This window comes from Megalobrama amblycephala, linkage group LG21 (assembly GCF_018812025.1).
Source record: "Megalobrama amblycephala isolate DHTTF-2021 linkage group LG21, ASM1881202v1, whole genome shotgun sequence".
NCBI classification, from domain to species: Eukaryota; Metazoa; Chordata; class Actinopteri; order Cypriniformes; family Xenocyprididae; genus Megalobrama; species Megalobrama amblycephala.
The window spans coordinates 32934740-33006828 of record NC_063064.1 but is presented as its reverse complement, the minus strand read 5'-3'; the positions used below and the strand labels follow the sequence as shown (position 1 = coordinate 33006828).

At 38.5% G+C, this 72089-nt stretch overlaps 3 protein-coding genes and 1 pseudogene across 3 annotated transcripts; 3 read left to right on the top strand and 1 right to left on the bottom strand.

Moving 5' to 3' along the window:
- The first annotated feature begins 4334 nt into the window (after positions 1-4334).
- Positions 4335-7157, top strand: krt15 (keratin 15). The gene is made up of 7 exons (XM_048171940.1): positions 4335-4906; positions 5203-5285; positions 5375-5531; positions 5772-5933; positions 6041-6166; positions 6493-6713; positions 6947-7157. The coding sequence occupies exons 1-7, from the start codon at positions 4394-4396 to the stop codon at positions 7053-7055; spliced, it is 1371 nt and encodes a 456-aa protein (XP_048027897.1). The 5' UTR covers positions 4335-4393; the 3' UTR covers positions 7056-7157.
- A 156-nt stretch (positions 7158-7313) lies between these two features.
- Positions 7314-13445, bottom strand: krt98 (keratin 98). The gene is given in 9 exon segments (XM_048171942.1): positions 7314-7511; positions 7513-7568; positions 7696-7706; positions 7824-8041; positions 8515-8640; positions 9964-10125; positions 12181-12337; positions 12432-12514; positions 13047-13445. Coding segments are annotated over 9 exon segments (1143 nt in total). The 5' UTR covers positions 13335-13445; the 3' UTR covers positions 7314-7469.
- A 16847-nt stretch (positions 13446-30292) lies between these two features.
- LOC125256185 (keratin, type I cytoskeletal 15-like) lies at positions 30293-32744 on the top strand. The gene is given in 10 exon segments (XM_048171941.1): positions 30293-30439; positions 30441-30878; positions 31117-31199; positions 31329-31485; positions 31569-31686; positions 31689-31732; positions 31938-31973; positions 31975-32064; positions 32519-32656; positions 32658-32744. Coding segments are annotated over 10 exon segments (1251 nt in total). The 5' UTR covers positions 30293-30379.
- A 7478-nt stretch (positions 32745-40222) lies between these two features.
- On the top strand, positions 40223-43444 carry LOC125256183 (annotated as a pseudogene).
- Positions 43445-72089: the final 28645 nt, after the last annotated feature.

The following is a 72089-nucleotide window of genomic DNA, read 5'->3' as shown; positions in this document are numbered from 1 at the left end:
AGAATTGACATAAGAAAAATGGAAAAGAATATGAAGTGTCTGATATCAGTGATGACGCTGTGTAAAATAAAGAACAGATTTATGAGTGTGCCACACCCTGCAAAAAGAAACACACTGAGCTTCTGAAACACATTCAGTAAGTAGCAGAGAAAACAGAAGAACACTGTTATAGGCCCTCTTTACACCTAGTATTAAGATTTTGGTTGATCAGATCACTAGTCAAGGGAGACGTTTCCTTTTACATATAGTGTTTTAATATGTGTCTTTTGTTCACTTTCAGTCACTTCTGTCCTGGTTTCTTCAAGGGGAGGGGTCTATAGGAGGGTAATTGTATGGGTTTTTTCATATCTAATGGAAAAATAAGCTCACACAATTTACATATGAATGCGCCTTGAGACTGCGGAAAACGTTCGATTCTGCTCTCGACAGCCGCAAGACCTCGATGAATATGGTGAGTGTGTATTAGAAATCAGGAATGGTGATAGAACATTGTGCATTGTGCTTCCTCTTCAAACCAAACTTGGGTCTTCAGTCGACAAAGCTTATATCCAGTCTAGCTAGCACGCTTCCCATGATGTTTAAGCCAGGTCATATGTGAGTCTTTTGTGGCTGTTCGAACTGAACGATTGGATTCTGGAATCCACTGCCACTTCAGTATATACCTTTTGAGTGATTTATAATCTAGTTATTAATCATTTATCTTTCTGAATATTAAATTATTTGACTGACTCTTCAAATTGTGTTAAAGCATTTATTTTCATTTTCAACTTCAAACACTAGAGAATAATAATGAATATTGTCTGTACCTCTCACTGAGAGAAAAGAACATGTTATCAGTGTGTTTTGAGAAATTTTTCCTGTTTATAGTTGGAGCCTGGACCAATGTCAACCAATGAGCGATTTCAAAACACTGCTTCATGAAGCTCGAAGCTTTACGAATCCTTTGTTTTGAATCAGTGGTTCGCGTGTATCAAACTGTCATAGTCACGTGATTTGAGTAAACGATGCTTCATTATGTCATAAGTGTTTCGAAATTTCAATGGTTCGCCACTGGGGGGCAGTTTGATTCAGGCTCCAAACCACTGATTCAAAACAAAAGGTTTGTAAAGCTTCAAAGCTTCATGAAGCAATGTTTTGAAATCACCCATCACTAGATATTGTTGAATAAAATCATTATTATTATTATTTTTTTTTTGGCGCACAAAAAGTATTCTCATCACTTCATAACATTAAGGATGAACCCCACATGTTACATGGACTGTTTTAAATGCGGATTTAGTAGCTTTCTGGGTATTGGAAGTGTCAGTTGTCTTGCTGGAAATGCAGGCCTCACTGAGCCATCAGATTTTATGAAAAATATCGTAATTTGTGTTCCGAAGATGAACAAAGGTCTTACGGGTGAGTAATTAATGACAGAATTTTCATTTTTGGGTGAACTATCCCTTAAGTATACTTTAGCAAAGTTCAGTATATTTACTTTATGTAGTGAGTATACTAATATCAATGTACTAGTAGTATACTTGTAAGTGTACTATTTCAATACTAAGTCAAACTAAGTTGGCCCACTTTTTAGTGTATAAAAGTATACTTTTAAGTATACATTAAGTGCAACAGTATTAAACTTTGAGTACACGTTTATTACATTTTTCAATTGTACTGCAAAGATACTACAAGTGAACTTATAGATATACTGATAGTTTACTAGTTGCACATTTTTTAATTTATGAAAGTACACTTTGAAGTATACTCCCAGTAAACTACTAGTTTAGTAGTTTTATACAGCAAGTATACTTCTTTAAGTGAACTTAACATCATACTTATAGTTTTTATGTTATTTTATATATTACTTATAGTTACTATATATATATATATATTATTTTTGCACTTTAAAGGTGCCCTAGAACCAGTTTTTACAAGATGTAATATAAGTCTAAGGTGTCCCCTGAATGTGTCTGTGAAGTTTCAGCTCAAAATACCCCATAGATTTTTTTTAATTAATTTTTTAACTGCCTATTTTGGGGCATCATTAACTATGCACCGATTGAGCGTGCAGCCCCTTTAAATCACGCGCTCCCTGGGCTGGCATATGCAAATATTGGGAGCGTACATATTAATGATCCTGACTGTTATGTAACAGTCTGTGTTATGTTGAGATTCGCCTGTTTTTCGGAGGTCTTTTAAACAAATGAGATTTACATAAGAAGGAGGAAGCAATGGAGTTTGAAACTCAATGTATGTCTTTTCCATGTACTGAACTCTTGTTATTCAACTATGCCATGGTAAATTCAATTTTTGATTCTAGGGCAACTTTAAGTATACTACTATAGGTATTAATTTTTTATACTTGAAATATACCTTCAACTTTACTTTAAGTAGATTTGAAGTAAATTCCACACTCCCAGTGGACTACACAAAAATTCACATACTCACATAATCCTTTTCCTATTTTGCTTGATGTTTTGTAATGAGATTTAAAATGTTATCTTCTGGTGATGGCTTGGAAGCCAGTATGAATCAAGTCTGTTACAAAATTGTGACACCTCAAAAGAACTGTCAATTAAAAATGCAACATTTTTATCTGTTTCTATGTAGGTTATTATCACTGTGTACAAAGAAGATCAGGTTCAGTTCCATATGTTTCAAAGCTGATTTGTTACTCTATAAACTAAACTTGAACATGTAAGTTTATAAGACAATATGTAAAACTATGTGAAAAAAAGTATTTAATAGGCTACTCAATCAAAAGCTTAAACACAACTACAAGCCAAATACTTAAAATACTTAATTATACTTTTAAGTATATCTTGATCAAAATATTGAGTACAAGTACAGGCCAAATATAGTCAGATTTTTCTGTCAGTATAAGTCAAATATACTTAAGTGTAATTTGAGTATATTTCTGAGAAGTACATAAAAAGTACATTGAAAGTATACTTTCCTTATTTTTTTAGTTTAAAAGAAGTTAAGTTTAAAAGTTGCACACTTGAATAAACTTCTTTTTTGTAAGGGTTGCCGCTTTTATCAGTAGTAAATTCCCACAGTGAAAGTCAGGCTGACTGAGTCATTAAAAGATTAACTCCTGCATGACAAGCTCACAAAAGCATGCACATAAACGCTTTAAATCAAAAAGCTAGCAGTCTTGCAGTAACAAGGTGATCATTTAATCCGGGTAAGACATTTTTTGAATTTGTGATTCAAAATAAGCTTGCTGGTAAGCAGGTAAGAGCTTGTTTGGAACCAGCAGATGGATCAGATTCATCTTGTCATTCAGTATCTCATGAAATTCACATCACTCTTACACCTTATAACCGCAGGCGCATTAATCACTCAGTTCAAATCGATAAATCACTTGATACACACACTAGATCCATTTTCAGTAATCCTAGCCCCATTGTTTTCAGTTGTTTGTGTAATGACAGCTAGGTACAATGTGACCTTTGTAAATGTATTCAAACTAGCAATTACGATATTGATGTACTTCTTCATGTCACAGCCTTTTCAACGATGCTTCATTAACTGCAGATAAAAAATGAATTAGTTGAATTGCATGGTCATGTTTTCCAAAGCAAAGCTTCAGCCCTCAATTGAAAGTTTCTTATAGCCATATGAGAATTTTCTGAGATAAAAGTAAAGCCTTCTGGAGTGGTGTATCTGACTCACGGTTAAAGCTCTCAGAAAAAGACTGTTACGCAAGACTAGCGGCATCATGCTAGCACGTCTCCAGATGGCTCTTGTGCAATTTAAAAGTTCACTTTGGAAAATGTTTCTCTCTCGCTCACTATTTTTTTGTTCTGTTCATGTTTAAAAAGACAAAGGGAGGTCTGTTCTGGGGAAGCTGGCAGCATTCCATGTGCAAGAGACCATTTCACTGTGTGGTTTTAGCTTGCTGTTTATAAGTGTTTATCACATCCAGCACTCCGTTGTCCTGGAAACCCCGCTGGCAGGCGCAGGTCATCCTGTCAGCAAACATGTTATGAATCCTGTAACACAGACCGTATGGCGGTAACATGAGATACTATTCAGACATGCATGGGAAAATCTTGTCCCTCACATCAAAACAATCACGTCCTGAGAAAAAAATGTTATATATGCATGCATATTTTGAGATAAGATGTGTATATGTCTTGTCTTTTGCTCATAGCCCTGGGCTGTGGGCTCGCAGAGATCATTTCAACAGTTCATGTCATTTCACCTGCCAGATCCTCTGCCTTCAGGCATGTGTTGGGCGGAGAGTTAAGTTTTGTGTTCATATTCTCCCCTCACCCCCTCCTCCATCTGTACCTCCACCCACCCCTTACCTCATCCCACAAACATATAAAAATCAATCAGCCTCGTCTGTGCACCACATTCCCTCTCCTTCCAGCAAAAAGACTCTCTCCTCTGCACCCCAGCAATGACGTCCTTCAGCAGCCGTAGTTTTGTATCTTCTGGAGGAGGCTTCGGTGGAGGCTCCCTGCGGGGTGCTTCTCTAGGAAGCAAGTCTCGGTCTTCACTGATGGGCGTTGGAGGCGGTGGATACGCAAGCGCCATGCGTGGTGGGAGCGTGTATGGGGGTGCAGGGGGCCACGGGGTCCGTATCTCCACTGTGTCAAGCACCTTTGCAGCTGGTGGTGGTGGTGGTGGAGCAGGTTATGGCTTTGGAGGAGGTGCTGGTGGTGGAGCAGGCTTTGGCTTTGGTGGTGGCGCTGGAGGAGGCAATATGGACCTCAATGTGACCGTCAATGAGAAGGCAACGATGCAGAACCTGAACGACCGCCTGGCAACTTACCTGGAGAAGGTGCGCACTTTGGAGAAGGCCAATGCAGATCTCGAACTGAAGATCAGACAGTTTCTGGAGAGCAAAACCTCGCCTGCTGCAAGAGATTATTCTGCTTACCAGGCCACAATCAGCGACCTGCAGGATAAGGTACTGCTACTGTAAAACCCTACAACATCTCTTGTACAGGAAATGTATTGTTTTCATAGCTGCAGGATTATGGGTGTGGTCATGTCCTCATTGAGTTTTCTGCATGTCACAATGAAACAAAGCTATTAGAGTGCATTGTACAGTTGTGTCTGTCATGGTGGCACTAAAATTTAGCACAAAAGTGCACAATCACATGGATGTATCAGACAATATCTGCAATAATGCATATTTGGAATCTACATATGCTTTGCATTTGCAAAAACATCATTGTTTGAATCCTCTCTTGTCTCTGACAGATCCAAGATGCCACCCGTGTCAATGGAGGAGTCTACCTGGCCATTGATAACGCAAAATTAGCTGCTGATGACTTCAAGACCAAGTAAATCCAAACCTACAGTGTATGAAACTTCTTTTGCTCTTACTTTGGTGAAAAGTTGCTAATAAACTGCTCTGGTTTGAACCTTTCAGGTATGAGAATGAGTTGGGTATGCGTCAATCTGTGGAAGCAGATATTGCTGGGCTGAAGAGACTCCTGGATGAGCTGACATTGGCAAGATCTGACCTGGAGATGCAGATTGAAGGCTTAAAGGAGGAACTTATCTTCCTCAAGAAGAACCATGAGGAGGTAAACCACTAAAAAACCTGTCCAAATCAATCATCAGAAGATATTACTGTTTGATTGACAAACAAGATCTTTTGATCTTTTTGATCTTTTGAGACTAATTGCTAAAACAGACATGTTCCTTTGACCTTGCCATTAGATGAACTAACAAAAGCAGTCAAATGTGGGGCTGGAAAGCACTGTAAATCTGAGGAATGTGCCTCAGGGGCCATACATCATCTCAAATTCTTCTTCTCTCTCTAGGAACTGGCAGCCATGCGCTCTCAAATGACTGGTTCAGTGAACGTGGAGGTGGATGCGGCTCCTCAGGAAGATCTGAGCCGTGTGATGGCTGAGATTCGTGAGCAGTATGAGGCCGTCGCTGCCAAAAACCAACGTGAACTAGAGTCCTGGTTCAAAACGAAGGTAGAAGAGAGCAAATAAATGTGTTTTGTGAACTAGCCAAAATTAGAACAATCAAGTTATGATCATTAGAGATGCTTGACTAAACTCTGAATGTTATTTATCTGCAGTCAGAGACACTGACTAAGGAGGTTGTGGCCAGTACAGAGACCATACAAATGTCCAAGACTGAAATTACAGAGCTTCGACGCACCCTTCAGGGCCTGGAGATCGAGTTACAATCTGAACTCAGTAAAGTAAGTGTGTGTGACTGTGTTGGGATACATCTATAGCAAGATGGTAATGGCTTCTGAAATAAACATTTTAAACCATTCAAAGCGGGTTTGCAATGGTTTAAGCTAGTCTGGCCAAGCTAGTGTTCTGTTTGTTTAGTAGACAGCCAGGTCAACAAGTGCCCCAAAACCCCTCTGAAATCAGATAATCCTGAAGGAAGAATGGCAATTCCATCTTAGGCTGGTTTAAACTGTTTTTTGGCTGAACGTCTACCATTTTTACCCAACAAATATACTTGTTATTCCTCTCTGCACTAATAAATACTCAGCACCTCCACTCTATTTTACAGAAAGGGTCTCTTGAGGCAACTCTTAGGGACACAGAAGCACGGTACTCCATGCAGCTGTCTCAACTGCAGGCTCATGTATCAAGTCTGGAGGAGCAGATTGTTCAGGTCCGAGCCGACACGGACAGGCAGTCTCAGGAGTACAAAATGCTGCTGGACATCAAGGCCCGGCTGGAGATGGAAATTGCTGAGTATAGGAGACTGCTGGATGGAGAAGCAAGCAGGTAGGAGGTGGTGGAAGATAGATACCCTGACAGCAACATAGTGATGGCCCAGATCTGGCCCATATCTGGTCCACATGTAATCCACATGTACCAGATGTGGGCCTGATCTGGACCACACTATGTTGCTGTCTGGTAGTGATACTGTAAAATGAGTGTGTGTTTGTTTTTTGATTGGGTTTTACCATTTCTGAAGAATACACATTAACATTTTCTCTCTTTGTCACCATTAAAAGTTTCAGTGTAGGAGGAGGAGTAGGATTGAGCTCTACCAAAACCGTCAAGGTGAAGACCATTGTTGAAGACATTGTTGATGGGGAAGTGGTGTCAACTACTACAAAATAAACACCAAACACCGTCAAAGACCGCCCATCCACACCTATCACACAAGTCTTCAGGCCTTGTGCTACACAATTGTTAAGAATAAAATCAGTGATGGCGCAGAAACACGACTGTGATTTGTCTGTTTTAGTCAATATGAAAGCATTGTTTCTTTATCCCTATTTTGTTTATGAAAGGATGATGTTACATTTTGTGCATGCTTGCAGTACATCAGGTATACATGATTGTCATTCAACACTGGGAAACAAAGAGCTGAAAGAGTTTGCAAAGAAAAAAAAACTAAATTACATTCATTTAATCATGTTCATAATATAACTTCCAATTACTTCATTAGCTGTTCAATTTTGCATTACAGAGGTCTTGAACAGAAGGCATTAGTAAGACATGTGATGTCATCTGCTGAAGTTTTTGAGCAGATTAGTCATTTTGCTCATTAACATCCACGGTTTCGCTGCTCTCCCACAACCTTCCCATTCACAATGGTTTCCTCCACTGTGATTGTTTTGGTGACAACTTCTAAAAACAGACAATGAGAGATGGTTTTTAGAGAGTTACCAGTGTACTACAAAGCTCTATCGGGATGTAATATATTTATACAAAAAAAAAAAAAAAAAAAAAAAACTATTGTAAAATAGTCACTTACTGTGGGAATGTCTGTAAAAACAAGAGGGAGAAAGCTGGTGTCAGTAAAGTAATTTTTTCCTAACTTCTAAATCAGCATCCACAAAATCACAAGATATCAAAATTAAGAAATGAAATCACAAGCATCACCTTTCATCTCCATCCAGCAGTCTCCTGTACTCTGCAATCTCACGCTCCAGTCTGGTCTTTACGTCCAGCAGCGTTTCGTAGTCTTGTTTGTTGTTGCTAATGTTAGCATGAAATTGACTAAGCTGGTCCTCCAGGCTTGTGACAGTGGCCTGAAGCCTAGCCAGCTGGTCACTGTAACGGGCCTTTGTGCCGTCCAGTTCACCATCAAGAGCTGACCTCTGTGGGGATAGACATTATGTATATCAAAATAATTAAATACATAATATATTTTAATTATTTATTATAATCTATAATTTTATAAATTATTTAATTACAATTATTTTGCTGTTCACACACAGTGATTGTTTAATGTTATTGGGTGCATTAGGGCAGAATTATATATAAACATTGCTAATAACCCACACTTTGGAGACACTTCTATTTAAAAGGTCTATCTCTTGTTCTTCTAAATGTGTAAGCATAGGAAATTACAGCACATTTCCCCTGACTGCTCTTAAAGTCTTAAAGCTGGCAGAGTGCTGGTTGGTGAACTAGAGGGGGAGAGGCTAGAGCTCACGGACAGAAAAAAAAAAAGCAGCCTGGCACACATGTTCTGCCTAGACATGTTGCTACAGACTTGGAAATTATGTTGCATTGCTTCTTCACTTTAAACTACAACTCTAAATATGTTTGTAAGGGTGTGTAGGGGTACCATGCTCTGATGGGTCTGCAGTTCAATCTGTAGTCTTTGTAAGGTGCTTGTCAACTCCTTCAGCTCTGTTCTGCTGTTCTGAAGATCTTCATTATGTGTGACCACCTCCTGTTGCACTGTGGCGATCTGCAGTTAATACCAACAAAAACAACTATAACATCACACGCATCCTAGTATCCCATTATAAAACAAAATTTTATTCTGTTAATCACAGATTAGTGACCAAGCACCAAATCAGTTATTTAAGACCTTTTACTTAAAGGTACAGTATGTAAGATTTCTGTCCGCTAGAGGTCGCTAGAGGCCTATTCAAAACAAAGGCGTAGCTTGATGACGCCAAGTTTGAGCGTGGAATCTTGGGACATGTGGTCTTCACCTCAACGGACGGTGCAAAAGAATAGGGATAGGACTCGGGAAGAAATCATGTTCATGGATGCGATTATTAACATCATTGTAGTATGAAGCAGTGCAGGATGGAGTGTTGTGAGAGCTGAACGAGGCCGCTGGAGCGATTGTGCAACACACGCCTCACGAGCAGCGGAACTTTTATTATGCCGCTTTGGCCCGGCGCCACTTCCGCTTTTTCGGTCATGAGTATGAGGTAACACAGCTCTGTTTATCATATTAGATACATTTGAGAGTGTTGAAAATTATGCAATAACGTTACTCTGTGTGTTTGCTTGGCGGCTGCTGTGAGACACTTGTTTGAGACACACTGCAGTAAGCTAGATTAATATTAGAATATCATGTTAAATGCTGGATGGCTTGTGTTGATAAATGGCATGCAATTCATTTTAAAATGTATTGTATGATGGAGAAAATGCTGTATTACTGTTATTAAAAATAAAGCTGCATCTGATTATACTTCACAAAATAGTGTTGGTAAAGCACGGTACTCGCAAAAAATCAAGAAAATTAGATTTAAACAATAAGACTAAACGTGTTGAGCTATATAACAACAATTAGATTTCTGTCTATAAATATATCAAAACAATTGTCCCCTTGTCTATTAAAACGTGTAATATATTAAAGCGTCTTTAGTGCAATTTTTTTTTAAAAATGCAATTTTCTCACAATTTACAAATAGTTGGACACATTTGGGATATTGTAAGTACTCAAGTGAACAAAATATATAACACTGGCCTAGTGGTAAATCTTACATATTGCACCTTTAAGTAAAATATTGGGTATTGTGACAAAAAAAATTCAATTTTTTGCTAATAAGAAGTCATTTAAAGTCATGATAACCTGGCAAATATATACTCTGCATTGTAATGTTTTAATCTTTAATTCTGATTATTAAAAATTAATATTATTTCCTTGGAATTGTACTTAAGTAAAAGTTTAAGTATTCATTTTCAGTAAGCACAGTAAAATTCCCCCAAAATAATAATTAATGATAATAATGAAGTTACTCAAATACGAATGCATTTGTGGTTTTAACTTCACCTTGCTTTCATACCAGGACTCCAGGTCTTTACGGTTTTTCTCAGTCATGGTCTCATAGTGTTGTCTGATCTCGTTGATGGCCTGGTTCAGGTCCATAGAGGGCGCTGCATCCACACAAACGTTCACCTGACATCCAACCTCAGCACTAACCAGGGCCATCTCCTGTGAAAACACACATCAGAAAGAGTGTGATTTGGCACAGAGACAGAGATGGATTGTTTTATCATGCAGACATGGTATTAATAAAAAAGAATAAAAAATAAGTGGGAGTGGTAGGACGAGTCAATAGCCTTTTAATCCCAAACATGTCTGAACGATTTCAGGATTTAAGGAGAAAGTGTAGTTTTCCCTGGTTGATTTTTTTATTAAAAATAATTTTATCAGTTGGGATTTTTTTTGAAGAGTTTTTGAAGAGGTTTATGTGTGCACCTAGTTGTGTTTATACTAAATGAATGATGACCTTTCATAGACCCAAGAGCCCTAGTGATATTACTGTTTAGTTTAAAATGATGTAATGGGACGGAAAATCTCCAGCAGAGCTGACAGCAGAAGAACAAGAGGAAAGGGGAAAAATTGAAGGAAGGAAGGAACACTCTTAATGACCCTGTGTGTTTTTCTGGTGTAGAAACTGCTATCTTTGAAATGGCCGCTTTGCAGTAACCTAGCCTCTCATTTTCAGAATTGGTCTTTTATTTGTTTTTAAGCAGAACATATCAAATCTAGATTAAGGTTAGGAAACGTACATGACAGGTTGAAAAATTTGGGATCACTATGATTTTTTTAAAGAAATTAAGCAAGGATGTATTAAATTGAAGACAATTTAACAATGTTACAAAAATATTTCTGTTTCAAATAAATGCTGTTCTTTAAATTTTATGTTCATCAAAAAAATCCTAAAAAAATAAGTAAAATAAAATAAAATAAAATAAAATAAACACTATCATGGTTTCCACAAGCAGCACAACCACTTTCAACTGCTATAAAAGTTTCTTGAGTACCATAAAACATATCTGCTGAAAATTCAGCTTTGTCATTATACAGGGGAAAAATAAAAATAAAATAGAAATCAGAAATATTTCACAATTTACTGAATTTCTGATATAAAAAAGCAGCATTGGTGAACATGGGAAACTTCAAACTTCTTTCAAAACATAATAATCTTGCAAACTTATCACTCTTTATATATATTTACTCTATGGCATGCGCAAAAACTGAAACTACAGGATTTGAAGTTTGCGTGTCACTTTTTCAATATAAGGTAATCTTATATTTGGATATCAGTTACAGGTCTAATCCACAGGTTTTAGCTGTCCTGTGTTCAGTGTGTACCAGGGTGTGTGCCTGTCTGTCTGTGGGAAGGCTGGAATGTGAGGAGTGGTGGAATCTCACACTGAGGGAAGATCCACGTCTTTACTTTTGAATTAAATGGGTCTTTTCAGAAAGTATGAACCTGAAACAGAATCCTTATGTTTCCATAATGACTTACAAATCACAGAGCAGCACAATGGTCTTTACAATGGTCCTGCAGAAACTGTTTATGTTGTCTATGGCATGTTCACACATTTTCAAAGATGTGCAATATTGGTAGCAGTTCAAAATGCATCGCTTTATGCAATATCTTCTTCTAGATATGTGAAATATAGCTACTAGTAGTAATTAGGATAAATAATGGTAGTGAAGTATAGTGTAACTTGCATATATGCTAAGCTAGCAGGCTAATCAGCTAGCAGTAAGCAAAGGTAGTAGGCTAACCGGTGAGCTTGCATACAAACGGAAATAAATATATGAGAAATGCTTTATTTGAACAGTGGTTACCGGCCATGAGTCTTAATCACATCACCATCCCACATCACTATGGTGATATTTACTGTATACAGTTCAGTGGAAATGTTTCCAACTTACTTGGACTTACATAACAGCTTTGTGTAAAACAGGAATCAATTTGTGGGTGGAATATCTGAATGGCTAGTCTCATGGGCAATGCCCTGAATAGAAATCCTGCCATGGTAATATCATTGCTGTTTACAAGCTAGAATTTGCTCTTTTAGAATATGTAATAATACACTATGGAACTGAACACCAATCGACTGAGTTCTGTCTATTTTAATGAAATGAAATAAGAGTTTTTACAAAGATAAGAGAAACAACAGGCATAACCCCACTGAAGATTCTTCAATGAGACGGGTTAAGATGGGAAATGTGTGTCATATATCTTACCTCCTTGTGGCTTCTCTTCAGCATGATGAGCTCCTCGTTCAGAGACTCAATCTGCATCTCCAGATCTGACCGACTCAAGCTAAACTCATCCAGAATTTTTCTCAGATTGGCGATGTCAGCCTCAACGACCCTACGCATACCCATCTCATTCTCATACCTGAAGAGATGGTTTAAAAAAAATGTTTTGCCAATAAATGACTAATTAAATCAATCACAAGATGTCAATATTTTTCAATTATTTTGTTTCTCACTTTATTTTGAAGTCATCAGCAGCCAATTTGGCATTGTCCACAGCCAGGACGATTGTGGCATTGTCTAGGGAAATTGATTGGATCTGCCAGTAAAAAAAAAAGAAAGAAAGAAAGAAAGAAAGAAAGAAAAGAAAATGTCCTATTATACAGATGATTACACAAACAGCAGGTGGCAAAGATATCAGTCTTTTTAGAAGGTTACAGAATATACACCCCCCAAAGCACTGAATTCCAAATGAGAAGAAAAAAGCAGATTAGTCTATTGCACAATGGCACCTGGAGTCATTTTATTTTTAGAACAGGTTTTTAGTGTCTGTAGAATTCAGTACAACCACAGAATGTGGAACAAAAGCCAAATCCAAAACTTGTTCAGTCCGTCTCTAAGCATATTGTCTATAGATCCCATCACAGACTAGTCAATTAGTGTTGTTAATTAATATTTTAATAATTGTAACAACAACAATAATAATTATATATATATATATATATATAGAGAGAGAGAGAGAGAGAGAGAGAGAGATTAACACAGTACAGAGAAGAACACTGTCATTTCTGCATAGAGTATCATCCACTCTGTCTGAAGACCTTGAGATCCCCACTCCACTCTGAACTCACTTCATTTTTCAGGTCCTTGATGGTGTCCAGCAAGTTGGTGTGGTCGAATGTGACTTCAGTGCGATTGTCATACCATTCCCTGATGTTGCGCTCCAGATCAGCATTGGCCTTCTCCAGTGAGCGCACCTTCTCTAGGTAAGAGGCCAGGCGATTATTCAGATTCTGCATGGTGGCCTTCTCATCAGCGGACGGGTCTAAAGCATCACCCAGGTTGAAGCCCCTTGGAGAAGAATGAAGAAATCCTCCTCCATAAACACTGAGGGTTCTGGAATTATAGGGGGAAGACATAGTGCCGTCCTAGAAAAGGTCTCAAACATAGAAATGGGAGACAAGACACAAAAGCAAATGCTTGGCCGTGACTTTGTCAGATTCAAAAAATCTTTAAATACTTGACCAGGCTGGGGGAGGGGAGAGGCTTTCCAGTGAACAGGTGGGTATTTATGTTGCCCTCTAAAACCTGAACATCAACATTTTTTTGTGCTTCTGTTTAAGATCAAATTTCCTGTCCTGGACCGAATGATCAAGACTTCTTATCATAACATTTCCATTACACTGAAAACCAAATGTGTATCTAAAAAAAGGAAAGGAAAGAAGATTGTAGAACTGGAAGGTCAATAGGCAAATTTTACCCAGCCTGTATTTTAATATTTATGAGCACTTTAAAATTACAAGAATAATTGGGATAATGTACAATATTTAATAACTGTGCTCAATGACTTGAGTTGACAAAACACCATTCCTCTTAACACTAAAAAGCATAAACACTTTTTTAAAGGTTAATTTTTTCCCCCCACATATTTAGCAGGCCATTTAGGCATAAGTTTACTCATAAATCATCCTCAGATCATATTTTGTCTACAAACAAGGTCAAGGTTTGTTTTGTTTTTTTCAGTGCAGAAGAAAGTACAGAAATACATAGGAATTAAATGTAATATAATATTAGTATTCTAAAAAGACAAAACTGTAAAATACAGTAATAAATATATATACATATAAATAAGAAAAAAAATATAATAGATTTATGAATGTATAGATGTTATTTACAAGTGTACAGTTTGAGATGTTATTTACAGATATACAATTCTGACATGTTTTTTGGAAAAAAGTACAGTTATGAGAGTTTTAAATGTTCAGACTGAATATAGCCTTAAGGGATAAGCTGTTCTTGTGACTGGCCGTTCTGGTGCTCAGTGCTCTGTAACGCCGGCCAGAGAGCAACATATAAGAGAAAGTGGGCTGGGTGTGTGGGGTCCAAAGTGATTTTCTTAGCCCTTTTTCTTACTCTGGAGGTGTAAAGATCTTGATGATTGGGCAGGGGGCACTAATAATCCTCTCAGCCTCAATAGGCCAACACCAGTCTCTAAAACGAAACAAATATCTGAACATCTGATTGTGTGTGGCAACAACCATGTGTGTGTTTTTTTTTAATGAGGAGGTTTTATGGAATGTGTGGTTTCATACCAGAAGTTCATGATGTTCGAGCTGATAACAACTTCTCCTCATGTAACTGAACCTGTTGGTTCACTCTAATCTCCTTCTCTGTTATAAAGTAAAAAAAAAAAAAAAAAAAAAAAAAAGTCACTAAATGGCCATCTTTTTCTCTTAAGATAAATATGAACATTATCATTTATACCATTACATAAATATATAAATGTACTGTTGTTATCCAGCGTACATGCTAAAAGCTCATGAGTATATGACAGTTAAAAAAATATTTTAAAACAACAACAACAAAACAATGATTATCATTCTCTTTTAAATGCTATCTGGAAGGGAAAAACATACAAGGGTTATAATTTAGAATGCTGCTTTACCAGATATATATCTTCTCATCTTGACGTATCTTATGTTATAAGGGCCCAGGTACATTCCTATGACAGCATGAAGAGATAAGATTTAGATGACTGAAACGATATACTTAAAAGAGGTGGAGTACCTTTTGACATAACCTGCGCTAGACACTGTCTACTGTATAGGATTATAGATTTCTGAAAATCTATGTTATACATTTTAAATTTTTAACATCAGTACTTCAGCTTCAGAAAGACTGTCAATAATTTTGTAATGACGTTGTTGGCTATTAAAATGAAAATTTTGTCAACCCCATGTCATTCCAAACTTGTATGATTGTTTTTCTTCTGTGGAAAAAGGAGAAATGCTGGCACTGGCCACTATTTGATATGCAGTCATCTGTGACATGATTTCATGCAGGTCAGCCCTGAAACTGCATTTGATTGGATGTGTGCTACAGGGGGCAAGATTTTATTGAATAACAACTTAAAGTTTGTTCATCACACAAAACTATGACTTCAGAGGACTAACTTTTACAGTCCCAAAACCAAAACTAATAAAAAAATCTAACTAAATAGATTAAAACAACACAAGGCATTTTAAATGCACAAAAGCTCGATCAAAGGTGCGATCTTATTAAAGACATATGATGTTGATTTACAAAGTCTTGATTTTGTTTTTGGGGTCTACTAAAACAGGTTTTCATGCTTGAATCTTTAAAAACACACTATTTTTCACATATTTTGCATTGATGCTGCACTAACGCTCTGTTTAGTTCCAGTCTTTATGAAGCCCCTCCTTCCAGAAAGCACAATTTGCTCTGTTTGGTCAGGTGGACCGGTGTGTTGTGATTGAGTAATCGTTTCAATCGTGTTTCAGACTGCGTCACGGCCCTTACCATAACCATGGTTTCAGCGTCTCTTGGACGTGGCAACAACAACTCAATCAGGCCTCACCTCTTTTTTGTCTATGACTTGTGCTCGAATTATTCAAAAGAGGAATATTGTGACATGCTTACTGATATAGAGAATAACTCCCTTTAGAGAGACTTTGCGCTTTGTAACTTTGCAGACCTTTTTAATGCTCAAAAAGCAACATTACACACTAATGAAATTTGAAAAGCATAATAAGTCCTCTTTAAAGGGATAGTTCACTCAAAAATTAAAATTATCCCATGATTTACTCACCCTAAAGCCATCCTATGACTATCTTCTTTCAGACAAACACTATCGGAGATATATTCAAAAATATCCTTGCTCTCCATAGATTTATAATGGTTGTGAATGGGGGGCCTGTTTTGAAGCCAATAATAAATGCATCCATCCATGACAAATATAATGCATACAGCTCCAGGAACATAAAGGCCTTCTAAAGGGAGGTGATGGTTTTTTGTAAGAAAAATATTAAAACTTTATAATCTAAAACAACTAGCTTCCACCAGACGACCAGAGTTTACTCTTCCGCCACAAATCGATGCATATGGCCGTCTGCCGGAAGCTAGTTATTTTATTTTATAAAGTTTTAAATATGGATATTTTTCTTACAAAAAAAAAAACCCATCACTCTGTTTAAGAAGGCCTTTATTAACCCCCTGGAGCCGTATGGATTATTTTTTATGATGGATGGATGCATTTATTTTGGGCTTCAAAACACGCCCCCCATTATAAATCTGCGAAGAGCCAGAATATTTTTAAATATATATCCGACTGTAAAAGAAGATAGTCATATACACCTAGGATGGCTTGAGGCTGAGTAAATAATGGGACAATTTTAATTTTTGGGTGAACTGACTCTTTAAACAAGTCCTTCAGAGAGCTTATCACTTAAAAACATTGTGTTGAACTAAAAGCACATCAAGTACAAGATGTGTTTAAGAGAAAGGGAGGTTTCATTCATCATCATTTCCCATATAGGTCTGAGTAAATGATGACAAAGTCATTTTTTTGTGAATTATTCCTTTAAATAGTGTCAACAGAAGAAAACATGACACATTTAGTTCAGTGTGAACAGGTCATAGACAAAGATCATTGATCATAGACCAGTGTGAACTTGAGATGTTCGCAGTGATTCATTGTTGGATTTAAGGTGGGTGTCACTCAATGGGTGTGTTTGGATTTTTTTAAATAAAACATTTCCTCAGTACACTACGATCAAACAACTACTTAGAGATGAATAATGAGAAACAAACAAATGAATGGAACTGAAAATCAATCTTAAGTCTATGGACCAGAAGAAGGTGTTTGTAAATAAATAAATAAAGGCTACACAGAATATAGTATAAAATGTTTGAATCAGAGGGGGTGTGTTGCAGTAGCTGTGAATATGGGTGTGCCTGATGCCACAGAGGTGTTTAGCCACCAGGTGATGCTATGCGACAGTCTTTCATTTTGTATCTTTTGGAGCAGGTTAAATTGAAGCACTGACCTGATGAAGTGTGTCTCTGCTGGGAAATCCATTTACCATTGTCAGAGTACATTGTCATCAATGAAGAAAGATGCTCTTTGGGTTTTCAGATGGTGTGGTGGTTATGTGTCTACCAGATGGGGCAAACTGGAACATGCTAAGCAGCAAAACTTTTACCCCTTGGGTCCAAATCATTAAATCACCTTTACGCATTAAAAAACCATTTACATCAGCTGGTTTAATTGGTTTCAGGTGGTCAAGCTGGTTGCTGTAATATTGTGGGTTGTCCAACAGATAAAGCTACCACTTTCAAAACACTGCTGCCAGTTTACAGGGTTTTTTTTTAACTGCTTACACACAAAATCCTTACTTGTCATACATTTTCTGAAACCTGACCCTCAAACAGCAGAACAACACACCAAATCTGCAAAAACACACTAATTCTTGGCCTAATTTCATAAAACACTTTTTGCAAAACACAACACAATCTAACAGGAAGTATCTTGATTTCCTTTTTCAAACACAACCAATCAAATTGCCACATTAATTCATCAGTGCCTCACACTAACTCCTCACATGCACAAACACTTATTGCTTTACTTAACACCAACCAATCATGGCTTTAGAATAGGCCAAAGGTCAAGTTATAGGTTTTGAACAACTTTTCTGTTGTCTACTTGCTTCCATATTCATCATTTCTAAACCCCATTGAGGATTTTTTTCTCCACATGGTGCTGGAAAGTGCATGATCGTTGTCCCTATGTCAACATAACACTTCTCCAGGCAATGGAGGAGGCATGTGGAGACACTGACGCTGCTTCCATCCAAGGTTGGATATGCAAAAGAGAATATAGTATGTGACGTGGATGAAGTACTGTGGCTAGACCCAGCCAGGAGGAGAGATGGAGCCTAGATACACCCAACCATCTCGCCCACTAACAAACACACACACAACAAACACATGTTGAGTTTCCATGTTTTATAGGACATTCCCTAGGCATAATGGTTTTATACTGTACAAACTGTATATTCTATCCCCTACACTAAACTTACCACTAGACCTACCCATGACAGAAAACATTCTGCTATTTTAGATGATCAGAAAACATAATTCTGTATGATTTATGTATAAGCTTGTTTCTTCATAGGGACTTTAAAAATGTCCCCACAAAGTCAAAATGCACTGGTATTACTTTACCTGTGGGAAATTTGTGCTAGTTTTTTTGGTTGCTAGTTTTTTTTTTTTTTTTTTTTTGTGGTCCAACTACACATGGTATTTATTTTCTTTCGTACTGTGCAATACTGTATTCACAACCACAAATGCTTACAGTAAAAAAAAAAAAGTTTCAATCTTGCTTTCATGCTTACCATGAATTTTTCAACATCTCTCTGTCAATTACTTTCAATCTTGTACAGAAATGTACATAGCAGCTTATGAAAGAAGAGCTTTAGGTTTTGAATAACTGTGTGTATATGATATATCCAAAAATAGAAATGTCAAATGTGTTTGCAAAGTAAGACAAATGTTTGCTTTTGAGATGTGTTTGTGATATTTTGAATGCAGTGTTTCATTTTGCAAGAAATGTGAGGCATTTTGCATTTTGTGTGTGTAATTCTTGGATTTGTGTGTAAAGTTTTGAAAAAAAATGACAAAGTTTTGAAAATGTGTGTACACAGTTGAAAAAAACTGTAAGATTAATATTCTGGCAGAGGTGAATGGACTGGTTTGTCTTTAATCCCGTATGCTGTGCTATTGTATATAGAGAGACGTACACCCTAAGGGTTACAGTTTCCTTTATAATGTCAGCAGCTGCAGTTTTACACACAATTAAATAAGGAAGGGCCAGTGCAACTATAGTTCTCTTTTGAGGGAACTAGCACTGCGTCGAAGACGACACTTTGGGAACACCTCCAGCGTGATAGCGTCTGAAGCACATGTGGAACTATTCCAGTCTCAACTGGTGTTGCGTCATGATGTCACATGTGATGGCGTACACGGAAGCTACAAATGTTAATCAAACAAAGCGAATGCAAATCAAAGTGTCCGCCCGAAGTCGTTGCAGCCCTGTCGAGTTTGTTCCCTCACATGAGGCATTTCCCCTGATCGCTTTACCCCTGGGAGTTCTAGAGAAGGTCTGCCGGGGTCAGTTTACTCCTAGTAGCCCCATCCAGGCCGGCTGGAGTTTTCAGACATTATAGCGCTCCTAGCAGGCACCCCATGGGAGATTCCCATCAGGTAGGACCTGCTGTCGGAAGCAGGGGGCCTAATTCATCACCCCCAGATGGAGCTGTGGATGCTATGGGTCTGGCCCCTGAGGGGGACCAGCTTCTGAGCACTGGTCTCTCAACCGGGGTTGTTGAGACCATTTTAAACTCTAGAGCTCCCTCCACTAGGAAACTTTATGCCCAAAAGTGGAATATGTTTTCTTTATGGTGCAGAGAATGACAGTTGGAAGTGGCATCAGTACTTAAAGTCTTTGTGGTGGCCATAGCTGCCTTCCACATGCCTTCAAGCGTGGTGGGCCTCTGGGGAAGCACCAATTAATTGTTTGTTTCCTTCATGTTGCTCGGAGAATGAGGCCTGTTATCCAAGCCAGGGTTCCTGTTTGGGACCTGGCAGTGGTTTTTGAAGGGTTATCTCTAGCAACCTTCGAACCTATTGATGAGGTGTCAGAGAAGTTTCTCTCTCTCAAAGTGACCTTCCTGCTAGCTATTGCATCCCTTAAAAGAGTTGGGGACCTGCAGGCTCTTTCTGTTGCTCCCTCCTGCCTTGAGTTCGCTCCTGAGAGGGTTAAGGCCATTCTCCACCCTAGGCCGGGCTATGTGCCCAAAGTGCCATCTAATGTGGCATGGTCTGTTATCCAGCAGGCCTTTCATCCTCCACCATATGTGTTGGCTGGTCAAGAGAGGCTACACCCATTTTGCCCTGTCAGAGCCTTGGAGGCCTACATTCGTAGGTCCTCGGGTTGGAGGAAGTCGGACCAGCTACTTGTGTGCTTTGGGTCACTTAAGAAGGCTTCCCCTGTCTCTAAGCAGACGAATGAGGCGCGCGGTTTGCCTTCACCTCTCCTGATAAAAGCCCACTCGAATAGAGGAGTGACATCCTCTAAAGCCCTGTAATCAGGGGTTTCCCTTCAAGTGGTCTGTGATGCAGTTGGCTGGGCCTCCCCGCACACCTTCATAAGATACTGGATCTGCCCTCCACGCTGGGTTCTCAAGTCCTCATGTCCTGAGTTGTACCAGACAAGCTTCACACCAGGACAGGCACTAGTCAGTGTGGCGCAGTGGGTATTTTGTTCCACAAAGTGACGTCTTTGACACAGTATGAATTCCCTTGAAAGGTAATGTCTCGGGTTACGACTGTAACCCTTGTTCCCTGAGAAGGGAATGAGACACTGCGTCCCTTTGCCACACCTCCTGAATGCCTGAGAATGACTTGCTTTGTTGTATGCCTGCTCCCCTTCGTAGCTTCTATGTTCTCCCTCACATGTGACGTCATGACGCAACACCAATCGAGATTGGTCTAATTCCACACATGCTTCAGACGCTATCAGGCTGGAGGCATTCCCCAAAGTGTTGTCTTCGACGCAGAGTCTCATTCCCTTCTCAGGGAACAAGGTTACAGTCATAACCCGAGATTTTATCTGTGACTGTATAGTATAAACTATAGTAAATGTGTGTGTAACATCCCTTTTTCAGGATACTGTATTTTAAAGATAATTTTAAATCTAAAAAAGCTTTACAGATTCTTATTGAAAAGGGTTTAAACAATGATTTTCATGCTTGTTCAATTAACAGTGGAACAGTCCTTAAGACAACAACAGTCTGGCACCTTACAGGCAGTAAACAATGAATGCCACAGCTACAATAAGTTAGGACACTAAAGAGACCTTTCTACTGACTCTGCAAAAAAACAGGAGAAAGAGCCCAGGGTCCCTGATCACCTGCGTGAACATGCCATAATCCGGCTGCAAGGAGGCATGAGGCACTGCAGATGTGGCCAGAGGAATAAACTCCAATGTCTGTAATGTAAGATGCCTAAGACTACTCAGTCCATAAGGAAGAGATGCACTGTAGTTCTGTTCATTTCCTGTTCACACTCGTCGTGTTTAGGGTCAGTACAACATTTTCAATTGGGGTCATATTGACCTCAAACGACGAACAACCAAATTAAGACCAGGTAATTTTGTGTGTATAAATAGATAATGTAGTAAAGTCACGTTCAGGGACTCATTATTCCATTTATATTCATCAAATGTCAGTGAAATTTGTTTGGTTTGTGTCTCAGTTGTTGAAATGTTATATGTTCATAGCCATACAAATATTTACACGTTATTTACAAGATATTTGCTGGAAATTAAAGATGTTGGAAGTGAGAAGACATTTTTTTGTTGTTGCTGAAGTTATATGAGTTATTACGTTTTCAGTTATTAAGTTTGATTTGATTTTTCTGTTCCAGAATTTAGAAATGAACAATCCCCAAAACAGAGCTGACTATTGTATTTACATACATACATGCATACATATACTGTATAAAGACAATATTCAGTGCTGTTTTGGGGACAGTTCATTTCTAAATTCTAGTACGGAAAAATCAAATTAAGCTTAATAACTGCAGCCAATACAGAGAGACACTACAAGGTAACTGTCTGTCCCTCAGGGACATCCTAGTTATCAGCCAAAAGGATATAGCTATAAAAAGTCTCTCTCTCTCTCTCTCAAAAAAAAAAAAAAAAAAAACCCACTGCAGGTTTACTCAAAGCACATGCATTACTACAGTGAGAGCTGCCAGATAGAGAACAAGACCTTCCTTTGTCTCACTCTCCCATCAATAGTCACACCTTTCACAACAGGTGATAACATGGTTGTAGGAGAAAGTCATCAGACGTTTGACATCGTGAGAAAGGTACATAATATGTCTGCATGCCAGACTCCCCTGATGCAATTTTACTTATGATAGAAACCTGTGAAGCCAGGAATCTGATAAATCCTGAACTAAACAACTGAAGGGATCTGTTGCACAGAGGACAGAGATAGATAGAGGGACATCAGGAAGTACACACCTAGCAAAACATTCCACTAGCAAATGTTTACATTTTACCTTGTTGTCATGGCATTAGTGCATGAATGGGAGATGATTACGTGGGCAAGTTCAAGCCACAGTTTTTGAGGACTACATGGGTGTTAACAGTCACTTCATGACTGTTATTCATTCAGGTGATGCTCACACAAGCACTGAGGGCGTTACACAGTGAGGTAATGTCAATGGAGGGAGTTCTCTAAAACTTTACACTGTAGAAAAGCAACATAAGATGAGCCAAGTGGGTAAGCTGAGTCACCCCAATAATCTCAGGAGCTGTGCAGATTTCTGTTTTCTCTCAAATTTCCCATCATATATATGGCTTTCTGTGATTGGAAGTACATGACAATGTGCCAAATAGATTTATGTGCCAAAACATTTTTGCATGTCAAGATAAATTTTCAGTATAACAAAAAGTGGCCATTTTATCAATTCAAGTTTATCTGGATCAGAAATATATTTAACGTACAAAATTGTGTACACAATTTAGCAATATTGGTTCATTATTTGAATCCTTTGTCATTAAAACTATTTTTATGCACTACTTCATAACTGATTAACTTATAAAAACAACGACTAAATTAAAGTTTATCAACAAAACTATCAGTGAAAAATTCTTCAGACATTAAGAAACCCACTTTTTGTTTCAAGGAAAATTGTTTTTCATGATCCACACTAACAATATGTTCCAGAGATGAAGCTGCGGTAACAGAAATGAGGGAGTACTTCATATTTCCTGGCATTCATTGGCGCCTTTTGTTGTTGATTGTTCAGGCCAGTAATAGATCTTTTGTATATTTTTTTCTTTTCCAAAAATATTTAACATTCGAGATTGTGTCAGTTGTGTCTTCATTTAAATAATAAATATATACAATATAAGAATAAATACAATTAAAAACAACAATACACTTTTCACCCTAGCATGTTTTGAGATTCTTCTAAGGTGCTGAGGTACTGTACCAAACAAATGGCTTTGAACACAAAAAAACAACCCAGGAGACCAAAAAAAGCTGCCAGCATAAGAGATGAATCAGAGTTTGATCAAACAAAACAATAAGAATGTAATGTTCTCATGGGCTACCAGAAAGAAAGTACTTAAACCTTATAATCTACTGTAGCTATAAAACTATCATTAAAAGGGATTTAAGGCTTTTCTGTTTAAAACTTACCTACTCATTAAACAGGCATTTTTTCCAAGGAGGCAAGGGAGAGTATTCAACATTCAAAACAAAAACAAAACAAAAAAACAAAAAACAGAAATATTATAAAATTAAATAATGTTAAGTGCTCATTTAAAAAAAAAAAAAAAATGACACTGTCCAGGACTGACACAGTGTAGCGGGCCCAGTGTATCGTGATTCGCTGAAGCTACCGGAAATGCCACGGCCCTTACCATTCGTAGTTACGTGCTTCAATGGAAATGTAAATAATGGCGTCTATATTGCTGTATCAAATTGAGCCGAATCAGACCCAGATGAAGAGGATCAAGCAGAACCTCTGCAATCGCAGCTTTTAAAGGACGTTTATGAATAGTATTTCATTTTGTATTTGTGTCAAAGTGTTTAGATATGCTGTCACTGCTGTTTGTTAGCTTTCAATATATGGTTTTTATCCTGATTAAAGCTTTACTGTAGCCAAATACATGACTGAGTAGTAGCATTTTTGTTAAGGTAGCGTTTAATTTATAGCATGAACAAGTGTTTGTTTATGAACATAGACGTTTGTTGGAGAAGTAGAATTTAGCTAACTGGCTAGCAAAAACGAGTTGCTCTTTGTATATGTCCTTGATGCAACCAAAAATAGCATCAGAGCTAAGCTTAAAAGACATCAAACAATAAAACATACTTACAGTTTGAAGCCAATAAACAGCAGCTTCTGCTTTTAAAGTGGGAACTGCTTCTTTCAGTAAAAGCCTTTGTGCAAATCCAGCATTGAACTCGTGTAGATTCTGGAAGCTGTCTTCAGCGGCGCATCCAGTGTAGAAAATATCAAAGATTACAATGGGTTCTATTATCTTTTCACGCCGCCGACTTGGCCTCGCCCACTTTGTTGTGTGTTCCCGGGGGGCAGTGTTTTGCAGGGTTTATGATGTCACCAACCCGGGAAGAAGCTCGTTGTAGTCCAAACCGGTCGTTTTTGTAGGCATTAAACTTCCATAACTTTAAAAGACAATATCTCCGTTTGCATTGAACTTTCAGCACTGTAACTTTGCAGATACTGTTTATGCACAAGCAGCAACATTACATACTAACTAAAGTTAAAAAAGTGAAATCGCATTGATTTCACCCCTTTAAGAAGCAACAGAAACAATTTCAAACGTGACTCACGTATATAGGCTATATAATAATTCTGGAGCAAAACATGATATTAATCTAATAAATTGCCATGTTTGACTCAAAGCAAACATACTACTAGCTATTCCTGTTGCCAATAGTGATTGTTTTATTACTAATTTTGAAGTCCACGTCAGATCATTTGAATGTTTTTTATGAAGGGCAAAAGAAAACAAGGGTAAGAGGGATTAAAACAGTATGAATAGAAAAGTGCCAGTGAAAAAAATAAAGTGGGTTATAGTTTAACATGTTAAATAAAACACTCTTTTTTTTGTTGTGCTGAAAATGTGCCGGGAGCCAAACTGTTGCTATAGTAAAGACTACACTTTTACGTGCATCTGATTGACAGATAAACCATGCTCTCTTATTTCACTGTTGTTGCTAATGTCACTGTTGTTGCTTCGTACAAAGTTTGCTTCGTACATTTAGTTTAACTGTATTGTTAAAGAGGGCAAGCTTAAAAAATGTAAAAATATACTCAAGTAATGTAACAAAAGTATTTGTAATTAGTTACTTTATACCTCTGACTGGGATGGCCATGGCAGAACCTTAATTTTGTGCTCAGTTACCCATTTTTTGATTTTGTTGATTTTGATAATTGTTTTGGATCACTGTCCTGATGGAAGATCCAAACAAATCCCATTTGTAGCAGATGCAGTCAGGTTTTGATTTTTTATCTGTTGCTATTTGATACCCTGATGCCATGTATCTCCATAAGATGTTCGGCAGAAAAAAACAGGCCCACAATATTAAAGATCCAGCAGTGTATTTAATTGTACACATGGGTTACTTTTTATCCCTGTGTGCAACAAACCCATCTTGAGTGTGCCAAAAATCTATTTTTTTATTTACAGATTTGAATGTTTTATTTGACCATTGGAACCCAAGATGTAGTAGTGTCTGGAAACTGAATATGCTGGAGTTTGTTTTTGGATGAGTGCAGAGGATTTTTCTTTGAAAGACTTCCAAACAACTTGTGGTGATGTAGGTGCATACCAAGGTCTGTCATGAAACTCTAGATCAGGGATGGGCAACTCCGGTCCTGGAGGGCCAGTGTCCTGCAGAGTTTATCTCCATCCCTGATAAAAACTCACTTGCCTGTAGCTTTCTACTAATCCTGACGACCTTGATTAGCTGGTTCAGGTGTGTTTGATTAGGGTTGGAGCTAAACTTTGCTGGGCAGTGGCCCTCCAGGACTGAAGTTGCCCATCCCTGCTCTAGACGGTGCAGGCTGATGAACGTCCTTAACTTTCTGGTAGCGATCACATCGTTATCTATTTATCAGCGGCAAATGAGCTTGCTCAACATTCATATACTTGCCATTGTTTGTTGTTAGCAGTCTGCAGCATGAATTCAGAAACCCTCCACCTTCCCCTAGATCACAGATCAGGGATAACATTATGACCACTGACAGGTGAAGTTAATAACACTGATTATCTCTTCATCACGGCACCTGTTAGTGGGTGGGATATATTAGGCAGCAAGTGAACATTTTGTCCTCAAAGTTGATATGTTACAAGCAGGAAAAATGGGAAAAGCGTTAAGGATTTGAATGAGTTTGATAAGGGTCAAATTGTGATGGCTAGATGACTGGGTCAGAGCATCTCCAAAACTGCAGCTCTTATGGGGTGTTCACGGTCTGCAGTGGTCAGTATCTATCAAAAGTGGTCCAAGGAATGAACAGTTGGTGAACCAGCGACAGGGTCATGGGCGGCCAAGGCTCATTGATGCACGTGGGGAGCGAAGGCTTGCCTATGTGGCCCGATCCAACCGATGAGCTACTGTAGCTCAAATTGCTCAAGAAATTAATGCTGGTTCTGATAGAAAGGTGTCATAATACACAGTGCATCACAGTTTGTTGCTTATGGGGCTGCATAGCTGGGCAGAACCAGTTATGGCACCAGGATGCACTATGGGAAGAAGACAAGCCAACAATGGACAGTGTGATGCTTTGGGCAATCAGAAACCTTGGGTCCTGCCATCCATGTGGATGTGACACGTACCACCTAACTAAGCATTGTTGCAGACCATGAACACTCTGTCATGGAAACGGTATTCCCTGGTGGCTGTGGCCTCTTTCAGCAGGATAATGTGGCCTGCCACAAAGCAAAAATGGTAATGGTTTGAGAAGCACAACAACAAGTGCGTGTGCAGGTCGCTTGACCTGGGGAACAACATGGCACCAGGATGTCAATCTTTTTTTTCTGACCCCAAGACTTAACTATGTTCTGCAATTCTCCAGCCGTGATCCTTGGAGAGTCCACTCAAACTGTCCTCCTCACCATTGCATTAAGACGATATATACACATGTCCTCTTCCAGGCAGATTCATACAATTTCCTGTTGATTGGAAATTCTTAATTATTGGCCTTGATGGTTGAAATGGAAATTTTCACGCTATTTTCTTATATATATATATATTTTTTTTTTTAACTTTCTATTTTGTGTTATTTTCTTTGACTTTCTAATTTGTAAAGCTCAAATTAGGTTTTACTCATTGTAATGGATCATGGATGATTCATTTATTTCATAATGTGTTTAGGCTAGTAATTTTTGTTGTGGTTTAAATAATGTCTGTTTGCATACACACACAGATTTAGTAAATGAGACACAATTCTCTATCTGACACCCATCTGTACCTCATGACCTATCTATTTGGCACTTATCTAGATTATATCACCATGAAGTAAACTATTTATCATAACTCAAACAAAAATTGAACTAGATAAAATTGATGAAGCTAGAATAGTGACATTGAGAGCGTTTTACTGGCCATTTTTACAGAGCATCCATTTTTATTTTAAATTTTATTGTATACAGGTATTATAGTGTAGTTAATAAACTTGTGCTATGACTTTCTGGGTGTATTTTCTTTTTCTTCTCTTTTGTAAATTAAAGGATAACATTAAAAATCCCTTTAGACATTTTTTTTTTTTTTTTTTTTTTTTTGTCTGAAGTATTTAAAGTGGCATTACACATTTGAAATGTTTCCAGAATTAGCACCCTGATTCACTATAATTAGCACTTTCACTATTATTGTAAACTACAGGTAAATAAAACATTAATAGATTAACCAAAATTAAAATGAGAAAATACTGAAAAAAAGGCAAGGTTACAATAATTGTCTCTACCTTGTGGCATGAGGTCATTACCATACCTGAGTCAAATCTGCTCGCCTGAACAGAACAGCCAATTTCATTCATTTTAATGAGTAATTATAGTTATCAGCTCTCCCATGAGCTCTTTGAGGACAGCTCATACAGCAGAGAGAGAGAGAGAGGTGGGGTGGAGTTCTGTTTATACAGTGAGTCATGAATGAGAGTCACCGAGACTAAAGCCTTCACAACAGAGACAGACTTGAGCACAAAAAAATGAGAATAGATTAAGCAGACCTGAAGTCATGCAGAAGCATGAAAGCTCTGAAAATATCTTTTATTTTTTTTAATGAACTGACATTTTCTTAATTGCTGCAATAATCGAATTGCAGCTTGCGGTGGAATATTCTAGTTTTTACACAGCATTATGCAATACTTAATTCTGATGACTTTGATATTTACTGTATAATGACCCTGAAGGTGAATAATTGTCTTAGAAAACTAATTTCATACTGCTAGTTGTATGTTTTTTGTATCACTCTGCAGTCATTTTCTTCTGAAATAATAAAATAATTTTCAGTGCCAGTCAATTTTTCATGTCAATTTATTTACATTTTCCCTTTGGTTTCAGGGTTCTGGTAACAATCTCAAGGTTTATTTTATGATAATAACTCATAAACATGCAATTCACAGGGACAAAGTTTCATAATATTGCCCCACCCCCTTAATTATCTATTGTTGATCAGTTAGGTATCCAAGTTGATGCAAAGTTCCAGATGTGAATTGTTAAGAGGGTGGTTGTGAAATGGTCAGATGATGTCACATCCCCCCCAGGGAACCCACAATCAAGGCAAATCCATCAAGAGACAAAAAACACATGCTTACACGCTTAAAACATTGCAAGTGTCGCCACCCTTAACATCAAGTGCATATTTAAAAAAGCTGCTAAATTACAAACCTTAAAACATGCATGATGTAATTTTGCACACAAAATTTTATTCCGGACCTGTTACAAACAAAACCACTCCATTCATTACTGCAGGTTGCTTAGACAAACATAGCAATAAACAAACAAAAAACAATTGGAACACCCTAGCAACTGCATAGCAACACCCTGGCAACCAACCCCAATATCATATCTTTGTCGGAAAGAACACTGAATGTGACAAATAAGCTTGACCTGATCCTTGCTCAACTAAACAGACATTTTTTCTATGAAAAGACTGAATGAACTTTATACAGACATCAGTATGATGGTGAATGACATGATGCTAGATTTTTAGACGATGTATTCATATTCAAAAATATATCAAATATACAATTTATGGTTACACTTAATTTCTAAGTAAATTTGCAACTACATGTCAAACTAACTCATTTATTTGTCTGCTAACTCTTATTAGAGTATTAGTTAATTAAAGTTCATTTTGATATTTTTGTTGGGCAAAAAGTAAACAATTGTTAGGGTGATAATGAAGAAAAAGACTTTATCCGTTAGAAGAGTGAAATTCTTAAAAAGAAAACCTTAGGGCTTGTTCACACAGAACACGTTTTTGCTTTGAAAAACACGACACGTTTTTTTAAAAGTTGAACTGATTTTAACTTGAGCACCGCGTTTTTAGAACGCCATGTAATGCGTGAGACGCTGCAAAAGACGTAAGACACAAGTGCAACGGCTATACACATCCGTCTAGCGCGTGTTTACATAGAAAAACAGTGGAAAAGTAGCGCATTGGAATGGAAAAGCGCATTCTGTGTGAAACGGCCCCTAATCATAGTATTGCACCATTTTAATTTTATTGTAACTCAAACTGTTAGCTTATTAATATTTGAAAAACATCTTTTGTCCACAATATGACATCCAGTCATCCAGTACAACCAACAATGCAATGTGGTGCGACAAACATGCAGAAAAAAAGAGAATGAAACTAATATTGATACAAAAAGATTTTTTTCTTAACCATGCACACTCTTATTTGTCACTGACCCATGAGTCTTTATGAGCAAAAAGGACACAGCACAAGTGTCCTCTTGGTTTCAAATTATGACTTTCCTTCTCACAGCAGCAGCCTGAGAACAAACATTTGAACTCTGAAACTATGACGTTTGGTTGCTTTCAGGTTTATATTTTCTTACTGCTTGATCAAAAAGAAATACTTAGTTTAAAACTACTTGGTATCCTCACATGATTAAGTGTCTTTGTTCTGTTTCAAACTGACAGAGAAAGGAAAACTGGCACAAAACACTTAGCGCACACACACACACACACACACATGAACACACATGTGTGTCAAAGTGCTCATAACCAATATTGCACTCCCTTCATTGAAATCTCAAGGGTGAGAACATTGCAGTAGATCATACAGACACAGAGACATTCCTTTGCAGTTTCCTCACTAGGGTGGAAACTGAACTCTGGTCCTTGAGTCTCAGCATTGCTGGAGGTTGCAGAAGGGTCTGGCACACACCCTCCTTCCCCCCTCCCGTCCACAAAGTGCAGGACCCGCCCTCGAGCTACATCTCTATAAGAGGACCGAGCTAAGCTCAAAGGCACCAATCCATCTTCAGGACAACTCCAGCAGTTTCCTGTTGTGTCCTCTCTGCATTCTTCTCATCTCTGCATCCATCCACCATGTCGGTCTCTATCCACACGACGTCCTCCAGGTCCCAAGGTCCCAAGACCATGACCTCAAAAGTCCATAATCACCAAGAGTCGTGGCTGTTCAACAGTCTTTCCACAAAAGGCCTACAGCGTGTATGGAGGTGGTTATGGCGGAAGCACCCGCATCTCTTCCTCTAGAATTTCAAGCGGTGGAGGATATGGTGGATACGGAGGATACGCTGGAGGATATGGTGGAGGATATGGTGGAGGATATGGTGGAGGACATGGTGGAGGACTCAGCGCTGGATTCGTGATTTCAGGGGACACTGACTACATGCAGCTGAATGAGAAGGCCACCATGCAGAACCTGAACGACCGTCTGGCGTCCTACCTCGAGAAGGTGCGCTCCCTGGAGGCTGCCAATGCCACTCTGGAGAGGCAGATCCGTGAGTACTATGAGAAGAAGGGGCCGATTGCACAGAGGGACTACAGCGCCTACTGGAACACCATCAAGGACTTGAAGGACAAGGTACAGTGATCTTTGAATGAATATGACACGAGACCAGCAAATTCTAGCGTACTAATCTAGTTGCTAAATAACAGACTGCAGATTCTAGACTCATTGAGAATCCTTGCAACACAATGCATACACTTCTCATACAACAGTTACAAAGTCTGACACATTTGGCATGCAACACTGCAGATCTCTGATGATATTTTGTCCCTGTATTTAGGAAATTATTTTATATCAATGCTTTTTATTACAGATTAAAAATGCTACCATCAACAACGCCAACATCCTCCTGCAGATCGACAACTCTAAACTGGCAGCTGATGACTTCAGAATAAAGTGAGTTCTCTCAAATAATATTTCTCTGTATCCATAGTTTGGTAGCTTTAGCATCTTAAAAGTTCATTTCGTCATTTTTAAAACATTATTGGTGAGTTTATTCCCACATTCTGCCTCTCCACCAATCAGATATGAGCACGAGTTAGTAATGCGGCAGTCTGTGGAGGCTGACATCGCCAACCTGCGTCGCTTGCTGGACCAGACGACCTTGATAAAGGCCGACCTGGAGATGCAGATCGAGACTCTGCAGGATGAGTTGGCATTTATGAAGAAGAACCACCAGGAGGTTTGTAGTAGTTTGCGTGTAGATGTTTTTGGAACTTGTGAATCCAATCAGTGACCTGATGCTTGAGCTTTGTGGGTTTACAGGACTTGGCTGCACTGAGGTCTCAGTTGACAGGCACAGTGAACGTAGAGGTTGATGCTGCTCCTCAGCAAGACCTGAACAAGGTTCTGGACGAGATTCGTTCTCATTACGAAAACATCATTACAGAAACACCGCAGGAGAACAGGAAGACTGGTTTAAAAACCAGGTAAGACCTTCGTCTGTCTCCTTGAATGCTTTGGTTGTGAATTCTGATTTACCTATTATACGTACAGCAAAACTGATTTCACGGAATAATAAACCACATATTCCAGCAGGTATTTTATAGTAGAGGTACTATTGTAAAACAATACAGCTAAGATTACGATATTCAGTACTTGAATTCATATTGTGTGTTTCTGTCTCTCTTTTAGACAGCAGGTTTGAACAAAGAAGTGGCCCAGAGCACAGAAGATCATACAAACAACCAAGACACAGATCACAGATCTGCGACGCACTTTGCAGGGCCTGGAGATCGAGCTACAGTCTCAACTCAGCATGGTGAGACACAAGTGGAATGCAGGAACTGTAGGGGGCAGAGAGAGAGAAAGATTTCATTATCTGAACCAAAGGCAGGAAAACTTTACGTAAGAGGTTAGGGAAGCAGGCCAAGATGAGGACACAGAAAGGGAGGCAAAGATGTATGAAAAACAGAGAGGAGGGTGAGTGTGAGATATGTCAAAAATGCTTTATTTATGAAGTCCTACAAATCCCAGATAGTAAGTGAGGTACAATGAAAGGAATGAGGAGAAGCCATTTGTAACATTTGTAACCTTTTGTGGACTTGCGCACTGGTGTAAAAAGGGATAGTTTACCCATGACAATTTTGTCATAACTTACTCCCTCATTTCATTCCAACCCATTTGACTGTTTCACAGAACAAAAAAATACAATATTTTTCATATAATTGCAGTTTATACTGACCTATTTCTGCATGTTCTCTTTACTCAAACAGAAAGCAGCACTGGAGAACTCACTGGCAGACACAGAGGCTAGGTACAGTGCTATGCTAGCAGGCTACCAGAACCAAATCAACATGTTGGAAGCCGAGCTGTGTCAAATGCGGGCTAGCATTGAGCAACAGGGACGAGAACTACGCCTTGTTGCTGGACATCAAGAGCCGTCTGGAGCAGGAGATCGCCACCTACAGAAGCCTCCTGGAAAACCAGGACATTAAGTAAGTTAATTTCCGTAATGGAGTAATTGTGTGCTCATGGATCATGTTCCATAATCTTTATTCTAGAATTGCTTCACTAATGCATCTATTCTTTTTTTTGCTTCCAGGACTCAGATACCAGGTAAGTGAAATCTCTCTTTGCATATTGTTGTTGGATGGTATACTGCAGTTAGTGAATGCTATGCATTACTGACTCTCTTTCTCTCTGCCTTCAGGTGGAACTATCTCCGTCACCACAGGTGGAACAACTATCAAGCAGACACAGCATACCTTCAACTAAATGCAGAGCACACTGCTTTATGAGACACCATCTGGACACACACGCACATTTGGTTTTAAATGTGTATTGAAAGTGTAATTGAGAACAAGGAAACAAGTGTTACTGAAAGAAAAAACGGATGACACTCATATTTGTATTTTTGTGTGTGATAAAACCTGTCTCTGAAAATAAAGCTGCTGTCAAGAATGACATCATTGTTTTTCTTTTCTGAACACACTATATTTTAAATATAAGATGAGTCAAATACTCATCAAAACAAAATGAGATCACATTCCTGATATCACATTTAGACTGTACCACATAGTTCACAATAATATGTTTAAAGAAAATCACTTGAAAAGTCTATGAGGGAAATGAACTGGGTCTCAGTCTTCCCGGTGTTACTTCATGGGTTCCTTCCATAACAGGCTCACAACAATATTGTTTAAGTTGCCTGGCAACAGATCCATCACAAAAGTGGTGAAGTGAAGGTCAAAAAAGCTGGCTGGCCATTGACTTGCCCTTTATCAGTAAAAACCTTTGACCTCATAAACAATTGCAATTGTGTTAACTGGTCTGGATAAAAGAAAATTATTCTATATACAGAGGAATATGCACAAAACATATGCACAGGAAGAGATGTAATTTGGAATGTACTTCACTGTGTCTTGGCTTTATTTGGCTACGATTAACCACAAATTTGTTCTTCACTTACATTTATGAGATATGCAGGATGTAACAGGTCATGTAATGACTTTTAATCTTTGTAAAGAGACAACAACAAAAGATGAAAAATACAAAACTCACTTTTGGAACTGTCTATACATGAAAATCAGACTCTTTGGCAGACATAGGTGTGGCATTATTTTTGCTCAGATGCTTATTGACGGGACATGCTGAGATTTTACTGTTTCATTTGCTCCAGTTCTGTTGATTTAAAATAGTTTTATCGTCTGTCTTAAAAGAGAGCATAAAACGAGTTGCTGCAATCAGGCTTAGAGGTTGTCGACTGGGTGTGGTACAGCACTTTCACCAAAAAAATCTGCAGTGGTAGTGTTGCATTGCTCAATGTCTTCTGTGATTATGGAAAATCATCTGATTTCTTACAGTAAACTTCATATACATCATTAAAATTAATATAATAAAATATTGCATCTGAAAACTGTCCATCAATAGTTTTCACTGTTTCTGTTATCTTTCCGTCTTCACTGTTTCAGTTCTTTGCTTGCTGCAAAAAGTTTATTATAACTGGATATAGTATCTGTTTTCTTTATCTCTGAAGGAATTGTTTGTTTACAGCTGTCAATGTGGCATAATGCATTTATACTGGAATCACAATCAAACAATGTATCACACTTGAATATTGATTCTCAAGCCCAGAAGCCAGGGAAACGAGAGTAATTGAGTACAGAACGGCTATAAGAAATGCTAGATCTACTTATTTTTCAAATCTCTTAATAGAAAACAAACATAATCCTAGGTATTTATTTGACACAGTGGCTAAATTAACTAGAAACAGAGATTCAACTGCTGACGTTTCCAAAGAGCACAGCAGTAATGACTTTATGAACTTCTTTGCTTGCAAGATTGACAATATTAGAGAGAAAATTAAAAACATGCAACCGTCTACAGTTTCGCTTCAGACAGTGCACTGTAGTGTCCCTGAGGTAAAACTAGAATCATTCGCCGCTATAGGAGAGGAAGAATTATCTAAACTTATCAAATCATCAAAATCAACAACATGTATGTTAGACCCAATGCCGACTAAACTACTGAAAGAAATGCTTCCAGAGGTCGTAGGTCCACTTCTTGATATAATTAATTCCTCTTTAACACTAGGATACGTGCCAAAAACTTTTAAGCAGGCTATTATTAAACCTCTTATTAAAAAACCTCAATTAGATCCGAGATTTAGTAAATTACAGGCCAATCTCGAATCTACCTTTTCTGTCAAAGATACTAGAAAAGGCAGTTTCAACACAACTGTGCTCCTTTTTAGAAAGAAATGGAATCTGTGAGGATTTCCAATCAGGATTTAGACCATACCATAGTACTGAGACTGCTCTCGTTAGAGTTACAAACGATCTACTCTTATCATCCGATCGTGGCTGTATTTCTCTATTAGTGTTATTGGATCTCAGTGCTGCTTTTGACACTATCGATCACAACATTCTTTTAAAAAGACTTGAAAACTATATTGGCATTAGTGGAATTGCTTTGGCATGGTTCAAATCTTACTTATCTGACCGTTATCAGTCTGTAGTAGTTAATGAAGAGATGTCGTATCGATCACAAGTTCAGTATGGAGTACCACAAGGCTCAGTACTAGGACCGTTGCTTTTCACTCTGTACATGCTGCCCTTAGGAGAGATAATTAGGAAGCATGGTGTTAGTTTTCACTGCTACGCTGATGATACTCAGCTCTATATTTCCTCGTGCCCTGACGAAACCTACAAATTCACAAACTAACAGAATGCATAGGTGACATTAAAAACTGGATGACAAGAAATTTCTTATTATTAAATTCAGAAAAAACTGATATCCTAATCTTTGGACCAAAAACTTCCTCACAAAAAAACCTTGAATACTCTCTAACACTTGACGGGTGCTCCATTAAATCTTCATCCTCAGTTAGGAACCTGGGTGTGCTCTTTGATACCAATCTTTCATTTGAAAGTCATGTTTCTAGTATCTGTAAAACTGCCTTCTTCCATCTAAAAAATATATCTAAATTACGACATATGCTCTCAATGACAAATGCGGAACAGTTGGTTCATGCATTCATGACCTCAAGGCTAGATTACTGTAACGCTCTACTGGGTGGTTGTTCTGCTCGGCTTTTAAACAGACTACAGTTGGTCCAAAATGCAGCAGCTAGAGTTCTTACTAGAACCAGAAAGTATGACCATATTAGCCCAGTTCTGTCAACATTACATTGGCTCCCTATTAAACATCGTATAGATTTTAAAATCTTGCTACTTACTTATAAAGCTCTAAATGGTTTAGCTCCCCAATATCTAAGCGAGCTCTTGGCGCATTATAGTCCCTCACGTCTATTGCGATCTCAGAATTCAGGCCAGTTGATAATACCCAGAATATCAAAATCAACTGAAGGCGGCAGATCCTTTTCCTATTTAGCACCTAAACTCTGGAACAATCTTCCTAGCATTGTTCGGGAAGCAGACACACTCTGTCAGTTTAAATCTAGACTAAAAACACATCTCTTTGCTCTTGCATACATATAACACATTATCAATACATTAACATTTTTCAAATCCGTTAAAGGATTGTTACGCTGCAATAATTAGGTCGGCCGGAACCGAGAACATTTCCTATAACACTAGATATACCTGTACATCAGAATAAGAATGGCATCTACACTAATATCTGTCTCTTTGCTTATCCTGAGGTTTGCCGGGTGCTGGATCCAGGCCGTATCCAGATCAGATGGAGAACCTGTGGAGACCTGACTACAACGTAGCCCAGGAGACAATGGGCCTACAGATCCAGTCCTGGCTGCATCTATAATTCAGATTTTTAATCCCCGTATCCGCTTACATATATTTATATATAATCTATTTTTAATCTCTATAATACAAATGTATAATTCAGATTTTGATCTCCATATCCATTTACATATATTATATATATCTTCCAAGGGGTTTTTTCCCTCCTAGGACTTTTTTCCCCAGTGTTAACACGCTGGGTTTTTCTCCTAGGGGGTTTTTTCCACCCCTGGGAGTCAGCCGACATTGGCTTAATGTAGCACCATCTTGTATATGTTACATATTACCACGCTTGCTTGTACAGCTCATTTTTAACCACTTCTCTTTTTTTTTTCTGTGCTTCTAATATGTAAAGCTGCTTTGAAACAATTACCAATTGTAAAAAGCGCTATATAAATAAATTTGACTTGACTTGACTTGACTAATTATACACTGGGACAGTGTGAGTATTGGAGATAATGGAACCATATGGGATTGTTGAACACTACTGTGCACATTTCTCTAAGCATTGTTTTTGATAATCTAAATAGTGCAAAAGAGCAGAGCTGTACATGCTCACAAAACCATATGAGCATGTACAACATTTATTGGTCAGAGGTTAAATGTGCTCCTAACACCAGGTTGCTAAAGTCTGTCGAAAGACTACAGGGTCTTTTTGTCTGATCTGTTAGTTGATACATCATGTTGCTTTGAACGCTTACATATGAAAGTAGTAATTCAGCCTCTTTCATAAATGAAACGTAGGTTACTGCAAACCTGAAATCACTTTTCCAGGCTATTTTAAAATTTCATCATTAAATGCTGCGTTCTAACATATAGGCTATCCTATTATAGGACAATCATCATTTTACTTTAGATTAAACTAACGCAGTAAGAATGATACGTTTACATTAAAACAAAATGGTAAATTTGCACACAAAAGTCTGAGTCTCTCTGTATTGCTCAGGCTGCACTGCAGTGTCTATTCACAGGCGCGATCCCACTACTGATCGGCACGGGGGTTTTGACCTGCTCCGTCTCCGACCTGGGCCGGTTCACCCCTCCTTAGACGACCTGGTAGTCCCGGGCTCCCCCAGGAGCACCATATCGATGCCTGAACTTAGTGCGGACACCCGATCGACATAGTCCACCGCAGCCCAGAACCCCTGAGCTCAAGCGATCCTCCAGCCTCAGCCTCCCAGTAGCTTGGATTACAGGCGCGTGCCACTGCACCCGGCGAGAACTGCGAGAACTGCGAGAATCAGCGCTGCTACTGAATCTAGTGCGCTCACAGCGACCTCTAGTGTGACATAAATTCGTTTTGCAATTGGTTGCTATCATGTGGTAAACTCACTACATTTTCTTCCAAAAAATAGTTCTTTAAAAAAAAAAAAAAAAAAAAAAAATCATGGAAGTTGATTTAGCACAATAGACAAAATCACACAATAACTGTTTAACCACATATAGTCTTAATTTGCATCTAGAAATAACTTTCATCTAATGCCTTTCATAATGCACACCAAGAGTATTTCATACATCTCAATAAATCTGAACAATTTTTAATCCATTTTGATCTTAATGTTAACCTTTGAATCATTCATTATTTCTATAGCCTATATATTTGCAGTTGGTTATGCTTTATTATGTTTGCAAAGTATTGACATCTTTACATTTGTGAAACACTACAATTAAAAACGTTATGGTTGTCATTTATTTTACAGAATAGTCAAAGTATATAATTTACCAAACTTAAATTGGACAATAGATCTTTCTTTTGTGCTTCTTTATGTTGCTGCTGAAAAGACTGAGTTTCTCTGTATCGCTCAGGCTGCACTGCAGTGTCTATTCACAGGCGCGATCCCACTACTGATCGGCATGGGGGCTTTGACCTGCTCCGTCTCCGACCTGGGCCGGTTCACCCCTCCTTAGACGACCTGGTGGTCCCGGGCTCCCCCAGGAGCACCATATCGATACCGAACTTAGTGCGGACACCCGATCGATATAGTCCACTGCAGCCCAGAACCCCTGAGCTCAAGCGATCCTCCAGCCTCAGCCTCCCAGTAGCTTGGATTACAGGCGCGCGCCACTGCACCCGGCAAGAGCTGCGAGAATCAGCGCTGCTACTGAATCTAGTTAGCTCACAGCGACCTCTAGTGTGTGAAAACATAATAATTCTCTCTCTCTCTATCTCTCTCTCTCTTTCAATTCAAGTGCGCTTTATTGGCATGACAAAACTGTAAATTTGTATTGCCAAAGCAATTTCAGCTGGGCTGCTTACAAATAGTGCATATATGTATTAACAGAAAAAAAGAAGAAGAATAGTAATAATAATATATAAAAGTATTAAGCATGTAGTGCAAAATTAATTACTAATGTATGTAAGTATATAAACTAGAAAAGAGAGAGAAAAAAAAGATGAGGGATTAGACATATTTACAGAAGCAAAATGTACACCTAAGTATATGGTTTAATATAATCCACATGTGCTGGAAACAGATAGTTCTCTTCTATGGTGACAGGCAGACACATATTGAGCAGCAAACATACAGCAGTTCTTGCGTTCTCCTAACAGATATGGCAGTTTCTCCTGGTTTGAAAGAGTTTTAAATGTCAGATGGATCTGCTGTATTTTATCATAGAACACTGTCCGTATGTCTGTGTATTTGGAGCATTCTGTTATGAAGTGCAGTTCTGTTTCCATCTGATTCAGATCACAGTGTGAACACAATCTCTGCTCCGGGGGGCAGCCATGTTTTTCTGTGTCTGCCCGTCTCTATCATCAGCTTGTGTCCGCTGAGTCTGTATCTGGTCAACGTGCTTCTGAGTGTCTTATCTGACACTGTGTACAGATACTCTCTATAGCATTGCAATAGCATTTACACACACTCTCTCTCTCTCCCTTCCTCCCTCTGTATCTATCTCTGAGATTCAGATGTAGAATAAAGAAGCTTTATTACTAAGGAAACTAAGAAAATTTAAATTTTTCTACTCAAAATTTAATGTAGACATTTAATACACCCTTTCTTCTAATAAAAAAAAAAAAAAACTTTGTGATTATTCCTTCTAAGAAAAGATTTCTCATTATTCCCCACCACACTTTACCTAAAGTATTGTTTAATTATAACCAATGCTCAAGACAGACAAACATGCACACACAGATTATTAAATTTTACAAAAAATAAAATAAAAGATTAAAATAAAATAAAATACCCATACTGGGCACCAAAGTTCTAAAGATGATTCGTATGACCTGTAAAAGGGTGGTGAAACTGTCTCAGATGATCTCACATCGCCTCAGGGAGTTACCTGTCAGCCAAATTCTTCTTAAATGGTGAATTTATAAAATCGCTATCCTCACATGACCTCCTTTCTCTGCCTCTAACTGTCAAAGGGATTTCCTCCACTGGCACAAAACACTTGCAAACACACTCATAAACACACACACACATGCATACAACTTGTATACACACAGTGTGAGTCAAAATCCTAGTAGTCTTATTGCACTCCCTTCATTGTAGTCTGAAGGGTGAGTACATCTCAGGAGTACAAAATTCTTTTGCAGTTTCCTCATTAGGGTGGAACACTGGTTTTCCAAGTTTTAAGTCTGCTGGTGGTGACAGCTGGGTCTGGCACTCACACACTCTCTCACACACACCCTACCTCCCTCACCCACCCACAAAGTACAGGAGCCGCCCTGGATCTCCATCTCTATAAGAGGCCAGAGCCGGGCTCAAATGTGCCATCCTCGTCAGGACAACTCTAACGGTTTCCTGCAGTGTCCTCTCTGGGTTCATCTCATCTCCGTGTCCATCCACCATGTCGCTTTCTGTTCGCACGACATCTTCCAGGTGCCATGGTCCTAAGACCGTGACCTCAAAGTCCATAATCACCAAGAGTCGTGGCTGTTCGACAGTCTTTCCACAAAAGGCCTACAGCGTGTATGGAGGTTGTTATGGTGGAAACACCCGCATCTCTTCCTCCTTGCTGCATTCCAGGATTGGAGGCAGTGGAGGATATGGTGGAGGATATGGTGGAGGATACGGTGGAGGATACGGTGGAGGATACAGTGGAGGATATGGCATATTGCCTGGAGGCTGCGTTGGAACTGACTACATGCAGCTGAATGAGAAGGCCACCATGCAGAACCTGAACGACCGTCTGGCGTCCTACCTCGAGAAGGTGCGCTCCCTGGAGGCTGCCAATGCCATTCTCGAGAGGCAGATCCGTGAGTACTATGAGAAGAAAGGGCCAATTGCACAGAGGGACTACAGCTGCTACTGGGCACCATCAATGACTTGAAGGACAAGGTACAGTGATCTCTGAATGAATATGAGACGAGACCAGCAAATTCTAGAAAAAATAAATTTCATTGGATATAGCAGCTGAAAAACAGACTGGATATAATCACTTCAAGGTCTGATGATCTTATGTACTAAATTTATATATACATTTTTTACCTTTCAGATTAAAAATGCTACCGTCCACAACGCCAACATCCTCCTGCAGATCGACAACTCTAAACTGGCTGCTGATGACTTCAGGATGAAGTAAGTTAAACAGTGATGGCCACTAACTTAGACTTAACTTAGGTTGATGCCTAAAATGCAGTAGCTTTACATTGCTTATGCCATTCAAAAGTTTGGAGTCATAAAGTTTACTCAGCAAGGATGCATTAAATTGATCGAAAGTAAAGACATTTGTAATGTTACAAAAGATTCCTATTTTAAAATGAATATTGTTCTCTGAGCTTTCTATTCCTGAAAAAATGTGTTACGATTTCCACCAAAATATTACGGCATTGATGATAATAATAAGAATATAAATCTTACCGACCCCAAACTTTTGAACAGTATTATGTGTATATATATATGATACTCATCATGTTTAATCATTGATCGGTGAGTTTAATTCCCTGTGTGACCTCTCCACCAATCAGATACGAGCATGAGGCGGTGATGCGTCAGTCTGTGGAGGCTGACATCGCTAACCTGCGTCGCTTGCTGGACCAGACGAACCTGGTAAAGGCCGACCTGGAGATGCAGATCAAGTGTCTGCAGGAGGAGCTGGCGTTTATGAAGAAGAACCACCAGGAGGTTTGTAGTAGTTTTCTGACAGAATCATCTATGTATGACTGATCCTGAACGTTTGGACCATTATATTATATTATATGTTATATTGGGGGCAGTTGTAGCCTAATGTTTAGAAAGTCGAACTTGTCGACACCGATGCCCTTATGGGCAGCGTGCCGACATGTAGCACCAATGCACTTCGGGCGACCTGAGTTCGAGTCCCGGCTTGTGGTCCTTTCCCGATCCCGTCCCCCTCTCTCTCTCTCGAACTTGTATCCCGAAGGTCAGAGTTGAGTCTCAGTACTGGCAAGAAATGTAGGTGGGGGGAGGGAAAGAACAGCACTCTCATTACTCACAACTGAGTCACTCCGAATCACTCCTTCTCGGGCACCGCAACAAAACAAAATGGCTGCTCACTGCTCCGGTGTGTGTGTGTTCAATACTCATTCACAGAGCACAAATTCTGAGTATGGGGCACCATACTTGACTACATGTAATATTTACATATTATATTATATTACGACATTTCAGGAGTTGGCTGCACTGAGGTCTCAGTTGACAGGCACAGTGAATGTAGAGGTTGATGCTGCTCCTCAGCAAGACCTGAACAAGGTTCTGGAGGAGATTCGTGCTCATTACGAAAACATCATACAGAAACACCGCAGGGAACAGGAAGCCTGGTTTAAAGACAAGGTAAGTCCTCTTCTGTCTCCTTGAATTATACTTTGCCATCAAAACCCCTCATTTCACTGAACAATAAACCACACATTCCAGCATGTCACTTGAAGTAGTGCCTGGATTGTGATGTACAGTGTTTTTGTCTCTCTTTTAGACGGCAGATTTGAACAAAGAAGTGGCCCACAGCACAGAGATCATACAAACCTCCAGGTCACAGATCACAGAGCTGCGAAACACCTTGCAGAGTCTGGAGATCGAGCTACAGTCTCAACTCAGCATGGTGAGACACAAGTGGAATGTAGAGACAAGAGAGAGAGACATTAGACACATTACCTGAACCAAAGGGAGAAAACAGTAACATAAGTCTTGAAAAAAGCAGACCAATAGTGATTTATTAAGATCTTTTTTTTGCATGTTCTCTTTACTCATACAGAAAGCGGCACTGGAGAACTCACTAGCAGAAACAGAGGCTAGGTACAGTGCTATGCTAGCAGGCTACCAGAACCAAATCAACATGTTGGAAGCCGAGCTGTGTCAAATGCGGGCTAGCATTGAGCAACAGGGACGAGAATACGCCTTGTTGCTGGACATCAAGAGCCGTCTGGAGCAGGAGATTGCCACCTACAGGAACCTATTGGAAAACCAGGACTTTAGGTAAAGTCATCTATTTATAAAGTTAATGTGAGGTAAAATCAGTAGAAGCATGGATCATGTTACATTATCTTGTCTTGGAATGGCTTCACTAATTTTTTTCCCCCCTTCCTCCTACTCTTCCAGGACTCAAATACCAGGTAATTGAAATCTATCCTTGCATATGGTCAGTTTCAGGCATGTTTTACATTAAGCATTATTGACTCTTTCTCTTTTGCCTTTCAGGTGGATCTGTCACTATCTCAGGTGGATCTCACTCTGTCTCCTCAGGTGGATCTCACTCTGTTTCCTCAGGTGGTTCCCACACGGTCTCAACTGGTGGACCAACAATCCAAATAAAGCAAACCACCACCACCTCGTCACACCGTACTTACTAAAAACAGAGCATGCTGCTTTGTGAGACAGTATTCAAACACATGCACACATTTAATTTAAAATGAGTGTTAATACACATAATTTGCGATATGACCAAGAACAAGTAAACAAATGTTATTTTAAAAAGCATTGAAAGACACTGTTGTGTTTTTATGTGAAAGAATAAAAACTGTCTCTGAAAATAAAAGTGCTGTCAACAATTATTTCTTACATGTTTTTTCGCATAACACTATGAACTAAAATTTAAAATGATGCAAACACATAGGAGTCAACGTTTTCTCAATGTTTTAATTTATTTTACAGAGCAATCACAATATTACATATGTACAGGTGCTGGTCATATAATTAGGATATCATCAGAAAGTTGATTTATTTCACTAATTCCATTCAAAAAGTGAAACTTGTATATTATATTCATTCATTACACACAGACTGATATATTTCAAATGTTTATTTCTTTTAATGTTGATGATTATAACTGACAACTAAGGAAAATTTCAAATTCAGTATCTCAGAAAATTAGAATATCACTTAAGACCAATACAAAGAAAGGATTTTTAGAAATTTTGGCCAAATGAAAAGTATGAACTTGAAAAGTATGAGCATGTACAGCACTCAATACTTAGTTGGGGCTCCTTTTACCTGAATTACTGCAGCAATTTCTGCGTAGCATGGAGTCGATCAGTCTGTGGCACTGCTCAGGTGTTATGAGAGCCCAGGTTGCTCTGATAGTGGCCTTCAGCTCTTCTGCATTGTTGGGTCTGGCATATTGCATCTTCCTCTTCACAATACCCCATAGATTTTCTATGGGTTAAGGTCAGGCGAGTTTGCTGGCCAATTAAGAACAGGGATACCATGGTCCTTAAACCAGGTACTGGTAGCTTTGGCACTGTGTGCAGGTGCCAAGTCCTGTTGGAAAATGAAATCTGCATCTCCATAAAGTTGGTCAGCAGCAGGAAGCATGAAGTGCTCTAAAACTTCCTGGTATACGGCTGCGTTGACCTTGGACCTCAGAAAACACAGTGGACCAACACCAGCAGATGATGGCACCCCAAACCATTACTGACTGTGGAAACTTTACACTGTACCTCAAGCAACATGGATTGTGTGCCTCTCCTCTCTTCCTCCAGACTCTGGGACCCTGATTTCCAAAGGAAATGCAAAATTTACCTTCATCAGAGAACAGAACTTTGGACCACTCAGCAACAGTCCAGTCTATTTTGTCTTTAGACGCTTCTGACGCTGTCTATTGTTCAAGAGTGGCTTGACACAAGGAATGCGACAGCTGAAACCCATGTCTTGCATACGTCTGTGCGTAGTGGTTCTTGAAGCACTGACTCCAGCTGCAGTCCACTCTTTGTGAATCTCCCCCACATTTTTGAATGGGTTTTGTTTCACAATCCTCTCCAGGGTGCGGTTATCCCTATTGCTTGTACACTTTTTTCTACCACATCTTTTCCTTCCCTTTGCCTCTCTATTAATGTGCTTGGACACAGAGCTCTGTGAACAGCCGGCCTCTTTTGCAATGACCTTTTGTGTCTTGCCCTCCTTGTGCAAGGTGTCAATGGTCGTCTTTTGGACAAAAGTCAGCAGTCTTCCCCATGATTGTGTAGCCTACAGAATTAGACTGAGAGACCATTTAAAGGCCTTTGCAGGTGTTTTGAGTTAATTAGCTGATTAGAGTGTGGCACCAGGTGTCTTCAATATTGAACCTTTCACAATATTCTAATTTTCTGAGATACTGAATTTGGGATTTTCCTTAGTTGTCAGTTTTAATCATCAAAATTAAAAGAAATAAACATTTGAAATATATCAGTCTGTGTGTAATGAATGAATATAATATACAAGTTTCACTTTTTGAATGGAATTAGTGAAATAAATCAACTTTTTGATGATATTCTAATTATATGACCAGCACCTGTACTTTTACATTTGCATTTTGCAGTCTCTTTGGTTGCTAAAGGTATGTGGTAAATTTACTTCTAAAAATGCATTTTTTTTTTTTTCCAAATTCATGCTTCAAGTTGATTTAGCACAGTGGTTCCCAAACTTTTTAGAGTGGAGTACCCCCTGAGGCATTTACCATCCTTCTGCGTACCCCCTCTCTTCCACTTAGACTGCACCTTTTCCATTAAAGGACAATATTTACCCCCTAAATTGACTTTCCAGTGCATTTTTTATCTTTATAAATACCTTTACAACATTAATAATGTTTTAAATAATAAAAACATGTTTAGAGAAATATGCAATGATAAAACGTGAAAATGATTCTTTTAAATGCTAAAACTGCCAGTAGGTGGCGGTAACTCACTGTCTTAATGCGTAAGTAGAGTCATTCATTCCACGCCGAATGCATCTTTCTGCAGCCAAATACTTTCAAAGGCTCGCACTGATCACTGATCATGCTATGATCATTCTGAAATTCCAAAGCCAGAGTCGATTCGATTGAATTCAATCGTAGACTGTGTTGAAAAGCCGTTTTTTGACATTTTTGAAATAGATCCGCAATGCACAGTCAAAATGATGAAGGAGCGCATTCAGTACTGTAATGCTGTTGTTGTCATTCCTAGAAATGTTTTTAACAATTTTTGTCTGCATGTTAGTGATAACATCTTATTCATATTAATGTCCTGGGACTGCGCATAGACGCACATCCCCTCCACCCCCCGAGGGGGGCCCGTAAATTTCTTTTCTTTTTTTTCCTTTTTTTTTTTGCATATGGCCTGAGGCTGACTTATGCCACTGCTTGCTCTTATAATATTATCAACATTAAAAACAAGAACTCACAAAAGGTATGTTTTGTATCAAGAGTTTGAATCTTAAATTGATTTCTACACACTTTCTCTGCCATGCTATTTTTGTTCTTCATGCTAGTAAGTGCTAAATCTATTTGGTTTTGTAGGCAACGATTAGCTAGGCTACTATATTATAATATCATTTTTTTTTTTTTTTTTAATTCATCTGATCTTAAAGGAACACTCCACTTTTTTTGAAACTCCCATAGAGTTAAACAGTTGAGTTTTACCGTTTTAGAATCCATTCAGCAGATCTCTGGGTCTGGCGGTACCACTTTTAGCATAGCTTAGCATAGTTCATTGAATCTGATTAGACCAAGAGCATCTCGTTCAAAAATGACCAAAGAGTTTCAATATTTTTCCTATTTAAAACTTGACTCTTCTGTAGTAACATTGTGTACTAAGGCCGATGGAAAATGAAAAGTTGCGATTTTCTAGATATGGCTAGGAACTATACTCTCATTCTGGCGTAATAATCAAGGAACTTTGCTGCCATACCATGGGTGCTGCAGGCGCAATGATATTACTCAGCAGCTGTGACCCCCTGTTTGCACAGGGAGCATGCCTTGCAACCATGGAGACATTTGTGAGAGATGCTGCGTAATATCATTTATTTTCAAAAAAAAAGTGTAGTGTTCCTTTAAAGGTTCTGTAAGTAGATCTTGAACTATGCTATTGGGCATTGTTGATATTTGAAATCAACCCAAACAAACCCACCCCTCTCTTCATTGCTCCACCTCCAAAACTCACACTCCAATCCTAACCACCCTGCTCCGAGTTGGTCTCCAACCCCAGCACGATCGCTGCTGGCATGTGAGGTGAAGGCACTACCAATGTGCAGAGGTTTAACAGCACAGCTCTCACTATCTGACCACTGTTACACAAGCAATGCGAGTGGATGTCGGTTTATCACAGCTGACACGCAACAAAATGCTTCACAAAAAATAGCGCAGATGATGAACGAAGGACAAGGAAGCACAAACTGCACAGCAGCTCCAGCTCAAAACCCAGTGTACTCACATGAATAGCAGGATCAAAGCAGCCTCCCCGTCTGTTTTCAGGCATTCCCACTTAGCTCTCTCCAGCGCTGGAAAGCTTTTCTAATATAAACACGTGTCCTAAAGCGTTTTGCCCAGGCATAAACCTTAATTCCAGTGATATTCTTTTGGGCTTTTTTTGTATTGTGTCCCATTTCTCGTTCTGCAGTTTTTTTTTTATTATTATTAAATCTCCCTCTTGCTCATTCTCTCTCCTCGACCTTCATACGCCCCCTAATGCTGATTGGTTAGACGTTTGTTGTTGGTATTGTTGTTAGACTAACTTCCAAACAGTGTATTTGAAATACTACTGAGTCCCCCTTTAATTGCTAATCTTTGAGTCATTAGCTATTTCTATATATATTTGCAGCTGGCTATATGCTTATCATGTTTGCAAAGTATTGATATCTAAATTACATTTGTTAAAAAACACTGTGATTAAAAATAATGAATTGTGGTAATTTATTTTACAAAGTAGTCACAGCATATCATTAATCAAACTTAAATTGGACTGTGGAGCTTTATGTTACTTCTTATATACCCAATAACTGCACACAAAAGACTGAGTCTCTCTATATCGCTCAGGCTGCACTGCAGTGTCTATTCACAGGCGCGATCCCACTACTGATCGGCACGGGGGTTTTGACCTGCTCCGTCTCCGACCTGGGCCGGTTCACCCCTCCTTAGACGACCTGGTGGTCCCGGGCTCCCCCAGAAGCACCATATCGATACTGAACTTAGTGCGGACACCCGATCGACATAGTCCACTGCAGCCCAGAACCCCTGAGCTCAAGCGATCCTCCAGCCTCAGCCTCCGCCTCCCAGTAGCTTGGATTACAGGCGCGCGCCACTGCACCCGGCGAGAGCTGCGAGAATCAGCGCTGCTACTGAATCTAGTGCGCTCATAGCGATCTCTAGTGTGGCATAAAATCGTTTTGCAATTGGTTGCTATCATGTGGAAAGCTACATTTTCTTCCAAAAATGCTTCTTAAAAAAAAAAAAAAAAAAAAAAAAAAAAATCATGCAAGTTGATTTAGCACAATAGACAAAATCACACAATAACTGTTTAACCACATATAGTCTTAATTTGCATCTAGAAATAACTTTCAGTTTCATCTAATGCCTTTTGTAATGCACACCAAGAGTATTTCATTCATCTCAATAAATCTGACAATTTTTAATCCATCTGATCTTAATATTAACCTTTGAATCATTCACTATTTCTATAGCCTAGCTATATATTTCCAGTTGGTTATGCTTTATTATGTTTGCAAAGTATTGACATCTTTACATTTGTGAAACACTATAATTAAAAACGGTATGGTTTTCATTTATTTTACAGAGTAGTCACAGACAGTATATAATTTATCAAACTTAAATTGGACAATAGCCCTTTCTTTTGTGCTTCTTTATGTTGCTGCTGAAAAGACTGAGTCTCTCTGTATCGCTCAGGCTGCACTGCAGTGTCTATTCACAGGCGCGATCCCACTACTGATCGGCACGGGGACTTTGACCTGCTCCGTCTCCGACCTGGGCCGGTTCACCCCTCCTTAGACGACCTGGTGGTCCCGGGCTCCCCCAGGAGCACCATATCGATACCGAACTTAGTGCGGACACCCAATCGACATAGTCCACTGCAGCCCAGAAGCCCAGAGCTCAAGCGATCCTCCAGCCTCAGCCTCCCAGTAGCTTGGATTACAGGCGCGCGCCACTGCACCCGGCGAGAGCTGCGAGAATCAGCGCTGCTACTGAATCTAGTGCGTTCACAGCGACCTCTAGTGTGGCATAAAAGGGGTTTGCAATATCTTTTCTTTTGTTTACTTTTGTCTGTTCGTTGTTTAGGTTTATTACAGTTTTTTACAATCGCTTAAGCACAATTTTAAAAACAAGGCTCATTTTGTCAAAACACTAGGCTACACACAATTCACAGATCCACACACACAAATAGCAGAACAGTTCAGTTCTTTTGCAAAATGAAACACATTCAAAACTTTACATTACAGTTTTTGCCCGTTGCTTGAACACATTTTGCAAAACTTTGCTCATTGTGCCAAAATTCTACACACAAGTAAACATGACACAACACTGGGAAATATACCATTCATATCTCTGTCAAATTGAAACTCTACTATCAAAACCTAACATTCCTTTGTCAAAATGTAACTCTGATGACAAAATGACACACACTTGCATCATATGCATACACTTTCAGATCAGGGGGAACACACTAGTCTACTTTATATAAAACACTGCAGTTTTTAATTTTCAGTGTTTTTATTCAGTTCATCAGTTAGCATTCTGTGAGGCTCAATGCAACACTTAGTTTTTGTTCTGCTTTTTTTTTCCAACAAAGGTTTTTACAACAACCAAAAATGAAAGTACTGAAAGGTTACAGATGACATCAACTCAATACTGCACATCACAGTACTATACAGTACAGTAAAGTAAATGCAGTAACGCAAAAATAAAACAAAAATAAAACAAAATACACTACTGTAAATACAGAAAAACAGGCCAATTGTGCGTGGGTGGGATTATAGATCCTGCCGTCTGTTTGGGTCTGGCCACACGATCCACCACCATTGCTCTAATATCATCTGAAATATTGTTCCGTGCATAGCCTCTTTGACCATGTCCTACTCCTCTCTCTCTTTGTCTTCCTCTTCCTCTTCCTCTGCCTCCACCTCTTGCTCTCCATGCTTGCAAAGTTCTCAGAATGGCTTAACTGAGGCCTTTTTGTAGCTGTCTGATTGGTGTTCAGTTTTGTAAGTAAGTGTTTTGAGGTGTGTATTTGAGTGGTTGCAATTACCCGATGTGTTTTGTATTTTGGATACATGTGTTTTCCAAATGGCACCCTGAGATTTCATTTTTGAACGAAGTGTCTTATGTATGAAATAGAGTGTAGTATGCAGGACCAAGTGTGTTGCATAAAGGAGTAAGTGTGTAGCAGAATTGCAACTAGAATGCAAAGCAGCGCTTTTGTTTAAGGTATGGGTACATGTGTTTGAGGTATGGTAACAAAAGCTTCAAGTTGTGTTACTTTAGTCTAAGCATGGGTCTATAGTGTTCAAGCAATGGGCAAAAACTGTAATTTAACAAAACCCAATTTTGACACCATATGGAACACACATGGTTCATACATTCTGATTCTCTTTGATTCATTTACACACTGCTCAATCTATCAATTTTATAATGATATAGTCTGGGTTTGAATTTTTTAGACATTGTTAGAGTAAAGAACATGAATAAATTGACAAAACACACACGCGCACACACACACACACACACACACACACACACACACACACACACACACACACACACGATTCAATAACCATTATTATCATCCATCCATGTTACATTTTGCACTGAAAATCAGAACATATTCTAAATACAATATATTACATGAACAAAAACATCTGTGGAGACAAAACAAAAGCATGATTTTACAGTTTTTTACAGACGCTAGGACACATTTCTCAATACATAGGTCACTTTTGCAAAACTCTTCACACAGTGAGCACAACAGAAGTCTATGTGGGCTAAACTGAGGATCAATTATCGTTGCTTTGGCACAAAATGCATTCAATGACCACATCTCTCAAATTTCATGAATTATTTTTTTACTCAGGCACAACAACTGCCAAAACTCTTTGTACGTACAGGCCAATTTGCACATGCTTACATACTGTTTTCAAAACTGTTAAACTTATGTTCAAAACAATAACATAATACAAAACTGAGAGCAATTTGCTACATTCCTACAGCAATATTTTAATGAAATATATTTTAAATCTTAAAATTAAATGCTATAAAAACAATTGAATTGTATCTGTATCAGTGGATGGTGTGTATACAAATTCTTGTATTTTGGAATTACTCAGTGCAAAAAAATAAAAATAAATAAACAACATAAAATATTGGTGAATTCTGCATCATGTCTGATTCATTCCAGTAACATATATTGCAGTGAATTATAAACAGAGTTATGTCCTTGTTTTACACAAGAAAACATTGTATAATGCTACATGTTGTTAGTGTTTTTTAGGTCATTGTTTTGTGGGTGACAAAGTGTGTTTGTCGGCTGTCAACCTTTGCTAGTGTTCTGGAAGAATGAGTTGATTTGAGACCTGAATAAAGTGTTTTGGTAGTTGTAGTGCATTTTGGATGTGAAATGAACTGCTTTGCCAAGCTGAAAGTTGGTTAGGAGAACTGTGTGAAGAGTTTTGCAAAAGTGACCTAAGTATTGAGAAATGTGTCCTAGCGTCTATAAAAAACTGTAAATAAAGAAAAAAAACTATAGAAAAAACACCTGAGCATCATCTCTTGGCCTAGCTGGATCTGGTCATAGCACTTCATCCACATCTCAGGCGATGTCCTCTCACGCAAGACAGAGAGGGAAGAATCTTCTTGAATGGCGAATCCATCCTTGCACAGATCCTGCATCAGTTAGGTCAGGCCTTCTCCATGTTTGAATGAGGCATATCCTGATATAGGGCTGGAGATTGTAAACCTTCCACCGCCATGCCAAAAAAACAAAAAACCTCCTCAGAAAGGGACAGTATGGTGGGAGGTATTGGAGTGAAAATTGTGGATGCTAATGTTTTGGACAGGAGGAGATAGTTGGAAATTTATATTGTCCCATATGACAATGTATCTCATCTGCTCTGCATCCATTTGGTCTTCTGCTGTGATGATTTTGTGTAGTCTGTCTAAAATGTGAATATGTGGGCATTGTTGTAAGGGCCTAAGTTGGCATGCTGGTGGAGGACCACATTCTGCGTGATTGCAACATATATTGTGATGTTACCACCACGTTTTCCCGGGACATTCAAAATGATGTTTCTCCCTCTCCCTCTTACTGCAACATTTCCTTCCATTTTGTTGAAGACACATAAACTCACCTTTTGCCTTTTTATAGTCCTTGCACCTGATTGTTGAGTTTACAGTTAAGCACCTAAGTGTCTGAACACCTGACGGCTGTGTTTGATCAATTGGTTTATAGGGGTGGTATTTTGGAAAGCAGTGTCTTGAAATTGCAAAGAAGTGACATTATGTTAGTTTTCTGTGTCTAATGTAGAGAAGTGCTGAGAATGTGCTTGTGGCTGTGCAGATCTGGGCTGAGGTTTTGCTCCTTGAGTGTAGAGTTTCAGTAACTGTGTGTTATTTTTAATTTTAGTGTGTAAGCAATCGTAAAAAACTGTAATATTAACTTTAACCCCTAATCTATTCCTCTATGAATCATGGATACCATGTGCTCATGTTTTGTTGTTCTTTAATAAAAACAAACAATAAATAGATTTAACATGGGTTTTCTTGTTCTAAAAGTTTTTTTTAATGCTATAGGGGGAGAGTGGGGGCGGTTGCAACACTTTTTACATTTCCTTCAGTTTCTCAACGACTGTTTGTATTAGAAAGACAAAAAATATATATATTAAACCCATATATGTCACCTACCTGCCCATACTGTTGCAACATGTGTACATATGATAATATGAAAGTAATTTGTACTTAAATGGACCCTGAAAAATGTTGCAACTGTCCCCATATATGGGGACAGTTGCAACAGTACCGAGGGGCAGTTGCAACAGTCATTTAGATGTAATAAAACTCATACTTCTGCATCATTTTTCAAATCTTTTTTTTTAGTTTATTTGAGACCAGAGTTGTGTGTGATTTCTGCCTAATAACATCAACTCATGCGGTTCTGACGGAAGAAGAAAACTAGAGCAAGCTGTTTGCATGTGCACAACTCACCAGCACATGATGTGGGTGTTTGCCAGTGTGTTGCTATGCATTTGCAAAGTATTTTTTGTTGTTATTACTTACTAGTCCCTCCTTCAAAGCCAATTTGAAAATCATAAATCTGAATATCATAAATCTGATCATTTGCAATGAGACAGCATAAATTCCTCAACAAGATGCATAATTTGAGGCAGTTAGAGTGAGTTAGGGGTTTGCTCTAAACACAGATACTATGCATGAGCCATATTAATAGCGATGCATGGTTTAGCAAAGAGACTAAATGAATAAATGCATACATACTAAGAAAATAAGCACAACATATCCAAGCACAGATCTCTAGCTTGGCTACAATATGTACTATTTCTCCAATATGCAGTATATATGCACGTTTTCTGATGATGAACTGTATGCCTTTAATATCTTACAAGTTGTTCAAAGCATTTCTAAGGATATTGATTTTCTGAGATGGTGAATGGGAACATGTTTTGTGTAACATTAGCAACACAGTATTTGCTGTTTGATATCGTAGTCAAACAAATGCTAAGCATATCAATTATCGTTATGTGACCTCACTGTCCTGCCATCATTGCTCACTACAGCAGCAGCTAAGGACAGAAAAGGTAGAGGGACACACCTTTCTGTTGTCCTTTTCCTGTCTCGTGACATACTGAAAAAAAAAACAGAACAGAAAATGTAGGATACACTGCAGCCTAGTTTGACTTTTAAAAAAGCAATTTGCTGAAATACAAAGAGGAGATACCTGATTATTGAAATATGTTCTTTATCAAACCACTGAATTGCCTTTTATATCAATTTTATCTAATTGTCATTATTATTGTCATGAGGGACAGTTGCAACAATGCGTTGCAATTGTCCCACCCCCTGGCAGCCATCTTAAAACTAGTGATGCTAGCCTAACACATTAGCTTGAACACATTGTACCCAAGTCTGTTAAGAGCTAAGAAAATGCACATTCAAACTATAAAACTATAAAAAACAATACTTAAACAGTTTAGACAGTATGACAAAAAATCTAGTAGTAAAAAAAGTTACTTTTTTGCCTTGAATTTCAGTTCTCCTATAAGGAGGTTTAACATGTAGCTGTTAACTTCCAGAAAGAAGGAGAGGCATACTGAGCATGTGCAGTAGGAGTGTCATGACTCTAGCTCATTCCTGATTGAATAAATCAGCAATGTTGCAACTGCCACACGTTGCAACTGTCCCCACTCTCCCCCTACAGTCTAAAAGTCTTTAATTTGCTTTTTGGAAAAGAAAAAAGATGGATGGTTTTGTCACTGTAACACAATATATGGAATTAGTTTTTGTCAGGATATTTCTAATTTGTAATATCAGTTGTTTATTTTGATATGGGTGTATATATATAGGCTAACTTTAAAAAAAAAAAAATTTAAAACACTTGTGATCTATAACATGTTCTCTGGAAATATGTCAACAACTTTCTTTTTTTATGAAAAAAGACATGATAATGATTTTATTCATTAATTTTGCTGTATCATCAGTAAATGTTACAGTGTATAATATGTGTTTGAGATGAAGTGCTTTCATGTCTCACAACATTTAGTTATGATGCACTGAAAAAGGCCCTATATACAGTCTCAAACTGCTATTTTGATCATTAAAGGGAAAGTTCACCCAAAATAAAAATCCTGTCATCTTTTACAACCGTCTGCCTCCCAGTGGTTTAGCATTAAGTGATAAATTTACAACAAAAGAAAACATAATGACTTTATCTCAAAAATAATTTTTGTCTTGCATTACATAATGAAATTGGATGAGCTCATCAGTGCTGATTCATTTTCCGCTAATTCTTTTTTGTAAATCGGAACTGGAATAGCCTACCCCCAACACTGCACATTTTTGATGTATCTCTCTTATCTAACACACATTTGAGGTCCTGGGGTGCTTTCATTTCTTATTTGTGCATCCTCGTTTCCTTTCCTTGCTTCCTTTCCTCGTGTCTCAGCTTCACCCCCCATAGGATGTGAGGGTAGGATGCAAGGAAAGAAAATGAGGATGGAAGAATCGAAAGAAATGTTATTTGTATATTGGAATGTTCTTGATCCCTTGATCGTCACTTTACGGCATCATCAGCTGCGCTCGAGGGATCTGCCCTTATGTTGTTAAAGTTTGGTTATTTACAGTTTTTTTTTCAACTGCTTACACACAAATTTTTACTTGTCACACAATTTCTGAAACCTGACACTCAAACAGCAGAACCACACACCAAATCTGCAAAACCACACACTAATTCTCGGCCTTTGACTCAGTTTTCAATTTCATAAAACACTTTTTGCAAAACACAACACACAATTCTCTAAGTAACACACTAAAATCTAACAGGAAGTTTGATTTCCTTTTTTCAAACGCAACCATTGTTTCTGTCCAACTACACATGGTTGATGTATTTCTTTTCTTTCGCATTGTGTAATACTGCTTTCACAACCACAAATGCTTACAGTACAAAACAAATAGTTTGGTTTAAATCTTGCTTTCATGTTTACCGTGAATTTTTCAACATCTCTCTGCCAATTACTTTCAATCTTGTACAGAAATGTACATCGGAGCTCATGAAAGAACTAACAAGAGCTTTAGGTTTTAAATAACTGTGTGTGTATGATATATACAAAAATAGAATATTTTGACAAAAGTGTTTGCAACGTAAGACAAATGTTTGCTTTTGAGATGTGTTTGTGATATTTTACAGTTTTTTTCTGAATGCTTAAACCCTAACCATGATTCTTATTGCACAATTTCTAAAAATATCAATACTTATAGCCAGTGCACCTTACTTTAAAAAGTAATTAGTTATAGTTACTAGTTACTTCTCACAAATAGTAACGGAGTTAGTAACTGAGTTACATCATTAGAAAAGTAACTAATTACCAGGGAAAGTAACTATTGCGTTACTTTAAAAAAATAAAATAAATAAAATGTCAAATAGCTTCAATACCCCCAATATTAAATATAAGTCTAAGAATAAATTATTCTTGATCCGACTCGTGACTCATGATCCGCTCTTGCTTATGAAATTTCTCTGTACTGTACAATACGTGTTGGTAGCATTAAAAAAAATGTAGTTTCATATTTATGTTTAAATAGTCCTATGTTATGTTTTAAATTCATTTACTTGATTATGAAAACTGAACACCATGAGTAAGATGCGCAATATATCGGGAGGCATTGAGTGGGTCAGACATGATTTTGACCACTTCATTGAGTTTTGTTTTGTAGAAAGCATTTCTTTAAAGTGAATTTCGTTTTGTAAAAATTGTATCTTAATTTTAATCAATGTTTCATCAACCAATTGCCTGGATTTAATAAATAAGAAGCAAATATAGCAGACAATATTACAGTTTTTTACGATTGCTTAAGCACAATTTTGAAAACAGGGCCCGGTTTGCCAAAACACTATACACAATTAACACAACCCTACACCAAAGTAGCACAACACTTCAGATCATTTGCAAAATGAAACACTTCATTCAAAACTTTACATTAATTTAACAAAACCCAACTTTGACACCGTATGAAACACACATGGTTCATACATTCTGATTCTGTTTGATTCATTTACACACTGCTGTGCTCAATCTTAAACACTTGTAACTTTTATACTTTTCTAATTATATAGTCTGGGTTTGATTTTTTCAGAGATATTGTTAGAGTAAAGTACATGAATATATATATATATATATATATATAAAACACAAGATCAATATTTTTTTCTCACCACATTGTAAAACCATTCAATACATCAATTGCCTTTCCAAAGGTTATATTTTGCACTGAAAATTAGAACATATTCTAAATATAATATATTACATGAACAAAAATATTTGTGGACACAAAACACCAAAGCATCATCTCTTGGCCTAGCTGGATCTGGCCATAGCGCTTCATCCACATCTCAGGCGATGTCCTTTCACGCAAGACAGCGAGGGAAGAATCTTCTTGAAAGGTGAATCCATCCTTGCACAGATCCTGCATCAGTTCGGTCAGGCCTTCTCCATGGCTTGAATGAGGCATATCCTGACACAGGGCTGGAGATTGTAAACCTTCCATGCCAAAAAAAAACAAACAAACAAACAAAAAACTCCTCAATGGGTTTAAGGAAGGGACCGTATGGTGGGATGTATTGGAGTGAAAATTGTGGATGCTAAAACCAGTTTTTTGACCAGGGCAGATAGGTGGAATTTACATTGTCCCATATGACAATGTATCTCATCTGCTCTGCATCCATTTGGTCTTCTGCTGTGACGATTTTGTGCAGTCTGTCTAAAATGTGAATATGTGGCCGTGTTGTAAGACCCTAAGTTGGCATGCAGGTGGAGACCACATTCTGTGTGATTGCAACATACATTGGGATGTTACCACCGCGTTGGCCCGGGACATTCAAAATGATTCAAAATTATGTTTCTCCCTCTTACTGCAACATTGCCTTTCATTTTGTTGAAGACTCATAAACTCACATTTTGCCTTTTATAGTACTATAGCACCTGATTGTTGAGTTTACAGTTAAGCACCCAAGTGTCTTCACACCTGACGGCTGTGTTGATCAATTGGTTTATAGTGTGGTATTTTGGAAAGCAGTGTCTTGAAATTGCAAAGAAGTGACATTATGTTAGATTTCTGTGTCTAATGTAGAGAAGAGTGTTTAGTGTTGTGCAAAACAATGTGTGTAGTGTTTTGCAAAAAGTTTGAGGCTGAGAATGTGCTTATAGTTGTGCAGATCTAGCTTTGTGTTTTGCTCCTTGAGTGTAAGGTTTTGCTAATTGTGGGAAAAGTTTAATTTTAGTGTGTAAGCAATCGTAAAAAACTGTAATCATGGCAGGCGCGGGCGCGATCACATGGCGCGTGAACTGGAGCGCGACTTATAGGCTAAATGAACCGAAACTCAGCGGCTGCTTGCCTCACATACATGATAAATATATCTATAGAAAGCTTGAAATATCTAAAAACGAAAAGAAAATAAGCTACTCTGATTACGTAGCCTAATCCGAATGAAATGTGCAATTTCTCTCTAAGCGCGTCCATTATGCGGAGATGATGAGAGTCAGCAATGTCAACTTCATCTTCGCAGCTGACACTGATTCAGAAAACATTACTTTATTAATAAACAATTAAAATGTCTCCTTGCTGTTTTGGTCACATTCATAATTATTAATTTTGCCGGTTCTTTGAGGCAAGCTTTATGCGTGCGCTATAGCCTATATTACAGTCATTATATGGTTTATTCTCTCCAGTATTTAAGAAATTAAATTAATATAAATGTGATTAGTCAACTAATGGCTTAAATGAATAACGTTTCTGGAGGTGCTTCGACAGATTGGAGTTGCTGTTTATCGCAGTAAATAGTACCTTCGAACCAGAAAGACACAGCTTACATTTGGCTAAAAGGTTTTTGTCTTTATGCTCAACTAAAGTGAAATAATGAGCATATTTCCACTTTGAGAAACTCATCTCTCGCCTTAACTCGCCATGACTGCCGCACATACTTGAATAAACGGAAACACGGCCACAGTGCGTCTTTGTGTTTACAGTGGTTGGCATCCACCAATCCTACAATGTGTCGCTGCTGTAAACAGGTTAGGCTGTAGGCTACACTTGAGCCAAAATGAATTAATTTAAAAAAGTAACGGACAACGCACCATATGGTAACGGTAACGGAGTTAATTTATTTAAAAAGTAATGCGTTTCAGTATTAGTTACTGCCAAAAGTTTAGCAACTGCCCAACACTGCTTATAGCAAAACCACTCACTGAGTTTGCAAAATTTTGTAACACACTTTGCAATAGTAAGTAGAGCTACAATAGTGGATCATGTAATCAACCATGGAATGACCCTGAGGGAAACTGGCCAACGGGTTCAGCCTAACTTGAGCCGCTACACTGTAGCAAGCATCATAAGGACATTTCGAAATGAGAATCGGTTAGTACAGTCACTTTGCACTAAGTTTTGTAGCACTGCCATACTCTAATGAAACACAACAATACCATACATGTAAAAATACTGAAATTGTTACTTTACAGAATTGCAAGACGTCCAGATGCTGGGGGCAGAGGAAGAATGTTCACTGCAGAACAAGAGACCCATATGGTCAATATGGTGATTGCAAATAATTCCATAAGGCTACGAGAAATTCAGCAGCGCATAATTGAGGATGACACCACCTTCCAAAACATACACAATGTGAGCATTTCTGTATTATGTCGTGTACTTGTCCACAACAGAATACGAATGAAACAAATCTACAGAGTCCCTTTTGAAAGAAACAGTGCAGGTAAGCTATAGTATCATTGGTACTGAATCTGGAAGTGCATACTGTAGTACTGTGCATGGGCCTGTTGTGCTGCATTTGTTTTCTCTTGTCCAGAGAGTGATGGAGCTATAGAGGCAGATTCCATGGGTCATGAGCAGCTTTTTGTGGATGAGGCAGGTTTTAACCTCACTAAAATAAGGAGACGTGGCAGGAACATTATTGGACACCAGTGCCATAATCAATGTCCCAGGACAACGTGGTGGTAACATAACTATGTGCGCAGCTATAAGTCAAAATGGTGTTGTTCACCATCATGCAACCCTAGGCCCATATAACACTGCACACATTATTACATTCCTGGACACCTACATGACATGCTCACTAATGTTCAGAGACCAGAGCAGACCAGATACGTCATCATATGGGACAATGTAAGTTTCCATTGGGCTGCTTTGGTCCGCAACTGGTTTACAGATCACCCACTCTTCACTGTACTCAACCTCCCCCATACCCTCTATTCTTGAATCCAATTGAAGAGTTCTTCTCTGCCTGGCGCTGGAAGGTCTATGACCATCATCCCCATCAACGCATAGCCCTTTTACAGGCAATGGAGGAGGCATGTGGGGATATTGACCAGGCATCATGTCAGGCCTGGATACGGCATTCCAGAAGATATTTTCCCCGGTGACTTGGACTAGAGGACATTGCATGTGATGTAGACGAAATTTTGTGGCCGGACCCAGAGAGACGACACGATGTAGACTGAATTTTTCTAAGTGAAATTACTATTTTGTGTTTTGACTTGGAAAAAAACACTTGTGTTTGTTTTGATGCGTGTAAATAAACACCAGTACTTGAAGTATGGATCCTTGTATGTTTACAGAACTATGACAAAAGTATGACCTCAAACTGACATACCTTGTGCACAGAGAAAGCAAAAGCCAGATGTGTTTTTTATTCATACCATCAGTGTGTAGTTGGCACATTGTGTGCTTATTAATGTGATGGCTTATTAATGAACTGTTTGATATGAAAATACCATTTTTATGAATGTTTGAAGAGTTAAGCAAGGTTTATTAGCTTTTGCAAGAGAATTACAATGTTTTGCTGATTTGGTGAAGGGTTTTCTTATTTGTGTGTAGAGTTTTGCAAAATAGCCAATAGTTACAAAAATGTGCTTAAGCCATCAGAAAAAACTAAATGCATTGCTTCATTTTGCAAGAGATGTGAGGCATTTTGCATTTTATGTGTGCAATTCTTGGGTCTATGTGTAAAGTTTTGAAAATGTGTGTAAGCAATTGAAAAAAACCCCTAAATGAACAGTGTCTAAATTAAAATTTTAGGTGTGGTGAAAAAATGTGCTTGTGTAGCCTATCTGTTTGGAGATTTGGACTAACAGTATTGAAAATGTCCCACTTGTAAAAAATACTACCCTTTTATGCCACACTAGAGGTCGCTGTGAGCTAACTAGATTCAGTAGCAGCGCTGATTCTCGCAGCTCTCGCCGGGTGCAGTGGCGCGCGCCTGTAATCCAAGCTACTGGGAGGCTGAGGCTGGAGGATCGCTTGAGCTCAGGGGTTCTGGGCTGCAGTGGACTATGGCGATCCGGTGTCCACACTAAGTTCGGTATCGATATGGTGTTCCTGGGGGAGCCCGGGACCACCAGGTCGTCTAAGGAGGGGTGAACCGGCCCAGGTCGGAGACGGAGCAGGTCAAAACCCCCGTGCCGATCAGTAGTGGGATCGCGCCTGTGAATAGACACTGCAGTGCAGCCTGAGCGATACAGAGAGACTCAGTCTTTTCAGCAGCAACATAAAGAAGCACAAAAGAAAGGGCTATTGTCCAATTTAAGTTTGATCAATTATATACTGTGACTACTCTGTAAAATAAATGACAACAACTATAACTTTTTTAATTATAGTGTTTCACAAATGTAAAGATGCCAATACATAATAAGCATAACCAACTGGAAATATAGGCTATAGAATAGTGAATGATTCAAAGGTTAATATTACAGTTTTTTTCAATTGCTACCAAGCGTTTAGCAATACTTAAAGTACTTTTTTCTAAACTCTTAACTAGGGATGGGTATCGTTAAGGTTTTAACGGTATTACTCTTACCGATACTGCTTATCGATCCGGTACTTTAATGGTATTCTTATCGGTACTTTTTGTTTATATATATATATATATATATATATATATATATATATATATATATATATATATACAGGGTGCGATTTGTGAAAAAAAAAGCCCAGCCCAGAACCCCTGAGCTCAAGCGATCCTCCAGCCTCAGCCTCCCAGTAGCTTGGATTACAGGCGCGCGCCACTGCACCGGCGAGAGCTGCGAGAATCAGCGCTGCTACTGAATCTAGTGCGCTCACAGCGACCTCTAGTGCAGTGGCGGAAGCAGAAAGTGGATGGTGGGTGGGCCAGAATAATTCGCATCATCCCACGTTTTTCAACTGGCTTAATTTGGGAGGGAAAAAAAAAATGATGGACCGTCCCTAAGTGGCGTCAATTCATAAAAAGTCAAGGTATGGCAAGTTCAAATTACGTTATTTAATATAATATTACGTGACAATATCAATTCAAGTAAGTCTTACGAGATAAGAACAAGACAAAATTGCAGTTACAACCTGAACCAACAGCACCAACCGATTAAAAAAATAACCTAATAATAATAATAATAATAATAATAATAATCACATATTTGGAAATAACCTGGCATGGTAACAGGCAGCTATATGGATAAATAAAAATAACAAAAAAGTCAGCTTACGATAAAAAAAAAATCAATAGGCTACTGATTTGAAACTTGTGACAAACGCTCACACATTAACCCGATCACTTTATTTAGCGTTCATGTAAACATACGTTCAGATTCATCGAATGAATTTATATTTATTTATTTAATAAATTCATTAAAAACAGAATATTGCTTCAGCCTTATTCAAAGGCCACAGAAACATGTTCGTTTGTTACGCACTTCAATACATTCCAACCGACGTTTTTGGTTTTCTTCCTATTTATTAAATATAGGCAATTGGTTGATGAAACAGTGATTGAAATTAAGATACAATTTCTACAAAACGAAATTCACTTTAAAGAAAGGCTTACTATAAAACAAAACTTAATGAAGTGGTCAAATTCATGTCTGACCAGCTGCATGTCTCCCGACATTGCGCATCCGTCATGCTATTAACTTTTCATAATCAACATAGTGAAATTTAAGAAATAATATTAGGCTCTATAGCTCTATAATATTAGGCTCTATAATATTTAAATATAAATATTAAACTAAATTGGCTATTTTTATCCCTCTGGCCGACGAACACGCCTGCGCGTTCTGATGGATTTTTTCCTCATGACAGAAACAACAAGTCTTTCGTCAAGACTACAAATGGTCTACTTTTATTAGTGTACGCTCACAATAACAACAAAACCTTGTAGGCTACTTTTGTAAAATAAAATAAATAAAAAACAGGGTGCGCTTTCAGCTGTTTTTTCTGGGAGAAACTTTCTGAAATGTCTCAAACATGAACACCGCGAATAATTGTAGGCTATACCTAAAAGAAAGAAACATCTCCATTCGATAAGAAATTCGTATGTCTGTGTTAAATAAGAGGCGATCCATGGGCGTCGGAAGCAAAAACAATGTGGGTGGGTCCTCCCTCCAATTTTTTTTAATGCAATTGATAGATAGATAGATAGATAGATAGATAGATAGATAGATAGATAGATAGATAGAATGACAATCAATCGGTAGTTATTGATTTTTTTGAATAGAACAACGAGACACAAACCTTTACATTCAGTCGCATTTTTGCTCCCATTTATTTTCACACATTGATCACACAGTGCATACAAAGTTTGGCCCCAAAGCGCGCACAACTGGAGGAATACATGTTTACTTTTGATTTCGTTCGATAGAAAAGAAGCAGGGCCGTACGCAGGGTTTCATAATTACTGAGGTTACAATATGTATTATGCTAGGGGGGTTCGGGGGCATGCTCCCCAGAGAAAATTTTGATTTCCTTGGTGTACATATATGCATTTTAAGACGTTTTAAGGCCAACAAATTGGATAACAATAGCTTTAAAACCATGTCAACATACATACATGCACAGTTTTGAGGCAGATTTAATCGCATGTTTGGTAATTCCTTAATTTACCTCAGAATGGTGCATGCCCGTAGTTTCTTTAGCGCTTTAGTTAAGCTATAATAAAGTAATATGCAGCGCGCGCCGCCGCATTTGCGCGAGCAATTCTTGAGTTCGCGCATTGAGCACAGTAGGCTATAGCCTAACGGCTGATTGGAGTTTTACTGGCATAGCCTGACAACATCTCATCTGACCGCAGTTCACTGTTGTTCAACTGAAGCTACCTTTTCCGCACTCGTTTGACTTCCGCCTGGCGCTGAGGCGAAGGTGGATTGCGCGTCTGAAATGTGTCCCGTTTGTTGTGGTCGTAAAGAGACATTTCTTTATAAACGCGTTTTACTTGGCGATGTTTTAAAAACTATCTTTATTTTTGATATTTTTTATGTTCTGTTGGTGGTTTGTGGAGCAGCATCACCTGGGGGGGATTAGACAAATGCTGAATTAGAGACGGTAAAAGTGAGTGGGTCCAATATATTGGTCTTAAAAAGTACAATGCTACAATGGTTCCGACGCCCATATAATATATATATTTCCCTGGATCTGACTGGGTGGGCAAGCTGTCAATCTGGGTGGGCCCACCCGTAGCTCCGCCCCTGCTCTAGTGTATGACAATTTGGGTAACAATGAGGCAGGGTGAACGATAGCTTGTGGAGACTAATATTTTCACAAGTGGTACATTTTCAATACTGTTAGTACAAATCTCCAAACAGATAGGCTACACAAGCACACTTTTTCACCACACCTAAAATTTTCATTTAGACACTTTTCGTTTAGTTTTTTTCAACTGCTAACACACATTTTCAAAACTTTACACACAAACCCAAGAATTGCACACATAAAATGCAAAATGCCTCACATCTCTTGCAAAATGAAGCACTGCATTTAAAATATCACAAACACATCTCAAAAGCAAACATTTGTCTTACATTGCAAACACATAATATTCTATTTTTGCATATATCACACACACATAGTTATTTAAAACCTAAAGCTCTTCTTTCATGAGCTCCGATGTACATTTCTGTACAAGACTGAAAGTAATTGGCAGACAGATGTTGAAAAATTCACGGTACATTTTTTTACGATTGCTTACACACAAAAATTTAAATTAATAGATAGTTAGCGACAGCACAACCAGGAAAAAACAGAGCTATTCTCGTACGCTTTTTGAAATTCCAGGACAAGGAATTTGTCTACCGGGAGACGAGAAAGCACATGATCACACACGAGGGACAAGAAATAAAGTTTGTACAAGATCTTGCAGCAGAAACTCTCCGTATCAGGAATGGCTTCCAACCTATCATTCCAAAGTTTATTGAGATCAACGCTTTCCGTGGCTTCAGTTACAACCCGTGTAGGCTCAGGGTCCTACACGGAGGGAAGATTAATCTATTCTCTACTCTGCGGGAAGCTGAGAAGTTTTACGCACACCTCCCACGGGCAGAAGAAGCCACCGGTGAGGATTTAAAGGCGGAGAGTCTAAAATGACACTTTATAGCTTTGCACACGTGAATAACAGGTTATGTTTTTCCAAAAATGTCTCCTTTCTCAGTAAGTATTTGATGTATTTTTATTTTTTAGTCTTATGTTAAAGTTTGGCAGTTACGTTTTTTATTTTTTGATCAACAATGTTTTGTAGCTTATAAGGGTTAATGTTTACAGTTTAAAGTACATGGTGTATGGATGCAAATTTGAATGTACACGGTAAAGTCATGTCGATTAGTTGCTCCTCACTCTTTGAGGATCAACGTCCCTATACGCCACTGTATTCTAAGGAGGGAGGTGCACTTCACTGGATGGAGTGCAGAGGGGGGTCGGCGATTTGTTCAAATAAGTTCAAAATAGTTCTGTATGTATGCTGTGTGAATGTGTGTGCTAGCTCTCTCCAGCGCTGGAAAGCTTTTCTAATATAAACACGTGTCCTAAAGCATTTTGCCCAGGCATAAACCTTCATTCCAGTGATATTCTTTTGGGCTCTTTTGTATTGTGTCCCATTTCTCGTTCTGCAGTTTTTTTTCTTATTATTAAAGGTGCCCAAGAATGCTTTTTCACAAGATGTAATATAAGTCTAAGGTGTCTCCTGAATGTGTCTGTGAAGTTTCAGCTCAAAATACCCCATAGATTTTTTTAAATTAATTTTTTTAACTGCCTTTTTTGGGCATCATTAACTATGCACTGATTTTTTCAGCGCGCCGCCCCTTTAATTCGCGTGCTCCCTGCCACACGAGCTCTCGATTATATTACAGCACATTTACAAAGTTCACACAGCTAATATAACCCTCAAATGGATCTTTACAAGATGTCCGTCATGCATGCTGTATGCATGCTTCGAATTATGTGAGTAAAGTATTTATTTTGATGTTTATATTTGCTTCTCTATGAGTTTGAGGCTGTGCTCCGTGGCTAACGGCTAATGTTAGACTGTTGTTACGGCTAACATAAATCACTGTTGGAGAGATTTATAAAGAATGAAGTTGTGTTTATGAATTATACAGACTGCAAGTGTTTAAAAATGAAAATAGCGACGGCTCTTATCTCCGTGAATACAGTAAGAAACGATGGTAACTTTAACCTCATTTAACAGTACATTAGTAACATGTTAATGAAACATTTAGATAGACAATTTACAAATATCACTAAAAATATCATGATATCATGGATCATGTCAGTTATTATTGCTCCATCTGCCATTTTTGCGGTTGTTCTTGCTGTTGATTCACCTGTGTAGATCCAGACGTTACTGGCTGCCCTTGTCTAATGCCTTTCATAATGTTGGGAACATAGGCTGGCATATGCAAATATTGGGGCGTACACCCCGACTGTTATGTAACAGTCTGTGTTATGTTGAGATCCGCGTGTTTTCAGGAAGTCTTTTAAACAAATGAGATTTACATAAGAAAGAGAAAGCAATGGAGTTTGAAACTCAATGTATGTCTTTTCCATGTACTGAACTCTTGTTATTCAACTATGCCGAGGTAAATACAAATTTTGAATCTAGGGCACCTTTAAAGGGCCTCTATGTAATAATGACAACCAGTGTTCAAAACAGGTACTGCAGTCCAAATTCAAAATATTGTTTGGCCCGCCCCCTCGTTCAAAGACGCGGTTGCCAGCAACAATAGGGAGCGCAATTCACAATGAAAGCTGAGGAGACTTAAACACTGTAAGCTGATGAGTTGATTTATTTGTTTTAATATGCTGTCGTTCGTAGAGATATTTAGATGGATGCAGAGGCTTTTTAGCCTCAGGTAGAATCTGCGATTCTCTGACCCAGTTTGTTTGTTGTTTCCATGGTTGCAATACGCGGTGTTTTCCGCCAACTGGCAACCTGTGATGTCGAAATACTATTGGATAAACTGGCAGCACACGTTTCACACAGACCAAAACAAAGACAGACATTCCGACACGGAACGCACATTTTCAAAGTAGAATATCTGGCTGTAGCATTGTTTTACTGAGGAACAAGTAGGTGAACTCAGCATGTTTCCTAAACATCTGCAAACATATCGGGGTATTTTTATGCTTTATTAAAGTAAAAATCTTACATAGAGCCCCTTTAAATCTCCCTCTTGCTCATTCTCTCTCCTCGACCTTCATACGCCCCTAATGCTGATTGGTTAGACGTTTGTTGTTGGTATTGTTGTTGGACTAACTTCCAAACAGTGTATTTGAAATACTACTGAGTCCCCCTTTAATTGCTAATCTTTGAGTCATTAGCTATTTCTATATATATTTGCAGCTGGCTATATGCTTATCATGTTTGCAAAGTATTGACATCTAAATTACATTTGTGAAACACTATGATTAAAAATAATGAATTGTGGTAATTTATTTTACAAAGTAGTCACAGCATATCATTAATCAAACTTAAATTGGACTGTGGAGCTTTATTTTACTGCTTATATACCCAATAACTGCACACAAAAGACTGAGTCTCTCTGTATCGCTCAGGCTGCACTGCAGTGTCTATTCACAGGCGCGATCCCACTACTGATCGGCACGGGGGCTTTGACCTGCTCCGTCTCCGACCTGGGCCGGTTCACCCCTCCTTAGACGACCTGGTGGTCCCGGGCTCCCCCAGGAGCACCATATCGACACCGAACTTAGTGCGGACACCCGATCGACATAGTCCACTGCAGCCCAGAACCCCTGAGCTCAAGCGATCCTCCAGCCTCAGCCTCCCAGTAGCTTGGATTACAGGCGCGCGCCACTGCACCCGGCGAGAGCTGCGAGAATCAGCGCTGCTACTGAATCTAGTGCGCTCACAGCGACCTCTAGTGTGGCATAAAATCGTTTTGCATTTGGTTGCTATCATGTGGAAAGCTACATTTTCTTCCAAAAATGCTTCTTTAAAAAAAAAAAAAAAAAATCATGCAAGTTGATTTAGCACAATAGACAAAATCACACAATAATTGTTTAGTCTTAATTTGCATCTAGAAATAACTTTCATCTAATGTCTTTTGTAATGCACACCAAGATTATTTCATTCATGTCAATAAATCCAACAATTTTTAATTCATCTGATCTTGCAGTTTTTTTCAATTGCTAACATTCTTTTGTCCAATCTGTCACATTTTCAAAACTCTAAACACATTTTAGCAGAACATCCGTCTGTTGTGGCCATACCATTAACACAATTCATGTCGTTTTCACACAAAATGCAGTCAATTAACACATTTCTAAAATGCTTAAATTTTCTTTTCATATAAGCTTACCTCATACCAAAATCATGGATCTTTCTGATCTTATTTTCAAATGCTTAAACACAGCAAGTCAGAAATGAAGACCCAGTGTTCCAATCTTTAAATATAGGATAAAACCTCTAATTCTGCAACAACAGCAGCTCAAAAGTATTGAAAAAATATATAAAACAAATACTGAAACAACTGATAAGCATTTTTAATTAGCAGATCACTGAAATATTGAGAAATAGCAGATTCCAATTTCAGTTGGAAGCATAGTCAGGTGTTGAACTTCTTTCCATTACATGGACATACACAGTAAAATAGGACTCTTTGAAAATGATTTGTTCAGTGTGGATGAAGAACAACACAGAGGAGCAGAGAGAAAATAATATCTGGGTAAGGGAGAAGAATAGATGAAGGAGGAAAGGAGAAGTTGGATCAGGACAAGGGAGAAGAAGAGGTATAGGAGAGGAAGAATGTGTGCCGGACTGTGCATCTTTGTTTTTGCACTTTTGCTTATTTCTGCCATGAATAGAAAATAAAAAAGGTAATTATGTCTTTTTATCTCACAATTCTGACTTTTTAAACTCAATTCCTATAGTTTATATATCACAATTCTGAAGGAAAAAAAGTCAGAATTGTGAGATAAAAAGTCACAATTACCTTTTATACTTTTTTTATTCTGTGGTGGAAAAAAGCTTTAACAGTAACCAAAGGCCATGTTGGATTAGTTGTTGATCAATGGCAGCAATTTCATGTTTTCATTTCAGTAAAAGCTTTATGTAAATCTTTTACTACAACGATTCCACTACCACTGTTCCATATATGCAGAATATGTGGTCTGCATAGGGCACTAACTACCAAGGGGACACCATCCCACCCTCTACAGGAGCACCATCAACACCACACACCCAACCCCAGAAAGAGATTTCAAATAAGGGGCCAACTGAAGTTCTGCATAGGGGACACATTTGACCAGTAGCTGCCCTGAGCAATTCCGTAACTTTCTTCTTCTCTTTTTCTACTGCACATTCTATAAAATAATGATTCACTTCTGTTGCCAAGAATGCACAATCAACACTCAACCAAAAATGTAGAATTGCTTGCATGAATTATACTATTACTGCAGTAAAAGGAAACTGAATTATAAAAACAATGGATTTCATATGTTCTCCAGTTAGAACCGAAACATGACAGTAATGCAGTTTTCATAATGCCATCAACTGTTAGTATTTTGACAGTCATTGCACTATGATTGACTATTTGTTCATGGTGGATAGAAAACTAGTGCTATGTTTTGACAGAACGACTCTATTTTGAATCAGGTTTGCTGTGTTTTGATAGAGTTAGTATATGTTGAAAAAGGTTTTTAGCATTTTGAAAAGTAGAGTTTGTGTTTATATAACAAAATATGGTTTTGGCAGAAAATTAACTATTTAATTAATTCTACAATAGCCCTTTCTTTTGTGCTTCTTTATGTTGCTGCTGAAAAGACTGAGTCTCTCTGTATCGCTCAGGCTGCACTGCAGTGTCTATTCACAGGCGCGATCCCACTACTGATCGGCACGGGGGTTTTGACCTGCTCCGTCTCCGACCTGGGCCGGTTCACCCCTCCTTAGATGACCTGGTGGTCCCGGGCTCCCCCAGGAACACCATATCGATACCGAACTTAGTGTGGACACCGGATCGCCATAGTCCACTGCAGCCCAGAACCCCTGAGCTCAAGCGATCCTCCAGCCTCAGCCTCCCAGTTGCTTGGATTACAGGCGCGCGCCACTGCACCCGGCGAGAGCTGCGAGAATCAGCGCTGCTACTGAATCTAGTGCGCTCACAGCGACCTCTAGTGTGGCATAAAAGGGTCGTATTTTTTACAAGTGGGACATTTTCAATACTGTTAGTCCAAATCTCCAAACATTTTTTACCACACCTAAAATTTTAATTTAGACACTTTTCATTTTTTTTTTTTTTTTTCAATTGCTTACACATATTTTCAAAACTTTACACACAGACGCAAGAATTGCACACATAAAATGCAAAATGCCTCACATCTCTTGCAAAATGAAGCAATGCATTTACAGTTTTTTCTGATGGCTTAAGCACATTTTTGTAACTATTGGCTATTTTTGCAAAACTCTACACACAAATAAGAAAACCCTTCACCAAATCAGCAAAACATTGTAATTCTCTTGCAAAAGCTAATAAACCTTGCTTAACTCTTCAAACATTCATAAAATTTTTATTTTCGTATCAAACAGTTAAGCCATCACATTAAGCACACAATGCGCCAACTACACACTCATGGTATGAATAAAAAACACATCTGGCTTTTGCTTTCTCTGTGCACAATGAGGTCATTTTGTCATAGTTCTGTAAACATACAAGGATCCATACTTCAAGTACTGGTGTTTATTTACACACATCAAAACACACACAAGTGTTTTTTTCCAAGTCAAAACACAAAATAGTAATTTCACTTAGAAAAATTCAGTCTACATCGTGTCGTCTCTCTGGGTCCGGCCACAAAAATTCGTCTACATCACATGCAATGTCCTCTAGTCCAAGTCACAAGGGAAAATATCTTCTGGAATGCCGTATCCAGGCCTGACATGATGCCTGGTCAACATGCCTCCTCCATTGCCTGTAAAAGGGCTATGCGTTGATGGGGATGACGGTCATAGACCTTCCAGCGCCAGGCAGAGAAGAACTCTTCAATTGGATTCAAGAATAGAGGGTATGGGGGAGGTTGAGTACAGTGAAGAGTGGGTGATCTGTAAACCAGTTGCGGACCAAAGCAGCCCAATGGAAACTTACATTGTCCCATATGATGACGTATCTGGTCTGCTCTGGTCTCTGAACATTAGTGAGCATGTCATGTAGGTGTCCAGGAATGTAATAATGTGTGCAGTGTTATATGGGCCTAGGGTTGCATGATGGTGAACAACACCATTTTGACTTATAGCTGCGCACATAGTTATGTTACCACCACGTTGTCCTGGGACATTGATTATGGCACTGGTGTCCAATAATGTTCCTGCCACGTCTCCTTGTTTTAGTGAGGTTAAAACCTGCCTCATCCACAAAAAGCTGCTCATGACCCATGGAATCTGCCTCTATAGCTCCATCACTCTCTGGACAAGACAAAACAAATGCAGCACAGCAGGCCCGCATGCACAGTACTACAGTATGCACTTCCAGATTCAGTATCAATGATACTATAGCTTACCTGCACTGTTTCTTTCAAAAGGGACTCTGTAGATTTGTTTAATTCGGATTCTGTTGCGGGCAAGTACACGACATAATACAGAAATGCTCACATTGTGTATGTTTTGGAAGGTGGTGTCATCCTCAATTATGCACTGCTGAATTTCTCGTAGCCTTATGGAATTATTTGCAATCACTATATTGACCATATGGGTCTCTTGTTCTGCAGTGAATATTCTTCCTCTGCCCCCAGCATCTGGACGTCTTGCAGTTCTGTAAAGTAACAATTTCAGTATTTTTACATGTATGGTATTGTTGTGTTTCTCATTAGAGTATGGCAGTGCTACAAAACTTAGTGCAAAGTGACTGTACTAACCGATTTTCATTTCGAAATGTCCTTATGATGCTTGCTACACTGTAAAAAATGACCGTGATTTTAACAGTAAAAGACTGTAAAAATGCTGCGGTTAAAAACTGTTAATTGGTTTACAGAAAGTTTCCGTACTATATACGGTGAATAACTGTAATAGATCTAACGGTACATTTAATGTAATTTTACGGTAAAATACCGTTAAATTCACAGTTTTTGAAAGTGAAAAATAACAATTCATTGTAAAATTTACAGTGAAAAAACGTAAATTGACATTCCCACAATTCCCTGCGTGACACTTCACATTTGATATATTTTTGTTGAAATAACTCTGTTTCTTCTTAGTTTTTCTCATTTTTTTCTAATCAGTTATGTACATTAGGGTTTTATGTAATGTCTAATGTTGTTAAATTAATGTTTATTGCATTTTTAAAATATCATGCATGTTACCATGATGGTGTTTAGTGTGTGTGTGAATGACACTGTGTGCACCTTCTATATATTAGTATTGTCCTCCTCAGCTTGTGGAAAAGCTGCTTGTGATGAACTTTGA

Bases quoted from the DNA above. Each gene is read 5' to 3' on its own strand.
- krt15 (XM_048171940.1), top strand. From the start codon at position 4,394: ATGACGTCCTTCAGCAGCCGTAGTTTTGTATCTTCTGGAGGAGGCTTC. The intron at 5,532-5,771 runs GTAAACCACTAA...TTCTCTCTCTAG, and splicing joins TCAAGAAGAACCATGAGGAG to GAACTGGCAGCCATGCGCTC. The intron at 6,167-6,492 runs GTAAGTGTGTGT...TCTATTTTACAG, and splicing joins TACAATCTGAACTCAGTAAA to AAAGGGTCTCTTGAGGCAAC.